The following is a 72,089-nucleotide window of genomic DNA, read 5'->3' as shown; positions in this document are numbered from 1 at the left end:
TAGCTTTGTCTTTAGCATCCTAACCTATATGCATATCTTGATGTGAGTTTGACCTCTATTTTTTGCATACTCAGATCTTCAAAATTAAACTGCTAGATATTGAAAGATAGAAATCAACCTTAACCTGGAAATCTGGATTCTATTCCATGTTCAAACTACAGAGAACTTACTTGATCCTCAGCAAAGAAACTAAAACAGCATTGACTGGGTTATTTTTGCAGGTAGAAATATCAAAGAGTCTCAAAAAAGAGCTTTAAAAAAATCCACTTGAACTAAAACAGGCTTATATGTTGCTTTTCCTTGTAGACTGAAAATTGATTCTGAAAAAAACAACTACTTTTCTCTTCAAAAAGGATGTTGTCAAATCTCATTGACCAAATAATTTTGAAGCCCAGTTGAAATAAGAAAGTATAGCTTAGGTGTTTTGATGCGTCTCATGGGTTTCAACATGATTTTAGAATAAATCTTCATTGCTTGAATTTATAAGATATTTTTACCATCTTACTGATACTCATTTAATTTGGCTTTGCTTCAAGATACTTGTTTCTGACTAGATTTAAATTGGGTTGGTTTATGGTTTGATTTTCAATAGTCTGCTGGTTATGTAGAAGCTTTAAAAGCATGTTCATGACAATGTGCTGCAAGTTAGGCATATGAATGAGACACAGCTATGGAACCAAAAGATACAAATACAGATCCAGTTGGTCACCAGGAATCATAGTAGATCATTTACATCTACAAACAAAGGGCAAAAAATTACAACTGAAAAATTAGAGACATTTGGATACTGAGTCTGATATGAGAAGAAACAGCATTTTACCATAAGAACTTAGTTAAAGTCAGTGGAACTCTGCTGATGAAGGGGACAGATTCTAAACCAATACAACTTCATTGTTCCCTTCAAAATTTAGTTGTTGTGTTTTTTTTTTTTTATTATTATCACTGTTAGCAAAGGATTGCTGGATTCCTCATGTTCATGTCTCCAGACCATGACTTAGTCTTCTGGAAATATTACCATAATAAGTTGAGATGCATTATAATATTTTTCAATTTTATATTGTCTTCCAGTGAACTTGTTCCCCTCAATGCACTTCATGGATCAGGTTGTGCTAGATTATTCAATCAGTGGGAACTTTTGTACCATGTTACCTTCTGAATATTGTTTATTTTTTATTATTTTGCTTGGAATGCCATACATCTGAAATGCACTCCTTCTTCTGTTTCTCTGTGTTCACTTTCTCTTGTCCTCCTTTGCATAAGTAATAGATAAATAATTACAGAAATGAAATTCATTTATTTTTGAAATAATCTCTATTGCCTTCTCATCTGGATTTGAGCCAGACTGAGTTAATGAGACATGCATTTCAGTCTTGTTTTTCTCCCATGTCTCTAAATGGTAACCATTATAGATCTGTTTACTTCCTTTCTTTTTTAGCAGTGGTTCACCTTTGACGTATCTTTCAAATTACACCACTTGTATTTGGAACCCACCATGTTGCTGTTTATTTGGAAGCCTCGTTTATTTATAAAGCCCCTTTGACAGGTTTCTTGCTTTTAAAACTATTAGCTGCATGAGAAATTGATCCAACTAACGTTCATTCTTGCACTCACTGAAATGCTTCTGTGTCTGACAGATTACATTGTATGGCTGCATTTTTTTACTTGCTTTATGTTTCCTTCAGCTACTTAAAGCTATTCCTCCTCTAGTTGAGCCTAACAAGTGCTTTAGTGTTTGTAGTACTCGTTTTGATGTAAAAGAATTTGGTTCAAACTTGTTTCAACTAATCACATCAAAAACTCAGAACTGGGATCTCACACACTTAGATAATAATAATTCCTTGGACAATAAACCAGTTTGGGTGGGAACATATTTACTTTCTTTCTCCATCACTCTCCATTTTGCACCAGAAGTGTATTAACTGAAGAATAAGAAAATGAAAATCTATAATGCATGGAAAGAGCTTGGACTGATTCTTGAAAACATCTCTCATAGTATGAATATGTTTTATAGCTGTAGTAGGTGTTCACAACATGTCTTTCATAACTAGTAAAACACAAGACTTTTAGATTTCTGTGTCATTTGATAATGTTCAGTTCAACCGTTCCTCAAAAGCTGTGTTCCCTAGGGAAAAATCTGAGTTTTCTAAATAACTATGCAGTTACTCATTATCAAAGATTTTTTTACAATTAGTTGGGATAAGAATATTTCGAGGTTGGAAAATAATCCCACAAAACCATGAAGATTCACTCAGCAAACAGTGTTTCTGGCTGAAAATTAATCTTATTTATGTTAAATAAATAAATCAATAAATAAATATCCTGTGATTCTTTTGTTTTGTTTATTTTATTAAGTTCCAGCTTTGTGCCCCTTTGCAGTTCCTGATTCCTGGTGGTACCAGAAACTAAAGAACTGAAAACAGAACTGAAGCCTAATTTGTTTTTACAAGTCCAACTATCTAAACTCAGTGTGACAATTCTCACAAGTAAATCTAATCCTCTGTTACTCTACAAAGCTGATCTCCTATATATGTTACTATATATATGTTTGAGTCACATTACTCATGTGAGCAATTTTTAAAAGTATGGAGACTACAGTCAAGGTCATGGGCAGAAAAAGTTATTGAAAAGGCTTATCAAGAAGTTAGGTATCTCTCTAGAGAGTGTTTCACAATTTTTCTCTGAGCTCTTAGAATATAGGTCATCTCTGTTTTGGATAGTCATTTAAGTTCTCATGTCTCAGAAGTTTAGGGCGGACAATCTGTGCTCTAAGAACATCTTGCAATATACCTTGAGAATTGGATGTAACAGGAATGTATTAGAAAAAAGAAATATAAGTGTTATTTTTCTTTCTTTTTTTTCTTTGGCTGTGTAGGGTTTTCATGTGGATGACGGGAGTGGATGTAGGGAGGAGGGTGGAAGGGGAAGGGAAGGGAAGGAAGGGAGGGAGGGAGGGACGTGAAGGGGAAGGGAGGGAAGGGAAGGATTGAAGGTGAAGGTAAGGTAAGGGCCTGGGCACTCCTGGAAGGGCAAGTGCCGTTCCCTTTCTTCCTTTCCTTTCCTTTCTTTCCTTTCCTTTCCTTTCCTTTCCTTCCCTTACTTTCCTTTTTCCTTTCCTTTCCTTTCCTTTCCTTTCCCTTTCCTCTTGTCCTTTCCTCTTCCCGTTTCCTCTTCCCTTTCCTCTTCCCTTTCCTCTTCCCTTTCCTCTTCCCTTTCCTCTTCCCTTTCCTCTTCCCTTTCCTTTTCCCTTTCCTTTTCCCTTTCCTTTTCCCTTTCCTTTTCCCTTTCCTTTTCCCTTTCCTTTTCCCTTTCCTTTTCCCTTTCCTTTTCCCTTTCCTTTTCCCTTTCCTTTTCCCTTTCCTTTTCCCTTTCCTTTTCCCTTTCCTTTTCCCTTTCCTTTTCCCTTTCCTTTTCCCTTTCCTTTTCCCTTTCCTTTTCCCTTTCCTTTTCCCTTTCCTTTTCCCTTTCCTTTTCCCTTTCCTTTTCCCTTTCCTTTTCCCTTTCCTTTTCCCTTTCCTTTTCCCTTTCCTTTTCCCTTTCCTTTTCCCTTTCCTTTTCCCTTTCCTTTTCCCTTTCCTTTTCCCTTTCCTTTTCCCTTTCCTTTTCCCTTTCCTTTTCCCTTTCCTTTTCCCTTTCCTTTTCCCTTTCCTTTTCCCTTTCCTTTTCCCTTTCCTTTTCCCTTTCCTTTTCCCTTTCCTTTTCCCTTTCCTTTTCCCTTTCCTTTTCCCTTTCCTTTTCCCTTTCCTTTTCCCTTTCCTTTTCCCTTTCCTTTTCCCTTTCCTTTTCCCTTTCCTTTTCCCTTTCCTTTTCCCTTTCCTTTTCCCTTTCCTTTTCCCTTTCCTTTTCCCTTTCCTTTTCCCTTTCCTTTTCCCTTTCCTTTTCCCTTTCCTTTTCCCTTTCCTTTTCCCTTTCCTTTTCCCTTTCCTTTTCCCTTTCCTTTTCCCTTTCCTTTTCCCTTTCCTTTTCCCTTTCCTTTTCCTTTCCTTTCCTTTCCTTTCCTTTCCTTTCCTTTCCTTTCCTTTCCTTTCCTTTCCTTTCCTTTCCTTTCCTTTCCTTTCCTTTCCTTTCCTTTCCTTTCCTTTCCTTTCCTTTCCTTTCCTTTCCTTTCCTTTCCTTTCCTTTCCTTTCCTTTCCTTTCCCTCTCCCTCTCCCTCTCCCTCTCCCTCTCCCTCTCCCTCTCCCTCTCCCTCTCCCTCTCCCTCTCCCTCTCCCTCTCCCTCTCCCTCTCCCTCTCCCTCTCCCTCTCCCTCTCCCTCTCCCTCCCCTCCCCTCCCCTCCCCTCCCCTCCCTTCCCCTCCCCTCCCCTCCCTTCCCCCCTTTCCCCTTTCCCCTTTCCCCTTTGCCCTTTGCCCTTTCCCCTTTCCCCTTTTCCCTTTTCCCTTTTTCCTTTTTATTTATACAGGATCTCTGTGACTAAAGTTACTCAGACTACCCAGACTTATCAAAAACAGGGAGCAAAAAGTAAACAATCAGATCTTATTCCTCTGGCAGAATTGATTTCCCATTTATTTTCGGGAAAACTAATTTTGTACTTTAAATTGCCTTTCAACAACTACTTCAGCCCACTAGGATTTCTTCTGTAGCCTGCTAATTCATATTTTTATCAGTCACCTGTTTGGGATTTCTGGCAGACATCACAAGTTCACAGCCAAATGAATCAGAGTTTCATGAAAATGGAAAGCAACCGCAGATATGTGGCTTCCATACACTGGCACTTTTACATCTCTTTATGCCATTTGGAAATCTTAATATGCTTATCTTCTAAGGCAACTGGCAACTGATTTGGGAATCCTTGCTAGTGTTATAGTTAAAAGAGTTTTCAAGGAAGTCATTAGGGGCTAAAATGCCAAGATCTTTTTCATTGCACAACTGTAACACTTCAAAGATGAAAGAGATTTGTCAGGAAATATTTGTTCTAATACAGAACTAAAGATTGACAAGACAATTATGAGTGTCTAGCCTCACTTTCTGCAGTCTACAGGATGTTGGTTTTCATCCAACTCCTGCATTTGTCTAAAAAAACCTGTGCTAGCTTGAAGCAATCATGTAGGAAAGTTTTGTCTTTGAGGATACAAAAGATATATGAACTTTCCAATGGTTAATCTCTCTTGAACTTCAGCATAATCACTCAATGTTGGCTTGTTCTTTTTTTTTTTTATTATTATTATTTTCTGGAAGGTATTTTGGTACTCAGACTAAATGACTTCTCAATCTTCTTTGGCTATTCTAAGCTAATTGAAATCTCCCCAGAGATTTTTTTTCAAGCTTGCAAATAATGTGTGTAGTTCTTTTGGCATCCAGCATGATTTCTAACCCCTTCTCAAATTTACAGACATCAAGCCCACAAATTTTATTCTTGTCTCAGCCAAACACTATTATGAAATAAACTGATTGGTTCTGTCTAGTTAATTTCTTTTTTTCATTGTATAAACTAGTATCAAATGCAACTCTTTATAGCAGTATCACCCAATGAACTTGTTTTAATATAGTAAACAATAAAATCTTCTATATACAGTGTATTCAGAAATCATTTCCAGAAATACTGATTTCTATGATGTGCTCTTGTTTTATAAGGATAGTCCTTGTATCTTGTTCAAAGGTGTATAACTTCCTGTTTTATCTAAAATTCCACATCAAATTCTTATTTACAATGGTTTTGCATTGAAAATTGCTTCATGAGATCTGTCAGTTACCAGTACTTGAATCAATAAACATGGGCTTTACTGACATTTTTTTGTTTACACATCAGCTCAGGAACATTCATCAATCAGGAAATGAGATTCTGTCATAAAACCTAGTTTCCAACTAGGCAAATATATTCTATTTCTTTACCTCCTTACTGATGCCTAAAATGTAAGCAATCATTAGGTCAACTCTCTGCTTTGACAGACCTTTAGAACTCAGTACAAAGTATTTGAGGTTCATGATTTTCAAAACCAACTCCTGCTTTCATAAGCCATACTTCTATACAAGTTTTCAGGTTCTGAAATGTGAAATCAAGAATTTACTTCGTTCTCCAAAGTTTTTGCCACATTTGGTTACTTGTTTTCATTATTTACCAATCTAGATTTCAATAAAATAAACCTATTTAAATATTCTTATGTATTTACATGGTTTGGAAGGATGCTAATCATCTTCACTTGGATGCTGCGCCACCACTTCGATTTCTAGTTTTCTACTAAGTTTTCTGGTTGCCATGCTATCAGTAAGACCCTACAGGGAGAAATTGTGTCTTCCTATAATTCAGTTTTGGATGTGGTTTCATAAGACTGTATGAAAAATAAACAAAATTATCTTGGAAAACCAAGTACTATTCTACACTGTCTGTTTTGCAAAATTGATTGTACTTTCAGTAATGTAAGTGTTTTTATCACAGTATCACAGTATGTTTGGGATTGGAAGGGACCTCAAAAGATCATCTAGTCCAATCCCCCTGATGGAGCAGGAACAACTAAGTGAGGTTGCACAGGAACATGTCCAGGCGGGTTTTGAATGTCTCCAGAGAAGGAGACTCCACAACCTCCCTGGGCAGCCTGTTCCAGTGCTCTGTCACCCTCACTGAAAATAAGTTTCTTCTCAAATTTAAGTGGAACCTCTTGTGTTCCAGCTTGATCCCATTACCCCTTGTCCTATCATTGTTTGCCACCGAGAAGAGCCTGGCTCCATCCTCATGGCACTCACCCTTTATATAATTATAAACATTAATAAGGTCCCCCTTTAGTCTCCTCTTCTCCAAACTAAAGAGCCCCAGCTCCCTCAGCCTTTCTTCATAAGGGAGGTGCTCCACTCCCTTAATCATCTTCGTTGCCCTACGCTGGACCCTCTCCAGCAGTTCCCTGTCTTTCTTGAACTGAGGGGCCCAGAACTGGACACAATATTCCAGATGTGGTTTCACCAGGGCAGAGTAGAGAGGAAGGAGGACCTCTCTCGATCTACTAACCACCCCCCTTCTAATACGCCCCAGGATGCCATTGGCCTTCCTGGCTGCAAGGGCACAGTGCTGGCTCATGGTCATGCTGTTGCCCACCAGGACCCCCAGGTCCCTTTCCCCTACACTGCTCTCTAATATGTAATTTCCCAACCTATACTGGAACCTGGGGTTGTTCCTGCCCAGATGCAGGACTCTACACTTTCCCTTGTTAAATTTCATTAGGTTATTCCCCGCCCAACTCTCCAGCCTGTCCAGGTCCCGCTGGATGGCAGCACAGCCTTCTGGCGTGTCAGCCACTCCTCCCAGCTTAGTGTCATCAGCAAACTTGCTGACAGTACACTCTATTCCCTCGTCTAAATCGTTAATGAATATATTGAATAATATTGGCCCCAGTACTGGCCCCTGAGGCACTCCACTAGATACTGGACTCCAACTAGACTCCGCACCATTGACTACCACTCTCTGGCTTCTCTCCTTAAGCCAGTTTGCAACCCACCTCACTACTCTGTTATCTAGACCACACCTCCTCAACTTAACTGTGAGGATGCTGTGGGAGACTGTGTCAAAGGCTTTACTGAAGTCAAGCTAGACCACATCCACCGCTCTGCCATCATCCATCCACCTTGTTACATTCTCATAAAAGGCTATGAGTTTGTTCAAGCATGACTTACCCTTGGTAAAACCATGCTGACTGCCCCTAATAACCCTCTTATCCTTGATATGTCTTGAGATGGCACCAAGGATAAGCTGTTCCATTACTTTCCCAGGGACAGAGGTGAGGCTGACTGATCTATAATTATCCGGGTCCTCCTTCTTGCCCTTTTTGAAGACAGGAGTGACATTTGCTTTCCTCCAACCCTCGGGCACCTCCCCCGTTACCCAAGACTTGGCAAAGATGTTGGAGAGTGGTCCAGCAATGACTTCAGCCAGCTCCCTCAGCACCCGCGGATGCATCCCATCTGGACCCATGGATTTATGGATGTCCAGACTATTTAAAACTCACTTTTAAAACTACTGAAAAGATGCAGCAAGAGATACAACTCCTTTTGAGACAAATGAAGTAGTAATATCAAAGTTTGAACTAGTGTGAAACTTTGTGAGGTATCTGTGCATCAACAGCTAAAATACATGAAAGTAACATATATTTATTCAATGCTATAAGCACCTTTGTTAAACTTTGGGATTACAATTACTTGAAAAATTCAGAAGCCCCCTTACTTGTGTATCATAAATCATCTATCTTACAAGTCATATGATGTGCTTCTTATGTTATAGAGAGCATGAAAATGTATTTGCTTAGTGCCTATATAATCATCACAGTTCTGATATGCTACATTGATAACCTAATATTTCTGCCATTGTTTTTCAACCTTCTAACAAAATATAGGAAAAAATAAGAGCAAAATATCCATGGGAAATTAGTCAGAAAAATAATCTGCATTGCAACATTTTTGAATCCTGTTAAGTAAGTTTTGAAAAGGATGTGAGTGAAACATTGCTGGTAATATTTAAACCTCAGTTTCCCAGTGCTGCCAAGGATAATTTACAATTAGGCCCTGCCAGTGCCTAGATTTTCCCAACTCCTGGCCCCAGTTTGGGGCAGCCTCCATCCCTCTTGTTCCCTGTCAGTGCATGTCTAGTGACATACTGTTACTCTCGTCTGTGTTTATCAAGTTGAACATAAAAGCAACTACAAAGTATTTTGTAGTACAATCATTTGTATTTTAGTGTACAGAATAGTATTTCGTCATTTATTACAATATAACAAAAATGCATCAACATTAAATAGAATATTCTACTATTTTGCAATTATAAAGATTTTGAAATAAACTAAAGAAACACAAACTCAATGTTCTATAGCTACTAAATATTCTTCGTAATTCTTAATGTGTTCCTGTTAAATTAATTGAAAATAATATGAGATGCTGTCTGTAGGAAAAAATATACTTCTAAATGCCTGTGGATTGTGTCTAAACTCAACTAAACACAATGTGGTTTAATGCATGCAGCAGGTGCATCAAATTATCAAGTAGACTTTATCTTTTGTCATATGAACTGAGCCCACTACTCTGGAGAGCAGTGATTTGGTGACATAACAAGCATGATCAAAGCACACTAAAAGCACTGAAAGCAAATGATGCATGTTCTGCAGTTATAGCAGCTGAGGACTATGTAGACTCTATAGTTGAAACGCAATGTGGTTACAGCAGGCAGACTGGTGAATAATTTTATCTGTTGTCATTTGCAGGACAATGAGTACAATCCAAGCTTTTGGTCAAGCATCAGCAGCTATAGCTTTTTGAAAACATAATGTTAAATGTGCCTTGGTTAAATGGACCTACTACATCAGTTTTTATTACAAGTGCTATTTATGGAACTGACCCCATATATCCTTAATTCTGTTTTAACAAGCTCTGTTCATTAGTTTAAGAAGACACTTTTCTTACACTACTTATACTATCTATAAATAGATTTATTTTCTCTTTTAATCTGTAATTTCTGTGTTCTCTATAGGTTTGAATACTCACGGCTCTACTACTTTTCTACTGCTACAAACTTCCATATGCATCACTTCTGATTTCAGGTTCAAACCCATTTTTAAATAACACATCCAGAACTACACTGGTCTTGTTGGCTATCTTATTCTATAGCTGATAAATAACACTGTACATTATTTATCTCTTCTTAAATCAGTGTTATGCTCCAAGCCATGGAATGCACTTTCAAAAAAGGGAGTGATCCTTTAGACAACTGCAAAAAAAAAAATGGAGGAGCTGCTGAGTGATTTAATTCACATTAGACACTGAACTATTTCTGCAATATCCCAGATTTAGGGAAGCACAGAGATACTGAAACGATCCCAAGTCTCTGTTGCTCATGCTATTTCTTTGAGAAAAGCAGCTAAAAATCTCACTCGAGAGCACAGATCTTTCCTGAACAGAATAGAAAGTGCTATGAATATAAAAATTTTTGTGATCAAGACAAACTGAAAGCCTAAAGCACGAAAGAAATGTTTGATCTATAAATTTCATAACACAAAAACAAGGGTTGAAATCCTACCCCACTAAAATCAATGGAAAAACTCTCATTTTACTTTAATAGCCAGGTCTTTACCTGGAAGACCTGCAAGAAGAGAAGAATGATGTGTTTAGGTTCTTTTTGGGGGACACTGTAAAAATATAGACAGTAATTTCCCAGCAACATTTTTCACAGTAAGTCTTTGCTGCAGGGCTGGCATTTGACTGAATCTGAGAAGACAGGAGTTTGCTTGGTTTGCAATTGAATGGGAGGTGTGTAGCCTCACGCTTTTTAAAGGCAAAAAATATCCAGACCCATCTGCATCCTGGAGAGCTTCACCCACTTATTCATGTGTTAATCATAACCTCTTTGAGGTAAAAACTCCGTGGTTCTGACTCATTGCTGACAGCCTTATTCCAGCAGATTTTCTATATTCTCACTTCAGCTTCAGGCTCTTTTAGGGTCTATGCCCTCAGTTCAAAAGCTTCGTTTTTATCTGCATGGAGGAAGCTGGTGAGCATCTCAGTCGGTCATCTTGTGCTCCAGGATCAGGAAGGATGCAGAAGAAGTTTTTGAAGACTTTTGCTTTCATTAACTTCCACATTTCCATGGTGGGTTTTACACAAAGCTCTGTCACAGCTGCACAAGGAATATGGCAGCTTCTGGGACACTGGGCCCAGAGAACCAGCAGTGGGTGAAGGCACAAAGCTGGTTAGATGTTTTGGATCGATCATGTAACTGAAACGCGCTGGAAACAGGACAGTTGTGGAAAAAATGTTTTTGGTCAAAACAGTTATCTCAGTTATGCAACCACATTAGAATATCCAACTATTTTCTTTATTCTCTTTTTAATTTCTATTCCTAGTACACAAATTGCGGAATAAAGCCAGGATAATTAGAAGCACACTGTCATTTGATACTCTATTTTCTTAAAATCCAGTATATAAATTGAAATCTTAGAGGAAGAGAAATGTATCTGTCCTGGAATTCTATCCCAGGAAGGAGAGGCCAGGTAGACACTGTTAGAAAGCAGCACCTTCACTCAGTGGTGTTCATAGGCATACACTGAGAGGGATGTATGGAACTGGCACCCTCTGTAAACAACATTTCTCCTTTTCTGTTTCAGACAAATTTCCTACAAGTCTGCATCATGCACAGAAACTGTTTTCACCACTTTATCATTAGTCCTTATTGCTCATCTTCATACTTAATGTTCTGTACTTGATGTTTTGTCTTTTTAATACCTTTAATTGAATGACATAATAGTCTGATATCTTTCTTTTTAAAGACTTATCCTTATTTATCTGCTCGACTGAACTTTGTCATCTACTTACCAGCCATAAGAAGATTTATCTTTTTGTTCATTTAACAAACAGAAATTGCAAACATAATTTTAAATTGCTGCATTACTCATTGCGTTTTGGGAAGTGAAAATTAAGACTTTAACGTAAAAGAACAATTTAACAATGGAATAAGCAATTCATACTTTTGCCTTTTCTACCGTAATTCTACAAATTAATTCACTCAGTCTTTTAATTGGATTCATTCAGGGTCATTATTTTTATTTTATGGAGAACAAAGGATTTTTGTTGTGTGATTATTTACTAATGCAATACCCACACATACTAAAAGGGAAAAATGGCATTAAACTAGCATTCTCTACTGCTTTATTAGTAAAATCCATCTGAATTATATATATTTGAATGTTCTGTTGTTAATACTTGTATATAATAATTTCTACAAGAAGTAATTGAGACATTAAAATCAAAATGTTGCAAGTTATTGAAATTCACGATATAAAAAACCCCAAAACCGTAAGTGAGGAAGACAGCTGAAACCTACAATAAACTGTCATTTTTGTTGAGTCAATAAGCTTTTCCAATTACAGTATATACCAATGCACTGATATATGTTGTTATTATTTGTTGTAGATTTTTTTCATATTAAGCAAAACTGCAGAAAAAAAAAAAAACAACCAAGAGTAGAACTGTGGTTTAAAATCTTGTTGTCACACTCTAAAGCTTAAAGCTAAGGCTAAAAAGAACAATCCTCCCATTTTAATTTTCAGAAATAATATGAGACCTTTCTTCTTTTTGGAAGGTTAATTTGGGTGGGGGGGAAGTCTGTAGTGTGTATCTGCATACGATACCATTTAGAGAAGCAGGTTGAAAGCTGGCAGTTTAGAAACTATATTTTTAGGTCCTGAGACCTTGATTGTACAATCACATAAAACTAATGCGGTAAATTTATTGCTGAGTACATAACTCAATGAATTAAAGCACTGAGTCAAATCCATTTCTCTACAAATAAGATGGCAAAATATGGTACTAAACAAGTGTATTTATGTGCAGATGAAAAATGAGAGTGGGAAGGTCATATCTGCATGAAGAACAGATGTGTCCCACAGTGTATCACTGGTACTGCTTGCCCGCCCATCTAAGTCTCTTCTGTCCATTCCTGTGGAAAGCAGGGGGATGGAAGGATGGGAAAGAACTCTATACCTAGCTCACAGTTCTCCCAGGCTTAGTGGAGAATGCCTGGGGACTTGGAGGCTTTGAACTGCTCCCAGAAGCCCTTTTCCCCCCTGATTAGGGACTGTCTAAGATAAATCAGTGAGATTTGCATCAGTCACAAGTTACTTATGATTGTGGACTCCTCAGCTATGACATCTGTGCCTCAACCAACATACCAACAAAAGTATAAATCCTATTGTCTTTCATATTTATAGATGAATATATGATTCTTATGTGATGTGAGTACTGGAGTGCAAACATTCACTTCTATGAAACATTGCCACTCTGAGCATTTTCTTTTAGATTATCTCTACAGAGCTAAAATATTGATAATAGTGTTCATGACAATTAATCCTCCCTCTCTGGAGTATTGCCAATGGTCTTGAGAGGAAAAACATTCTTAAAAGCTAAAATAAAAAAACCCTTCTATTCTGTTTTTCATTTCCTTTTTAATTAGCTGTTATTCCAGTCTCTAAACATTTTATTAGGAAAAAAAGAATACAAGTAAATAAGCCCTAAAATTTGTTTCTAAAACTGCTTGCAGATCAAAAAATACAATCAGAGATGGCTATTTAGCTATGAGGTTACCTCCAAGCTATCAATATGAAAGAATATTTTTCAGCAATTTGACTTCTCCCACCCCTGAATTAGTCAGCCAAAAAGCAGTTAGATGGTTCCCCAAATTAGCCAACTGCCTTTGAGTTGCAAAGAAACACCCTAAGGCCACATAAATCATTTCCCCTTTATGTCCCATAGGCTGTACTTTGGATGGTAGGCACTCATCCTGAATGATCCATCTCCCTTTTATCTTAAGGTGGGCAGCTGGATAGCCTGAAGCTTGCAAGATGTTCTTATGCCAGGCCCATAAGATACTCTTTTCCTCCCCAGCTGTGATTGTGCACAGCACTTCAAACATTTATCCCAACTATCACAACTTTCTTTTGCAAGGGGAATTGTTTTATTATTTTCTAATATGAGGAATAGAAAATGATTGGTAATTTAAGTTGAGACAGCAAGAAATAGCACCCACTGAGCTATTTCCCAGACTTAGGAAATCATGTTCCTAAACACACTTCTTTCCCAATTACTCTTGTCACTTCTGACTCTGCATCAAGATGTAACAGTCTCACATTTGGATAGAAAAAATATTACATAATTGAACGATAATCTTACGTGTTCACTAGATTAAAAGTTTAATGGAGGGTTACTTCTCCAGAAAGAACAAAGCTATGGGAAGGTTAAAAGACCAGCAAGGCCTTTAAACTTCATGCGTTTTGAGGCAGCAGCCACATGCTGTTCTCCAGACTCCCCAGATCCACCATTTTTACCCAAGACAGAAAAGAGAGCAAGTCTTGGGACCTCTCTCAGTAATATCACCATCAACGTCATGAATGTTGCACTTTTCATGGCTATTAAAAAGACATGACTCATGTCTTGGCACCTTTCGAATACTTTCAAGCACCTAGCCAAATTCACCAATGGTAACAGACAACATCTTATCCCTTGGAAGGGGACACATATCCCCTAACACAGGACATCAAGCTGAAGATCAAATTAGAATAACCTGTATTCCAGCAACACGCAGTAAAAACACTCAAATACGTACTGATCCAGAACTTCATTATGTAGGATAATAAATGGTTTCCTAACTTCTGGGAAAGCCATCTGTCCCTCATCCCTTGTACCAAGAAAGTCTGTCTGACAGAACAGAATGGATGGGATCTTTAGGAATCTCAATCAATGAAGGCCAAGTACAGCTATTGATTAACTCCACTTTGAGATGGACAAAGAACAGTTCTGCAATACTGATGAGTGTTTTCTCTGCTCATGCTTGCTTGTCTGGCCTCTCCACAGATGGGCATCCTTCCAGTTAGATGAAAACACTCTCTAGCTTTTCTGTCAAACCTTGTACCTCTTTCTGTATCACCACCTACACGTTCTGCTTAAAACAGATCTCTCTGTAAATTTAGTAGAAGATAACATTTCCAGTTACCTTTCTCACATCTCTTCACATTATTTTTGAAAATTTGCCTAAACTGTATTAACTCTTCAAACCATTGGTAGAGGACTGCTGAAACACCCTTACTAACGCCTGAAGCAAGCTTTGAAAAAAGTCCCTCTATTCTTTCATTTAGATCACCTTGGGGTTTTTTCTTTCACTCCCTCACAGTCTGAAACCAAATGATCCGAGACTGGCCAGTCAGTAAGAAAAGCAGAAAATCTGTGGAAATTCAGGAGACTTCTGTACATCTATGAAGAGGATGACATATGGAATGTTTCACCCAATGTTTCCTGGACGTATATACGAATGCAAGTTCTATAGCCCTGCTACATACTACAAGGGCTGTTGGGGCAGAATGCTTGCAAAAGATCAATGATGCCAACAGGAACATGGTGTTTCTCCAGATATTTTGAAGTTTGAGGCCTGCTAGCATTCACTGCTCAGTAGCTTTAGTATGTCTCTTCATAACCACATAGCATAATTGCTATAACAAGGAACAAGCATGAGCACTATTGCTGTGCTATCATATCCAGAAAACACTTTTGAGAGCAGAACCATCAGTGACAAAGGACACTTGCTGCCTAAAATAGATAGGGATCAATTTCTCTCATAAATCATTGGCCACAGAAATGAGTTGGTCTACTTTCATGTTTTTTTATTGTGATCAAAAGATGCAACAGGAATGTGAACCTCCTGAAGGATACTATTGTTCTCCAACAGGTAAAGGATTTGTGATTACAGTGAACGTTAGACGAGCCCTGCTTCTGGTTAATATCTGCACCATATACCTCGAGATTAATTAAGTGGAGAAAAAAATGGCATTACAATTCATTAAAAGAAAAAAAAGAAAAATGATAAGGCCTTCTTATAGTGAGATTGGTGAAAGTAACAAATGGACAGAACAGAATACCTCTAAAACCCACAAATCTTGTATCACAAGTCACATTACTGTGGCCAAATTTGTAGCAAAACATCACCATGACATGACATGACCTGGGAGGTTATATAAACATTAAATAGAATTTGAGATAGAAGCAAATAAATAAATAAATAATATTAAAGCTATTGTCCTCTTTTTCAGCTGAAGGCAAAATAAATAAAATATCACTTTAAATGGCATTTATGAGGAAAAAAAAAAAAACAAACCCACAAGTAGGTACTGTAGTTTCAAATGAATGGAACCAGAAAAAAAGAATTACTGTAATTGTTTATAATGTTAATTTCATAAAAATTTTGTTATTAATTCTTCTTTTTAATTTATGAATTATTTTAAAATTGTGTAACCAGTGCACCTATGTTCTTACCAGAGAAAAAATAGTCATTATTGCTATAACTTCTTTGACTGGCATGCTTAGAATGGAGCATATATTAATTAGCATATTATTAAGCAGGTGATAGTTGGCATGTCCTTATTGGACTTAAGTCCATCTGCTTCAGTCTTGCAGACATTTTCTTTATGGGGATCTGTTCTTTAGGAGATGGCTGGAAGCTGAATTCGTAAAAACAGTCTGTAAAATAGGTTTTAGAAACCTGTTATTAACTTACTATATCTGTAAGAGTACTTTTTTCTCTATGCATGTGAAGCAGTATTTGTAGAAAACTAAATGCTGCAAGACAAGTGGCTTTCCAGTTTTACGGCACGTTGCTCCTCTCCAGATTTTCTGCCCACAGTGTTTCCCATTAAAAAGCTCCATCTCTAGTGGAAAATGTAGAAGGCAAATGCCCATTCCAATTTTGCTGCCAGTTCTATCAAGTAGAGTAATTTAATTGCATTAAGGAACTATTCAACAGATGCACCAAAAATACGAAGCTCCAGTAGACCCTATATGTATAAATGCACTTTACACAAACATCCATCTTATATTGTTTATCATATACCTGTAAGTAAATGGACTGTATATGTGTTCACACAATTTCCACACTAGAACACAGATTTTGTGAGATTACTACAAAATTTGGAAGAGGTTCAGCTTTTTAGAAAGTTAGTAGCTATATATATTCTTTTCAGTTCAAATTGTTTTACCATTAGGAAGTCCAATAAGATTTTAATTACTATTTTTTACTATTAAACAGGAGTTACTTTCAAAGAAGTATTCATTAATCACTTTTTGCTTATAGAACAGAAATGAACAGAAGAGATACACGTGCTGTGGTGAAGTCCTGGTCTAAAATATTCAGATCTCATAGAAATACTTAGCTCTTAGTCACTATGCATCATGAAACATCTGTTATTTATAAGTCTCACGATTTAGAAACCAAACAGTTAGTAGGTGATTTGTCTAGAGCCACTTAGACCAAGCAGACTAAAACCTAAAATCACTCCTTCTGAGATTTTATATGTGTATTTCGAGACCATCCCTGTTGTGACTTACTAACATATACGGTCATCTGTTCTTCAGAAAGTCTGAGAAAGATTCACTTTTGCAGAATGTAGACAACTCAGTTTCATTAAGATTTTTAACTACAGGAGTAAAAGATTTCTTGTTCCTCAGAAATCAAACTTTCAATAATTGAAAATGCATAGCATTAAAGACTGCCAGTGCCACAGATGCACCAGCAAGCTCTGATTGCTCTCACGAGCCTGTAACCATCTTCCTCTTTGATCCTCCTTTGTAATCTCTCCCCACCTTTTCCTAATCCTTGAGCTGTCCTGGTCACAGGAGCACAAATTGATCATGAACTTCATGTTTATCTGCAGGAAGGTGATAACTGAAAACTTGGGGAAAAGAATCTGCTCTGGGGCTTGGGGGTAGAGGTGTGTGTGGGGGATGAGGGCTATCACCACCACTGCTGTCCGGGGATTCAAACACAGCATGCTAAGTATGACATCCCCAAATCATGGTCCTACAATTGCCGCTATCCCCCCTCTGAGCTCCCTGCAGCCCTGGACCATACCTTCGCCCCAGCCACGCAGCCTCCTTCAACAATACTCCCAGATGCATGCTGTGACTTTGCCATCACCTTCAAGAAGGAGAGGGAAACACCTTCACCCATAGGACCATCGTATCCAGTGGCTCTCAGGAAAGCAGATGCTCTTCGGGTGAATCAGTGCCTTGTGCTCTAAATTATCAGCCCTTGAGGAGTATTTCAGGAAGTATCCAGAACCCGGATTTATTTACCTCTCCACTGCCCCTACAGGGTCCTTACATTTTTCATAAAAATGAGAATCAGGAGGAGGGAGTTTTCAGAAGAGTATTACACAGAAAGACAGGGTGGTCAGGACAACCAGGAACTGCTGATACACAGGGTTATGACAAGAACATTTGTATAAAACAACCCTTAATAATTCAGAACTGACACCTCCACTCTACATGTGTTCTTTCACCTTTTTGTTGACTTCTGCAGGAAGCATAGTTTTAAGCCCAGTGTGAAAATGATCACTTTTTCTTCTTGCTTGTTTGTGCATTGTCTACAGAGCTATGCTTTCATAGCAGAGGCCTTGGTACTTTTATGGTTATTTTTAAAAAAAAAAAAAAAAAGGAAAAGGAAAAGAAAGGAAAATAAAAACAAAAAGGAAAAAGAAAAAGAAAAAGAAAAAGAAAAAGAAAAAGAAAAAGAAAAAGAAAAAGAAAAAGAAAAAGAAAAAGAAAAAGAAAAAGAAAAAGAAAAAGAAAAAGAAAAAGAAAAAGAAAAAGAAAAAGAAAAAGAAAAAGAAAAAGAAAAAGAAAAAGAAAAAGAAAAAAACATCACAGAAAGATAAAAAATGAGAGCTCAAAACTATTGTGTGATGCACTAGTGAAAGAGAGCACCTCCATTGCATGCTAAAATGAGAGTTGGAGTCTTTGAAGTCACACACTGAAGTACTAGAATATGACTTCAAGTTTATAGTAAAAAATTAAACTGTCCTGCGTTATTGTACTCTTAAGTCATCATCAAGTTAACTTTAAGTACTAAAAACTTAGACATGTTTTCTGATTTATGCTGTAAACAAAATATATTTGCTTGAATAAAAACAGCAAGATAATACAAGGAACCTAAACTATCTCTCTTCTCTTACTCACAGAACTTGTATTTTATCCACTCAGTCCAACATAGTCAAGGTGTATGGGCACCATCAGATCAATTCAACAACCATAGGGGCTGACATGGAGAAAGAAACTGCCACTTTTGTTCCTTCATCTTCCTTTATGGCAGCAGCACCTTTTGTCCAGCCATACAGTGAAATGAGCTGCAATGAAGATGCATGAGAACTGTCTCTCAGAACCAACCATCCAACCTGCATGGCCACAATGAGGCCAGAGCTGGGATTGAGGAAGCAGCAGCCACAAGAAACTGAGGATGATGGGTGAGACCTCTTTTAATTGGTGTCTACTCTTGGCTCAGATCCACACTCTTACAGTGACAATAGGAAATACCAGAAAATGAGTTGTAGTGTTGAGGAAAGATTTAAATTATATATAAATGGCAGGGAGGATCACCAGTGATTTGGACCAAAAGGAGGACCAGATGCTCAAGTGATGTAAATCAACATATATCTTTTCAAACATGTGAAGTGCTTCATGTTAGAGGTTCAGGTTAGAATTTCACTGCTCAGATCCTCTAGCCTAACCCAGACAAGGAGTAAATTTCAGAACTAGTTATTAGTAAATTGAAAAGAATGACTGGTTATCAATTTGTGCATAGCTAGCAGATAACTGCATAACTGATCTTGATCTCCATGTATCTATATTTCTTCACTATAATGAATGCTTTGTCTGTTAAAGCTGCAAAGTATTTGGAAAAAGGATGTTTTTACAGCCTGGATATGCAGAAAACTACACATGCTTTGGCACTTAAAATATTTTTCAGTCAGCAATTCTGATGTGAAAAATAAAAATGCATTGGAATATACCAAGAAAAGATCTGTCTTCTGCATACAAGCTCAGTGTAAGAAACCTCTTCTGAATACTGAGTGTACCACAGATATGAAAAACATAATTGGTTTTGGAATTGGGAATACTGAGAAAGTTACATAGATTATCATATGCTGATATTTTCTACATTAATTAGTCCTGTAACACAATAATATTTTGCCCTCAAAAAATTGATCAAAATAGAAAATTACCGAATTAGAGATAGTAACCTCTTGAGACTATGATATAAATTAATAATGTCCTTACTGTATCAAATGTGAGATGTCCTGATTTCATATCAACACTTCTTAAGACTACTTTGAATAAGTAGATATCACAGAAGATAAATACACAAGATAAAATAAAAATATTAATTAAAAACATATGGTGAAACACTATTTATGAATTTTCCTAAATTTAAGTCAACAATAATTATGATCATCTGCTTGTACCATCATACTGGCAAGTTATTCTGAAACTGTAATATGTAGAAGTGAATCTAGAAACAGAATGAAAGAGCTTCACTGTGGGAATAAACTTTATACATCAGCATGGCTTTTGGTTAGGAGCCAAAAGTTATAGGTTGGAAGAATAATTCCATTTCATTGTCTAAGAACCAGTGCTACTTAGTCAGCTGTCTCTGATTACATGAAAGAGAAAACCCAACAGAATATAACAGCTACAGTCAGTAATAATGAACATAAATTGAAACTCAGCTAAGTGTTTAGTGGTTAAGCTAAAGTACAACAGTGGAGTACAAAAACCTTCTGGAGCAGACGAACTGGTAGATAAAAACCTGTGTGTGTTTGTTTTTTGCTTTTGTTTGTTTGTTTGTTTGTTTGTTGCATTCATACTTATCATTAAGAGAGGACTACCTTGAATTAAAGTTCAGAAAATCTATCAAAGTGAATACTTTTCCTAGAAGCAAAATAGATGCATAAGTGAACAACACAGGTGTTATAGAAGACAAGAGGTCAGTTAAGTAGAGGCTGCAACAATGAGAACAGCATATTCTCTTTAACTATGGTGTGATGAGCACCAGATATCCTCAGAGGATGATCTTATGAGGCTAACGCCCACAATTTCCCTATGGTGTAGAAAATCCCTAAATAATTTGATAGGGTTTGCTAGTCTTTTGTACTGAATTTCCATGATACCAACAGAATTTGTTCTTAAAAAGGATAATTCAGTTAAGTGTTATGCAGGAATTAATTTAAATATGTACTCATGAATTTGCCATGAACAATGACCATGCAATAACATACAGATCAAAAAGCTTGTTAGTATTCTTTCTGAGACATACACACAATCTTTATTTTTATCCATAATAGTGTTTTCAAGATGGTTTTTTTACCTTTCATCATGAAGGATAATTGTCTTTCTGGACAGGAAAGATACATGAAACTCATCCAACCTTTAACACCAAATATCATATAAATATTAGGAAGAATAAGAAATAGGAAATCTTTGGAGACAGCTACACAAATGTCGTGAGACAGGCATGGCAGGCCCAAGACAAAAATATAGTATGCAAAGGCTCTAACAGGCTGCAATACTGAGAGGCTGAGCTTTGCCTGCTGGCCAGTTTTATTAGCTCTCCTGACAACAGGTACAAGCCCTACCAAAGACATAAAATTTACAGAGCAACATCTCCTTGGAATAGATACAATATGACACTGACAAAGACACAGAAACTATGTAAAGATCAACAATCATTAAGTGGATAAAGAGAAATGTGTATACAGTGAATAATATCAAATCAAGTGTATAGAAAACAAAAAAAATGACATTAAACAGAGCATCAAAATATGACATACTGATGAGAATAAACCATGAATAAAGAATATGACAAAACCACAATGTGAAGAGAAACATTTAGAACACATACAGATGCCAAAAAGTAAAAGATTTGAAAAATACAATGTTCCTATAACTGTAGTACTCCTTCATGGTGAGATATGGAGAGGTGATTTATTAACATGGGGAAAAAACAAACAAACAAACATCTAGAACAAGCTTAGTATGTAAAGGACAGATATTCACATAGAGAAAATACTGCACTTTGAAACTTCTGAGACCAGAAGTGTTACTATTATTCTTTTAAAGATATTCTTGGAAGCCAAAGTTGTGCCCCATGAAACAGCAACCCAGCATGTGCTTCACCTTCTGCATCACCTGTCTGAACTGCAGGCAGCAGAGCCGAAAGAAAACAGACTTCATGAAACTTCATGGAAGGCAAAGAGCAGAACAAGACCTTTATGAATGAAGTTTCTATATTTCATTGCTAAGTGGCATTTCTCTAGTGAGTGCAGTATGTACTTTCTGAGGTTGTACAAGGGAAATCGTTATCTTTTCCACTACATTTTCATAATTGTCCTTAATTAAGACATTTTTTGCATTGTATACTTGCTCTTCCATGTCTGTAACTTATCACAGATCACAGAAGTTAGATAATAGGTTTTGTCTCTTCAGTTCACCTGATAGCTTCTTAAACAAGAAGATATATAAGGTCAAGAGTGATACTGAATAAAGCCATACAGCTTTGTAATCTTTAATATGTTAGATTGAAAAGTAGTATTTCATGCTAGCAAGCAGACAGAAGTTGTCTTATTTGGTGACTACAAGGAGACTACTTAGGACATAACTTTGCTTAACCGCTTTTATTCTCAACAGGAAATCAAAACTCAGGGAAGAAAAAAATGCTACTTATGAGAGGTTCTCAAACATAACTTCAGTATATGCTTAATCAAACATCTTTGTTTTCAGGCATCTGAGATGTTAAGTTTGGCTATTTTAATAGTTGCAAAAATGATTTTATGATTTTTTTAGGATCACATCTTTGCACAGGTACTCTTTAAGTCAACTACTTGTCTCATACATACTTTATTTTTTTAATGTTCTTTATAGAAGACAGGATTGAATTTTTAGCAAGAAAATCTTTCCTATCCATAAATCTTATTAGCTGAGAAAACAATATCATTTTGTTGACTGTAAAAAACATGAATTATATTTGCCACAATTCTAGCCTTTTGTGCCCTCTTCAAATTTTTAATGTATAGTTAATTTAATCAAAATTTGTTGCATAATGCAATAGAAAAATGTATAGGTTGGTAAGCACTGAAGACCGTTATAAATCCTGCTCTTTCAAAAAACAGAGACTCCAACATTCAAGATCAAAAATATTATTTGTGATTCAGTTTTTTGCTGAAGTGCAAACAGTCTGGGAGTTAAGGACTATTCATAAATGAAGACTACACTAGCAATGCCCTGAGTGTTCTTCATGTCTATGTTGTGCTCCCAACTCATTTTTTCCAGAGATAAGCTTAATTCCACAAAGATGGGTAACATAAAGAAAAATAAGAAATACTGTTCAAGTCTCTTCTGTCTCACAAGTTGCAATTGCTCTGAGATTCTCCTATCATTGCCTGCGAGGAAGAAAAGGCTTTTTTTTCTGGAAAAAATGGGTAGCATGATCTATCTTGTCCAGTCCTGTTGTCTTCCATTCGGATCAGGGAAATGCTATTATGTGGCCATATTTCTTTACTGCTGCAAAAAATAAATACTCTAGTAGACTGCACAATTATTAACTAGGAAAATTCAAAGGGTTACATTTTATTTGCCCAATAAAGAAAGAGTATGAGGCAACTCATACATGCAAAGTAAATAAAAACTACCATTATTACTGTGAAACAGTAACAGTTTCCTCTAAATTAACATTTGTTTCAGAAAATATTTCTATAAGAAACAAATAAGTAGGCTGCTGAAGACAGTGATGACATTATTCAACTTTACATGGTGCCTGCAGCAAGCTTAAAATGTTTGTATGTAGTGGGAAATTTTTTTCTAAAAAAACCCCTACTATGTAGAATAATGAACATGCATTAAATTAGTATCTAATGAGAGATCTCTGTTCTGTGATTGGTAGTGTTAGAATTTATGTTTCAACACATGAAAAGATAATTTCATTTTTTGTTTATTCTGGAATACTTAGAACATTGATAATAGTTTAAAAAAGACAACAAATGAGATGTGAGCAAAACTACTCCCAGCTGAGAGTTGCAAACTTTGCTAGTTTTCAGTAGAGCTCATTGGCTTTCTAATTAACGTAAAACAATGTGGAAAGAGTGCTCAGAGGCCACTTATTTTCCCAGGTGCTGGCTAAAACATTCCAGGCCCTAGAATGACTAAAAAGCTGGATTCATTAGCTGTCCTAAGCACATAAAACAGCAAGGAGGTATAACTGAGGAACCTGAAGTCAAAATCCAAATCCTTGAGTGACCACTCATCTGTTATCTAAGACCAAAGTAATCAAATTCACTAGGTCACTGGTTAATACCCCCCAGGCATCTGAGTTTCTGTCTATTTTTTTCCCTACTCTGAGCAGCACCCTGCCTATCAACGGCCTTCATATAAGAGTTACAAAGAGTACAATCTAGAAGATTCATTTTGTCACCCGTGTTAGGATCAAAATCTTGTTGTTGTCAAAAGGTAGACAACAATCAGTTTGTGGCCTAAGTAAAATCTTAATACTGTAATGAAAATACAAGTTATTACAAGTCAAATTAATAACATTCATGTGCCAAATTAAATACAGGAAAGTCTCATTAATAATACTTTCAAAATTATTGTACAAAAACTCTTGGGAACACTTATCCCTTTCTGTTGATGCTGTGTCCACCTCCTGAAAACCCTCTGAGTGCAGGCAGTACTAAAGAAATCTTGAAGTATTGCCATACTCTGCAACCTTAGGTTCATTCAGGGCTACAGTCACACCGCTGATTTCAGCTATGATTTCGCTACAAGTTGGTGCAACTTAAACTCCTATATAACTTCAACACTTTGTATATAACACTGCTGCTGCAAAGTCAGTGAGTACTTTTGCAATCCTTCCTTTTGCTTTTCTAAAGGAGAGGGTACAAGCAGTAATATTATCAATGGCAAATCAATCAAAGAGCGTATTGCTGTGTTTTACTATAATCCCCAGCACTGGCATTGCTTTCTCTAAGACTGAGTGGTCATACAGCTTTTCTGTTGTTTTAGAAGTGAACATTCCCTCACAAAAAGGATAGATTTCATTGTTTATTTTCTGCCCCAATGGTAGTGTTCACTGGGAGCTGAGATAAGAGATATGTCCAGATTCAATTATTTGATTATGTTCTAATTACATAGACATCAAAATACAAACAAGATCTAAAAATAATTTTGCAAAACAATCATAATAGCATCAGATTGTTCTCCCTTGCATCAACTAAAAGCTAAAATCAGCTAAATCCACAATATTTTTGCTGTTTATTTTCAAGGTCTTTTGAATTACAAAAAGATGATGAACCCATTTCCTATAGGTACTGTACTGATTAGATGGAGTTAAATATCATGGCTCACTCCTGAAAGTTGCAGAACTAGTTGATTTAATTCAGGAAAAATACAGATTTTACAAACCTTTGTAAACCCGAAGAATTCCACTTAAATTGAAGGTCAAAAAACAAGTGAAACTGATTTTTCATCTCAGCAAAGACAGGAATGAATCTAGCTTGCTAATGCAACATTATAAAACTCTGACTCATTATACTAACAAAGAACACCTGATTTTATCCCTTACTGGCTGCCCAAGAGCCATATTATAGAAGTTCAAAGCTTGCAAAAGTCCCCAGGTTAATTTTGGCCATGTACCTGCACCTCTCATTTTAAACCATATCTTGTGTAAAGCACAAGCCAGCGGAGAAGAAATACATGATGTGGTCTCTGAAGCATAACCTTAACTTACAGAGAGATGTCTCTGCAAAGTCAAATGACTTCATAGATACATTTTGTCACCCGAAACAGCAGTGTTGCCCAACTCACAGCTCCCCAAACATAGTAAGAACAGAAGGACTAAAATGTCATCACCATGGAAGGTACAAGTTTTCTGTCAGGTATTGTTTTCACATGTCTATAACTGTGTTTCTAGGAAGTCTTATCTAGTATGTATAGTCTTTTCCATTTTTCAGAAAGCTCGTGAAAATATATACTGTGATTAGACTGTTAGTTTTGGTGAATGAATGTAAATTCACCGTTAGCCTCTCAATACTTTGCCAGCTGTACATAGATCTTAGTGTGATGGAAGGATTAACTGACTTATCATCCCATATTATTTCATAGAAGTACTTCATTAATTAATAATAGGGTTTGTTATCAGCATGGCAGCAGATACTATGGTAAATAAATCTATTCAAAACTGCAGAGCAAATTCTTGGATCCTGAGCAGTCACGTAATCTCAATGTACATGAGCAGGATCACGTGAGGGTTTGGGGAATGATATATTTTAATTTATCATACACATGGAAATTATACTTCGAAGATATAGAAGATGTTTTCTCTTTCCCAGATTTGCACTTTTTAGATTACTGAAAGAAGGCACAAGCAATCCTATGTAGTTGACGGAACCATTACTTCTTTAAATTGAACTATCTTACACCTATAATGTTAGAAGCAGGAAGGTCTGTTTCTTCTAGGTAGACAGTTAAAATCAACTTCACAGGTGGTTTATATACAAAGCACCTGTATTTGTAGCTAAGACAGGTGATGTTTCTCAGCCATGGTCACACCAAAGGCAAATATTTCATAGTGACTTCAAAATGGATGATTGCCTATTGTCGAGATTAAACTACTTCTAGCATACTGAATCACTCAACTGGTTAAAGCTCTGAAGGTTGTCCTGGAACCAAAGTAAGCAGAAAGCCTTTATCAAGGTCAACATTGTTCACGAGAGAAACATTATCATTTGACTCTACTAGCAACATCTAAAACTCCTGTTCCTGCTTTCCTTGTTGAAGCAGTAGGTACCTGAGGACTGGAGGAAAGCAAATGTCACTCCAGTCTTCAAAAAGGGCAAGAAGGAGGACCCAGGTAACTGTAGAGTAGTCAGCCTCACCTCCATCCCTGGAAAGGTGATAGAACAACTTATCCTTGGCTCCATCTCAAGATATGTCAAAGATAAGAGGGTCATTAGGGGCAGTCAACATGGCTTCACCAAGGGGAAGTCATCCTTGACCAACCTCATAGCCTTTTATGAGGACACAACCAGATGGACAGGTGATGTCAAAGCAGTGGATGTGGTCCACCTTGACTTCAGTAAAGCATTTGAAACAGTCTCCCACAGCATCCTTACAGCTAAACTGAAGAAGTGTGGTTTGGATGATCGAGTAGTGAGGTGGACTGCGAACTGGATGAAGGAAAGAAGCCAGAGAGTTATGGTCAATGGGATGGAGTCTAGCTGGAGGCCTGTATCTACTGGAGTGCCTCAAGGGTCGGTACTTGGACTAGTACTATTCAATATATTCATCAATGACTTGGATGAGGGAATAGAATGCACTGTCAGCAAGTTTGCTGATGACAGCAAGCTGGGAAGAGTGGCTGACACACCAGAAAGCTGTGTTGCTATCCAGCGAGACCTGGACAAGCTGGAGAGTTGGGCAGGGAAAAATTTAATGAAATATAACAAAGGCAAGTGTAGAGTCCTGCATCTGGGCAGGAACAACCCCAGGTTCCAGTATAAGTTGGGGAATGACCGGTTAGAGAGCAGCATAGGGGAAAGGGACCTGGTGGTCCTGGTGGACAACAGGATGACCATGAGCCAGCACTGTGCCCTTGTGGCCAGGAAGGCCAATGGCATCCTGGGGTGTATTACAAGGGGGGTGGTTAGTAGGTTGAGAGAGGTCCTCCTTTCCCTCTACTCTGCCCTGGTGAGACCACATCTAGAATATTGTGTCCAGTTCTGGGCCCCTCAGTTCAAGAAAGACAGGGAACTGCTGGAGAGAGTCCAGCGCAGAGCAACAAAAGTGATTAAGGGAGTGGAGCACCTCCCTTATGAAGAAAGGCTGAGGGAGCTGGGTTCCTTTAGCCTGGAGAAGAGGAGACTGAGGGGTGACCTCATTAATGTTTATAAATATAGAAAGGGTGGGTGTCACAAGGATGGAGCCAGGCTCTTCTCAGTGACAACCAATGATAAGACGAGGGGCAATGGATACAAACTGGAACACAGGAGGTTCCACTTAAATATGAGAAGACACTTCTTCTCAGTGAGGGTGACAGAGCACTGGAACAGGCTGCCCAGGGAGGTTGTGGAGTCTCCTATTCTGGAGACATTCAAAACCCATCTGGACATGTTCCTGTGCAACCTCATCTAGGTGTTCCTGCTCCGGCAGGGAGATTGGACTACATGATCTTTCAAGGTCCATTCCAAGCCCTAACATTCTCTGATTCTGTGAACCATCCTTGACATTAACTGCACCAGTCCTAGCAATTGCCACGTGGGACCAGCTTTGTGACCCAGAACTCTGGTCCAGCTCTGGTATTGATGGAGAAATATAGTCATAGGAATGAGAGATCCTGAAATCACAAAGCACAAGATGTTTAAATGCTTTACTGTTTTGTTAGTTAGTTTGTTTGGTTGTTTTTTTAAGCAATTATCTATCACATTGTGATTCAGATTTTAAGTTCATTTCTTTTTTAAAAATGAGGTCATAAAAAGTTTGCTATATCCTGAATCCAAAAAGAGTGCCATCCAATTTAAGAAGCACCTTATACTTTAGAAGAGGTGATATTCAAAGTTACTGCTAGAAGACATGAGACTGAGTCAAAAGTCAGCACCATTCTAAAATCACCTTGTCTAATTAAGACCTAGGAGGAAGTGTAAAATAAAAATGGGTAAAGCTGGGTAACAGTAAATGCAAATAATGGTGATTTTTAAAGACTGAAGTGTAATAATAGTGACAGTTTATTTAAACAAAACCATCTGAGCTCTCTGTACTTGTTCAGTTCCTTATAACATATTAATTTGAAAGCTCTCAGTATTCTCTCTTTGTCAGACTGGAGTCAGTATAGATGACTCATCCTGCACTAGGAATACTGTTTAGTGTAAAACAGGCTGTCTTCGCTAGTGAGGTATAAAGGTATTTTTCTGTAATCTTTTAATGTATGATTAACTCAAACAATACTACCCAGCTCCAGCAATATGAAACCCACCTGAAATCGACACCCTATACTAGCATGAGGTTCTGATGACTTCACCATACACATATAGCTCATTAATATTATAATTCAGCTTCAGTCTTTGCCTTGATTTGGCCATCATGTTCCTTTTATCTTTCTGTTATTTTTTACTTATTACTCTTTAAATATAACACATAAACCAATCAAAATTTCCAATTCCCAATGTGAAAGGACAGTTCTGAGGACAAAGGAGAGTTAGGTGAGTTATATGATTGCCACTTATCTCTCTTTCTAGATTAAAACCACTACAGCTGGATTTTGGATGGTTACTCATTCAGACTGCTATCAGGATGAGCTCTAAACATTGCAATGTGATGAACACCCCCAGCTCCCATCTCCTACCTCTTGTCCTGTAAAATGTAGAAATATAAATTCTGTTTAACAAAAACAACAACAAAAATTCTTCGAGAATTTTTTTTTTACATTTGAGAAGGAATAGGAAAAGGAGGAGCAAGTCCAATCCCAGACTAATTGGTATCACAAAGAAGAGCACTCCCATTGTATGCTGAAGACTGCTTAACTGCTTCAAGTAGAGTTCTTCTCACTCAGACTCCCACTTACAGTTAATGTGTTAAATAGCTCAAATAGCTCAGGAGATGAGAGAGAGATTAACAGAAAGATGGATGGATACAGAAGTCTGGTGAAAAGGTCCTTATTATTTTTTGACCAATTCCATTGGAAAGGCTCCTTATTTCAAGCACACTGATGTCCTGCTGCCAGATAGGTGAAGAGGCATGATATGTGTTATCAGGCCCAAAGAGCTGGTTTTCTACAGTCATGTTAGACTATTAAATTTCTGGTTTTAATCTTGTACATTTCCTGGGTGAGTCAGAGCAGGGCCCAAAAAGTCTGACAGCTACTGTCACCATGGTACTACAAGCCCGGTTCCAGCTCCCACCATTGCTGCCCATGGAGGGGACCATGGGAGGTGCATGCAGGCTCTGCGACAGACACATGGGGTCATGCGGCTCCTTCTCATATTAACTCATATTATTTGTGAAAGGGGAAGGATTAGGGAATGGGTGCAGAAGGCCAAGACTTGATCTGCAACTACACTAGCAAGATTACAACATGAAAAATTACAAGTCATTACAGAGAGCAAAGAGGAGTGCAGCAGCTGGCCAGCCTTGACTGGTGACTGCACTAACAAGACAGCAGCACCAGAAATGGCAGAAATGGGAAACATTAGAGACAGCAAAGTGAGATGTAGGTTCGCAGAGTTGCTGACCCAAGGTAGTAATTGCCAGGGCAATCATGCCACAAATACTGAATAACAATGTAAAAACAGAATAAACAGAGGATGAGGTGTTTATCTGGGAAGGAATTAGGATGTTAAAGGGCAATAACTTGGGAAAAGAGAAAGAGGAAAAGGGAATTTAAGGGGTAGCAAACTATGTGATTTGACAGTCCAGGGACTGCCAGGCAGCCTGATGCCTAATTATCACGGTGGAACAGGAAAATTAACCCCTTGTGACTGTAAATGCTTCTGAGGTGTCCCCCAGGAGGGGGTGGAGAAGTGTGTGTACTTTCCGTAATGTCAGCAAGGGCACATCTGGTGGGGATGGACTGGACTCCCTAATCACCTTGAGTATGAGTGATGATAGCTAGCAGTGCAGTGGAGAGATTTTCACATCCACAAATATATTACCAGAGAGATAAGGAAATAAAACACACATATGAAGAAAAGGCAAGGTGAAAGCGTGGAAGACATGGGTTTTAAGACTTATACACATCACTCCAAAGGTTATTGATCTAGTCATAGTCCTCGGTAATAACCATAGAAACATAAAGGAAGTGAGTTAAGCAAGTTTAAGTTAACAAATAAATAGCAAAGATTGATTCTTAACAGAATCTCAATATTTCTTGCTCTTCTCCATCAGCTCTGAAATCCCAGGAAGATTCAAAAATCTCTACAAAAGATTAGTATAGAATTGTATAATCAATCATCCTATGTCCATAATTGTCACCAAACATCCTTCAACTTTTCAAACGTTGTGCTAGCTCCTGGAATGACAATATTTCCTGAAGAATCAGTAGCATAACACAGCCCATTTGTAAGCTAAAATGTAGTTTACTCTCCTTTCTGTTGCCTATGTATTATTTTTTTTGTCTGGACAGACTCTAAGTGTAGTGCATGTTAATGGTTAAGTAACAAAGAAAAAAAAACATACATATTACTTGCTTATTTACAGTTTGATATAGAGCAAAAAAATAGGGAGAATATATAAAGAGAGGTATGAGGACAAGGTAATAAAGAAAAAAAGTCTGCTGCTCAGAGACGTGTCGAAAGTGAACAATATTCTATGAAATAAAGAAAACATTAATTTTATTTATTAAAATCCTAATGGCGTGTTAGATGGAAGCTTGAGTACTTCAGGCATATTCTAGGATGGCAAAAGTCAGTTATTTAACTTTCTGTACAAACAGGGTATATTTTCATGATGCTTTAGGGAAGCAGTTCTAGCCCTGAAGACTAGAATCATAGAATCATAGAATCACAGAATCATAGAATCACAGAATCATAGAATCATAGAATAGTTTGAGTTGGAAGGGACCTTCAAAGGTCATCTAGTCCAACCCCCCTGCAATGAGCAGGGACATCTTCAACTAGATCAGGTTGCTCAGAACCACACCCAGCCCAACCTTGAATGTCTCTAGGAATGGGACATCTACCACCTCTCTGGGCAACCTTTTCCAATGTTTCACAACCCTCATTATAAAAAATTTCTTCCTCATGTCTATCCTGAATCTCTCCTCCTTTAGTTTAAAACCATTACCCCTACTTTCCTGAAATGCAATACAACCATCCCAGAACAGTAGCAAATTAAAACCTATTTGTGAAAGGCAACATAAACATTTCCCAAGACAATTGTCAAAGAAGTAGTCATTCATAATGTAAGTTTATGTTATTACCAAATGTGTTACATATGACTCAGTTTAAAAAAACAGGATAAACAATGCTTCAAGAAAAATAACCTACCCAGAAAGGAAGACCGAAACTGGGAGGTAATATGATAAAAGATCTGGTTGAGCTTTTGTGAGGGAACCATGGAAATGTCTGGTTGAAGGAAGAGGTAAGGATCAGGGAAGGAGCTGGAAGACAGAATAAGGCTGTCTGGTAAGACAAGGTTAAATGCACTGTCAACAACGAGTAAATAAAAAGTTAAATTAAATGACAATGAGTTAATGAAATGGCATTAATTAATTAAAAACAGGACAAAACCCAAAAGGCAGCAGTGGAAAATTTAATCAAATGGTAACAGTGTGGTGAAAACTGGCAAAGTTCATTAATGGCAGCACAACTCAGACAGATAGTCAAATTCTTGGAAAAGATTAAAAACTGCCAATGCTTACAAGCAGCAGATTACATGTAGACTGTATGGACAATCCAGAAGGTAGCTATTATACAAATGATGCAATATCCTTTTGTAGGAGGCTAAGAGGGGTCTTCCCTGGAACCCAACACAGCTTGGAGGAGCCAGAGACGGCTGCATCTCTTTGACTGCCTGGGCTGTACAGGAAATGTGGCACAAACACAGCTTTGCTGTGGAGACTTGGTGCCTGTTCCCCCAGGGGACAAGAGAGGTGAGATGGTGAACTCACTCTCCTGGGCAACGTTTCAGAAGGGACTGTAGCAAGACCTGTCTCAGCCTACCTCATATTAGTCAGACTGTGCTTGTTTATACAGCACTTTATTGCTAACAGGAAAAGGACCATGAGTCTTCATGGGTTATACAGCAGCCAAGGTGGTATCTGTTTTCAGGAGATTATATTGATGTGTAACACACACTAGCTGCACAAACCCCTGTAATAATATGCAAATAGTAATTAAAGGCAGGTTGAGTTAACTATTTATATATTAATTAGTTCTTTCTGTTGCCTACATAGGACTAAACAGCACCTCAGAGTGGTCCCTTCCACATTTTGGTTGTAGCTAACTGTGTTCATAAAATATCCAGCCAACTCTTTGGGGAAGAAAAATTACCACCAAATAACATTTCTAATTTGGAAACAAGTTATTTGAAAAACAGTCACATATTTCTTATTTTTCCCTTATTTTTTTAATCTGGTTATTAATGTATAGCCTTCGCATCTGGTCTATGAGAACCTAATTTCTATAAGAACAATTGGTAAAAAAATTTGAAAGGCGAAGTACAGTAAATCTACTGTATCATTCCTATAAGCATGCTTTTGACTACAGTAAAACATTAAGAGATTTGCAAGCTATGACTTACTCTACAAAAAGCACATTTGTTGTTCCAAGACTGTTGAAATATTTATTTTTCCATTTGTTGTTTTTTATAGTTTCCACCAACCTGCTTGAAATGATGACACTTGCAAAAGCAAAGCCAAGAGAGCTACAGTACAGTAATACTGTAGCAATACTGCAGTCAAGCAGAATGTTATTACTTATGCTCTCCAACCTTTGTACCAAAAAGTGAGACAAAACATAGGATTATTTTTTTGAAGAAGAAAGTTAAAAGTAATGTGTTGGCAAAATTAATTGTCATCCTCTGTGACTAAATATGGGTTTCCTACGCACGAAGAAGCACAGAAAGCCAAGGATGCAGAAATGAACATGGGAAAAAGAGATCTGGATTTTCTGCCTAGTGAGATCCCATGATGAATGACTTATTTGACTGCTAATGAAAATTAGCAACTCCTTCTATGAAGAAACAAACCTACCAAAACCAGAAACAAAAATAGATCCAGTGTATAGCTAAACATAAAAGTTGGCATCTCTAGCAAAAAGAACACCAAGACCAATATTTCCATCACAGATTGTGCCCTTCAAGGATGTGAACCTCATCTGTAAAACCATCAATCAGTATTTCGATACACACACTGCAGTGACCTTGTATATAGCGAAGAAGCACCTACTCATCTACCACAAAGAAGCTTAATAAAATCTGGTCTAATTATAACCAACATCAATGCAAACTATCCTCATTCAAGGTGACACATTTGAGCAACGAGCTATGAGAGGAGACTGGAGTGGACAAGGGTCAGGGTCTGATCAGCTGGTAAAGACACACCTGTTAACTCTAAACAAGAAAAGCTTTAAAAAAGCTTTAAAAACCTTACCAGGTCATAAGGACAGCAAAGATGAGACAGTTTAGAAAGGTTGTGATAATCACTTGTCTTATTTGCCTTTTCCAGTATTCAGGATATTATTAAACCGCTGCTGCATTAACAAGAATCTTTACATTAAATCTTGTTCTGAGATTAAAAGATGACAGACAGTGCTTTAAAGTTACAATTTCATACAGATAATTATATTTGTATGACAGCACAGCTTGAGCTCCTCAATCTTTAAATTGAAAAAAAAAAAAAAAAAGCCTTACAGTGCTACAGGGTAGACTGTCATAAAATTAAAGAAAGCAAAAATTATTAGCTGCACATAATTATGACTAGCATATTCTAGAGCTACCACAAAGGCAACAAATTAGGTATATATTTTTCTAAAATGTCTGTAACTTTAAAAATAAAGTAATAATATATAAGAGATTAGGATATAAAAAGTGCACTCTTCTTTAACTTGAGAAATTTCAGTTGTATGTTCAGTTGTTCATAAAAAGATGTCAAAGGTATTCGTCTTAAGCATTTGTTTACACACAAGCAAAACACTGGCATTTTGTTAAAACATCTGTAACATATCTGTATAATTAAAGTATCTATTATTTTCTTAAAAACAACGTGTATCTGTAGCAATACTAATTACTGTGAACTGAACAAGAAGGAAGAGCCCTTAGACATTCCTGACAACTGTGTTCAAACTATTATGCTAATAAAAATAAGACCTATACTTATAAGATGTGATTACATCACTTCAATTTTTTTGCCAAAGAAAATGAACTTGAAGCTAATTTTTCAATATTCAGAAGCTTCAAGTGAAAGACAAGGACTTGTTCACCTGGGTGCAGATGCTCCAGTGGAGAAAACTGCCAGAGCTACCCAAACACATGAGAACAATTTTAACAGCTGAGGACATGTCCCTCAGTGGTAAATACCAGAAAATACTAAGACAGTTTTGAAGACCTAGCTTTCCCATGACATGTCACCATATTTGCATTAAGGCAACACTTCTGAGCTTAGTGATGTTTCTTTTCAAAATAACTGCTGTATGCAATAAACACATGGAAATGAAAAAAAATCAACCATCAGGCAGAGATTTGACATCCACTACCTATAGTGGAAACTGGGACTGAACATAAGCTGTTCTGTGTAAACTTAACCCTGGCATATCATTCAGAGTCCTTCTGTTTTCTGCAGTGTTCACTATTGTTTTGTGTAAATTTAGTTTGAATGGCAGATTGCATCTGAACCTCTGTGTATTCTTTATCTAGATTGCCTGCCAGAGGTATGGACACAAGGACAAAATTGAAAGCACATTCCTGGTGAATTTTGAGGGTTCAAGGGAAACAGTAAGTGTGAAAGGAGATGGAAAGACATAAACCTTAGCCAAGACCCACTATTTAACAAAAATATTGAAGTATCAGAATATATTGAAAAATACTGAAGGATCAGAAATGATCATAAGAACCACTCTACCTGCAGATTTGAGAGCAGCAGATAGTAAAGCAGTGACAGAGAGTTACGCTTAATCCACGAAAGTCACAAGAAAAAATTCCACAGCACAATGCTGAAGAAGACAAAGTGAGTGGGTGTGTGACATTTACTCTATTTTCTCAGTCCAAAATTCACTGTTTTAGTGTGGTAACAAAGTCTCACCTTATCTATACACATTTACTATAAAATCATTTGTATACGCTGCTGTTTATGAGAATAATACAAAGTGTTAAAGAGCCCCACAAAAATACTATTTTGGTTCTGCTTGTTTTATAGTACTCCAAGTAATAAAAATATTATTACATCTATAATCCTACATGTCACAGCAGTAGGGTGACCTTTTTTAAAAAAAAAAAATATATCTATGTTCAGCAGTCTTTCACGTCACATATGCCTCTAACAATAAACTACTAAATGCTTTTCTCAAGCTCAAAGCCTGATTGTTTCTAGGAAAAAATAATGAGATGTACCAGCTTATGTTCCTGAAGGTCAAAATTAGATTTTCTGCAGGCATCCTCTTTGTTTTGAAGTCTAATATGCTAACTACACTGAGGAGAAAATAAAGCCAGCAACGTACTTGTGTAATAGAATCATAGAATCAGTAATGGCCATTAGTTTGTAGCCTTCTAGCAGCACAGTGGCTTCCAGCTCCGCCTGTTTGTTGCCCATGCTGTGTGCACTGGTGTAGAGGCACTTCAGCCGGGATGTTGGCTGCATCACCTTCTTAGAGGAACATCCCTTAATTTCTTTGAAGTGTTTCCCTGGTGTTTTCCAGTTGGCTTCTATTACCTCAGGAGCCCCTGACTCCATGAGACTTCAGTTGTGTGCCAGTGAGGCCAACACATCTCAGAGCCACTGGCTGAGGGTCCTCGCTAGTGCCCCACCTCTCTATTCTTGGTGTCTCATCCCACAGCTTGTCACAGGTGAGACTGTTGTCATCCCCTTCCCCATCATGTCTAGTTTAAAGCTCTGTCAATGATCCCTGCCAGTTCATGTGCGAAGACCTTCTTACTCCTTTGAGAAAGATGAAGGGTCTCTGAACTGTTAATTAGTTCCTATAATTTGTAGTTTTCTTAACACTAGAGTCTGTCTTTTTCAGTTCAATGAATATTTATTTATACTTACTACATGAGTAGAATCATAGGAGGGAAAAATACATAGACATGCCTAAGAAGAATATACCCAAGCGTGCAAGGTTGGCCCAAGTACTACTGTACATGCCTACACCCTTTTTGCATCACATTAAAGAAGCTTCCAGATAACAGAATCATAGGATCATACAATAGTTTCAGTTGGAAGGGACCTTCAAAGATCACCTAGTCCAACCCATCTACAATGAGCAGGGACATCTTCAAATATATCAGGTTGCTCAGAGCCACACCCAGCCCAACCTTGAATGTTTCCAGGGATAAGGCATCCACCACTTCTCTGGGAAACCCATTCCAGTGCTTCATCATTCTCATTGTAAAAAATTTCTTCTTCATGTCTACCCTGAATCTCCCCTTCTTGAGTTTAAATCATTACCACTTGTCCTATCGCAACAAGCCCTGCAAAAAAGACTGTCCTCATCTTTATTACAAACCTCTTTAAGTACAGAAGAAGACCACAGTTTCAGTCACTTGTGCAGCAGTTTCTGACCTCCTTTTCTAGCCCTTTTCGGAACAACTTCTGGGATTTTCAGAGAACTCTGGAAGTCTAAGGATGGATACAGTCCTGGGAAACGTGCTCTGGCTGACCCTGCTCTGAGAAGGGGGTTGGACCAAGTGGCCTTCAGAGGTACCTTCCCACCTCAGCCACTCTGTGATTGTAAAAGACTCATAGACTTTCCACTGTGTCAAAATTTGGTCTGATCTAGTAACCGTGAAACTCCTGTTACCATCATTCATAGTGATTACTTGTGTGTTTCTCTTCACTCATGAAAATATGAAATTATGAAATTGATTATGAATTAATGAGAAAGCTATGTGACAGCTGGCCAGTGTTGTTTGGTTTGGTTTGGTTTGGCTTATTTTGTTTTCATAGAATGATACTAATCTTTATTGCATGAGGTGTGGGATAAGGTTTTTTGAAAGTTCAAGGCCTACTGAGCTGGTGTTGGGCCTGAGTTTATTTCAGCAAACATCTACACTGTATGCTTGATCTACTTTCTGGAGTGAATGACCTGTTAATTTTGCCAAGGTTTCCTCTGGGAGGTAGGTAATTTCTTCCAGAAATAAGCCCTGTAGTGAGCAGGTGTGAATGAACCACAGATGATGGAGGGAACAAGAACAGTAATGTGGAGCTAGGCAAATTGACAGTATGGACACATGCTCTCACAGAAGAGAGATTGTTGAAATGGGTGTAACAGAAACAGCTAAGCCATTTTCAGTTCCCATGGTCCAAAAAGGCTTACATATGCCACTGTGACTGCAGGCAGTTCAAGCTACTATGGAGAAGATTTGAGGAATGAAGCTCTATTCATCACTTGTAGAATAACCAAATTGCTGTAAAGATCAGTGGCTACACCTTTGAGACTAACAGATTAGAAACAAAGTGCAACAACCTAGCCCACAGTGGGAAGGAAGCACCCTTGATGCATGAGATATTCTGCCATGGTTAACACCAAGGTTCTTCTCACACGATGATTCCTGTTATACAGATTTCTCAGCGAAAGTAAACAGTATGATCAGTTAGAGGCACAGAAGCAGAACAGATCGTAGTTCAGCTTGTGTCTTTGGAGGAAACTGGTTACCCAATATGTCAAGTAGGCAAACAGTTCAAGCCACTGAAGCCAAGAAGCAATGTGTAAAAACAAGAAAGGTGTTGTTACTACCTTTTAACAGTCATTAATCCAAATCCTACACCATTTCAATGCAGCCTAATATATCACTTTCTATATTATATAGATAACTTCATCACATGTTGAAAACTCTAATCATGTTGGGTTTTTTTTTTTGTTAATCAGGTAACACAAATCACAATGTAACTCTTTTTAGGAGTTAACCTACTCTTAGCGTAGCACATTCAGTGACTCTTTCACTCATGGAAGTCTATGATTCAACACTGTTTGGCCTGTGAATTCCTATGTTGTGTTATTTTACATCTCTTCAGAAGCGTTCTCTCACCCACATTGTCACACAGAAAATGCACCTATTCTTCATCCCTCCTCTCATCTGCCTTACTTAATAGTTCATGGGTTTGCTACAGAAAATACTCATCCTTTCATTTCTCCTTATTTTTATTTTTATCCCCTGAAACTAATCATCTTCTTCCATTTAATCCATTTAATTCTGTTTTAACCTTCACTATCTATCATTAACCCAGCTACACAGATTGCTTTATGTCTTTCTAGATCATCTCCCTCATTATTTTTATTCAGCTTTTTGCCTTTTTTTCCCCAAATATTTGTCTCATTTTCCCAGCACTTTCTAGTTTACAGCCGGATTATATTTTTTGTTTTCTAGGAAAAAATAAAAGCAGTTTTAACTTTGAGTTTGCTATTTTGATTTAAACTTTCTTTTTAGCTTATTGTAAAGTATTTCACTCTTTTCTGCTTGGAGTCTGATTTCCCTCCATGGTATAATCCTGTATAACCAAGACCGATGGGCAGTTAAGTATCACAATATCTAATGTGGGTGTTGGAAAGAAAAAACTTTTGAGTATGTTGATTAAGTGCCGAAATACAATGTCTTTCATAAACTCATCCAGTGAAAACTGGCACAATCTAGGCTTTTAAATCTACTTTAATAATGCAGAATGGATTTATATTAGCAGCTCAATTTACTGGTAAGCAAAATACTGACAGATTCTTTTCAAGAAAACAGACCTTAGTAATTAAGTCTTTGACATAGTTTCTATTATAAACCCAGATTCTAGGCAACATATTCTACTTGCCTAAAAACAGATCAAGAAATTTTCACAATTTATATTACTTTTAATATACAATTAATCTCTGCTTGAGCCCAAGTGGAAATTTTAATATATTTTTGTAATTTTCAAAAAAATGTACTTTTGGTATAGAATATAGAAAATCAAAGATTCATATTATCAAAATGAACACTTAAAATTAGCAATAAATTGTTCTTCATAGTCATATAAATTGACTAGTCATAAATTATGTATTTATCATTACTTATGGAAATCAATAAGACCAATTGGCAGATGATGGGAAAATCTGAACTCAAGTTCAAACAGAACTGGCAAACCTTGCCCCTGAAAGGGAATCAAATTGAAATGGCTTATTTTAATTGTTTCATGAACTCAGATAGGTTCATACACATAGAGGAGAGGTAGCTTACTCTTGGTTTTGTAAGTTTACCAAAAGACTCACTATCGTTAATACGGTTAGTAGGAGACTATTTACTCTAGAGAAGCCTTGGGTGATCACTTACTGCTCTCTATCACTAACAAGAACTATAATTGATTATCTGTATTCTATTAAACCATCTGTTTTTATATTTGATTTATAATAGAGTTGTGTTGCTGTCTGGTTTGCCCTGGCAGGTATTAAGCACAGTTCCTGCAGTTTAGGTGGCAAAACATAATCTACAGTCATTGAAAATATAGTGAACACTTTAGTAAGAACTTCAAGTTTATAAAAGGATGTGTCTGTCTCAGATACAGTAAAGTCACCACAGAAACCAATCTCAAATGAAGCCATGCTACTTTGCTCACTGTATTCCTGAATATTTTTGCCCATTCCTATGCATGTTAATTTACCCAAGCCCTCCATAGCAGACTGTGAGTGATCAAGAGGACAGCAGCACTGAGACAACAATACAAGTCTCAGTACTCTTTTGTTAATATTTTGTCAAATATATCATCATCATTATATTTACAATTTTTCTTATATTTTTGACATTATGTGTACAGTTCATTACTTTTTCTGTTTGTGTCACACTTGTTATTCAGTCTTTGACATTTTTGCCATATGAAATTAGATAACCATAATACTGTTTCAGACTTGTCCAGGTTTGCCTTCTGAAATTCTTGTATCATGGTTGCATTGACAATATAATTATGTAACATGTCAACATGTTGGCCCTTATGCATTATGCATCATTCATCAAGCTTTGATCCATCATAATGGCCTAGTGGGAGTTTTCAAACCATCTCATTTGATCAGCTTAATAAATGTGCTGCTGTAAATTAATGTTGCTATGTTAGTGAAAAGCAGTCAATTGAAAAGTATACTGAGTCTTACTCCAAATTCTCTGTTATTATAAATTTGCATATGAACTGATATATTTATACATGTATATGTGTATAAATATCTGCATATCCACAGCAGGAATCAAACAGAACTTTTGAAAATTTAGCAGTACTGATTTGGGAGAAAAAAAAGAAACATCTGAGTATGTCCTACTTTCGCACCAATCTCCCTTTGTCTAGAATACCAGCCGACTCTGGCATATTCTATTACTTGTGTGTAATGCTCATGTTCCACAATAGAGTACACATATACCATTGACAAAGCTGGTGTAGGAAAGATTCAATGCTGCATGTGTTCAGCGAGCAGCATATTGACGATGGTATATTGCTTGTCTTAACAAAAAAGGTTTCAAGGCAATTGCTTAAAATATTTCTGTGACAACTTGGCAACATCAATATGCAATTACCAGTTGTATGAGTTCTCTTTATATAATCTGGAACTATGAAGTTCTCTCTATATAATCTGAAACTATAAAGTTCTCTTTAAGAGGTGATTCTGAGATATCCTTCTTGATTTTTTTTTTCTTTCTAATGTTCAGCACTTTAGCTCTTGTCCTCCTTGTAGGGTTAGTATTTTGTATAGACTTCCATCTTTTGTTTGCAGTATTTGGTGTGACATTTAAAACTTACAAAACAGCATCCTGGTGTGTGTCTGAACATGATAGCTATCTTGTGTACAAATTGTTCTAGACAGACACCTGATGGTGCTGGCAATATGCAGCAAAGAAAGATAATCAGCAAATGTCTCCAGAGAACTGGAAGAACACAATTCTAAGCTCTGTGAACTATGCAAGGTCCTTATCATATGTAAACACAAAGGAAGAGTAAGAGGAGCTAGCTAGTGTGAGGCAAGTAAAACCAATTAAATCATTTTCTTACAGAAGAGTCAGAGAAAATTCCTTCTTTGTAGTCAAGTGAAGAACTCAAAATTCTGGGGTCATTGTCTAAATGTCTGTGTGCATAATATGAGAAGAGGAGGGCTTTCAGCCAGTGTTTATGCTACTTTTGAAAAACATGCAGTATACCTCATAGTAGACTTTTGGTGACATGAAGGACTGGGTGATCCTTGGCTAGACTATTTTACAATCGGTTATTGTACATTTTGGTCTAAAGGACCTATAAAGGGATCTCTTAAGAACCTGAGCTGTGCAAATAAATGTCAGAAAAAAAGAGAAGAAAATTAATAGCTCAATAAAGTCCTCTTGAACCATATTTGAGATGGAACTAAGGATACATTCCACAAATACACCATAGACAAGCACTCAAACCAGCAGGTACCAATTAGTGAAGAAAAGCATAATTGTGTCTCATCTTTGCCCAAGGGTTGTGCTTGCCCTTGCATTTCCTTTTAAGCCACTGTACCAGCTTTCACTAATTGTTCCATCAGTTGTTACTGCTCATTAACAACTCTTCTGTCTATAAGTATAACAATGAAGGTATTACACCAAAGGGTAAGCTGATTTTTTAATGACATAAATGTTCATGGGGGGGAAATAGCAAGCGCTTGACACAATCTTGTAACAGAAGCAAGCTAAGGTCTTGTTACTTCCTCTCTCTTTAAAATGTGCAATGGAAGCGTTTTAATTACAGTTAACTAAATGACCTTAATTTTACAGTTTTCCAGATTCAAAGTACTTGATCTCCCTACTTAGTCCGTAAAATACATGTGTACATAAATATACACATGCACTTACGCATGTATCCTTGTAAGAATTCACATCAGAATCTTTCATAAGATATTCAAACATACTAATTGGCCCATAATGATTCACTTCTCTTTGAATCTGAAATAATTAAAGATTTCATGTTCTGATCACTGTGACATGCTAATTATTTTTTTTAAAAGAACAGTTGTAACCAACAGAGTTAATCATATGATACACTCTGGTTTTATAAAATTAGAGTAAGTTGTTGAATAAATCTATATATTTAATAATGTATTCCCCCTAAAACTCAAGGAATCAGAGAAAATAGAATATTCAGGTGAGAAGAAAAAGACAGGAGAGTAGAAGTGCAACTAGATACTTTCAAAGAGTGTTATGGCTTTAATGCATGGCCCCATATGTCAACCTCAAACAAAATTTGTTTTATGCATTCTGGATTAACAATTCCTGTTTTTGTTGTTGTTGTTGTTTTGTTGCTGTTTGTTTGCTTGTTTTAAGGTAAACTTTTTATAGCTTTACCTAATCACTTCTACTAGTAATTAACAGCCTTCACCATGTTGCTTCTAAAATGAGATTTTAAAGTCCTTGGGGAAATATCACAAACTTGATTTTTTCTGTGTAAAGCATCTAGCAATCTTCTGTTCACTATAAGTTAGTGGATAAAACACAGTTATCTAGGTGTCTTTATTCCACAGAGCAGACACTTGTTAATTCATCACATATTGAAACAAATCAATTTCAAAATTTAGGATCTACCCTTTGAAAAAACCTATTTCTTGCAGATTTCTAGTAGCTGAATGTAATTTACTCTAAGTGTTCTTTAAAAAAAAAAGTTTTGGAAAGCCTCAGGATAGGTGCCACTGACTCCTAATGAATATGAACATGGTAACTGATACCACTGTATTTTACACTACCTGGCACAATTGGTGGAAAGCCAAGGAATTAAGTGGCTTATTCGAGAGTCCAAGGTGCCCATGCAGGTCTAAGTACAGCTTAATGCATTATCTCCTTATTTCTTTCTTCCATTCCATAATTTTCTTCTTATTTCAGCCTTCTCAGACTCTTGCTAACCCCCAATGTTTAATAGATTCTGAAATGTCTAAAAATATGTTCCCTTTCCAAATTTCATATTTTGCATCAGAGCTTTACTCTGTGTAATTTCTCCTTTCTTGTACTAAGAAATACTTTTCCTAATCAGAATTACTATCTTAAAGCTAGTGTTTAGTTTGTATTATGAACTCTTTGAACTAGATAGAAACTCAATCTTCTAAGTGTTATGGTGACTTGTAGCAGTAGTAGTACAATATCCACTGACAGTCTAGGACATAAGAGTCAGAAGGCACGTAGGCAAAAGCAGCATGATGCCCTCCAATCACTGAGAGTTCATTTCTGCCAGCCTAGCTATCACAGCACAGAACTAATCCTTCTGAAAAGGAAAAATAAGGAGCTACTGTCCATGCATAAAGCCACACACACACAACCAATATCTTAATGGCATGCTAAAAACATCAGTATCTGAGGAAAAGGTCTAGTAAACTAACAAGATTTAATAACTGGAAATAATTTTTCATGTATTTATTTAGCTTAATGACACAGTATTTTAAAACACTCCTGAATTTTTCAAAATCACATCTCACTACAGCAGTCAAGTGGGAGATTTTCAAAGCGGTACCTAAATCAGCACTTCAAATTTAGGAAGTATATATTTTAATTTAAAGGGGAAGAAAAAAACAAGCAAGCAAAGCCTCACTCTGTTCTATTTCCTATATGCATGAATGTGCGGTAAAGCACAAGGAGTAAATATTAGTTAACTGTTTTCTACTTCTACGGCATTATTTATCCAAGATATTCAAAATATTATCATTAATTATTTCATAGCAAAACAGAAGCGTGCAATGATTAAAAACAAGTACACAAACAAAACCTTGCATATCTCATCTAGCATATTTATAACTTTCCTAGTTTTTAAATAGCAGTCAATGTGACAATTATAGGATAGAAGTTTTCATAAAGACATAATACTAAATATTAGCCTAAAAAAACTGCTTCATGTTCCAATTAGACCAATAATATACCTTTCCTATAAATCCTACATAATTATTTTGATACATACTTACAAAAAATGAAAATAGTAATGTCAGGCAATATTTTTGACTATGAAAATACATAAAGTTAATTTTATATAAGTACGTGAATAATATAATATACAGTACTGGTACTAAGTTATTAACTGTTGTCTTTATCTATTGCTTGCATTACAGAAATTTGTTCATATGCATATAACGACTGTGAGCATACAGTAATAAAATGTAAATAATCAGTGCCTCTCACTGCTCCAGTATTAGGAAAAATCCCACAAATCACTCCCCCTTAAGTACCTTTCAATGGGTAAATTAATACTGCAGCTTTTTTTCTGAAGAACAAGCATTTAAATAGTGTGCAAGATGAAATGAGCCTAAAACCTTTATTTTCCAATAGGAAGGAAAACCTGCATAACAGATCCTCTCTCCAGTAGTTCCATATGTCCTTTGAGCTGGGAAGCTCAGCACTGGACCCAGCACTTCAGAAGTCTCCCACCAGTTCTCAACAGAGGGGGTCACCTCCCTCAGTCTGCTGGCAAAACTCCTCCTAATGCAGCCCTGAGTACTTTTATATCAGATAATGTTGACTATTATCTAGAAAAGATAGTCAACAACAATTAGATAGCATTATGCATTTATAAATAAGGTTGTCACATGGAGGAAAAAAAAAAAAACAAAAACAAAACACCACCACCAACAATATACTTCAAACACTTCTTACATGAAACCTTTTTTATGCCCTTTTCTATCTAGATATTATATTAATGGCTGTGGTGAGTTTGACACTGCAGCTCAGTGAAAGAAGACATTTTTGAAATAGAGGACAAACCTAGTTTCTTACGAATGTAAGAAAATCCCTTAAGAAGCTGGGAAATTCTAAAAGATGTAAGAAACTGATCTATCTCTTACATCAACATATTGGTCTACCCCCACAGAAACACCAGTTTGCAAGGAAGATATTAACACATCACAGTAATTGTGTTACAAAAAACAAGTTCTGGTTCCCTGAGCACCAATTCACAAAAAGTAGCCTTCTATTTTCTGCTTCTCTCATCAATTATTGTGCTGGTCTTTTTAATTTAGTTTCCATACACATTCAAATATAGATACAGTGCTAAGACTACTGTTGGGACAGGCTTGAAATGTGGACTTATCTACAAGTCACAGAAGTCACTAAAGCTCTCACTGGTTTAGTGACTTGCCTTTGTCGCCTGCCCTCAGTGTGATCCTTTTCACTTCTGGGTCTTGGTTTCCCAGTTATTATTGCACATGTTTTGCCCAGAGACTATAGAAATTAAGGGTAGATTATATGTCATAAACTGGTCAACTGGGGAGAATGTTGAGCAAGTGCCAAACAAAGAACTAATGGCAATAAGTACAGCAGAGTCGTATCAATGTGGAGCTAATTATCTCTGCTGGGACACCCAGCTAATCAGCATAACTGTCAGGCCGTGCTACTGTGGTTGTACAGCTTTTGCAAATTAAGCCATTGTGCCTGTCCAGAACTACACTTGGTTGGACCTCTGTGAGAAGACCACAGAGCATCATGCTGAGCTGCAAAGGCATGACTTGGGCTTCCTTAATGGTTCAGAAGTACTATGAGGAAATGAGAGGAAGATGTTTTACTGCCGCAGTGGATTATTACAAATTATTTTTTAACATAAGAAAGTGTTCTTCACAGCATATTCTTACAGTTTATCTCACCTTAGATTATATCTTTATTAACAATAGGTCTGGGCTTCTCTTTCTGATGCAGCATGACCTGACTGAGTACTTAAGCTTTAGAAATTAGATTTTCCATACTTTAAAAAAGAAAATTACTTTCAATTCTACTTATTCATATATCTCAGCTTAAAAACACTAGGCTTAAATTTCACTGTAATAATTTGTTTGAAATTAGTAAAAAAATGCTTTACTGATTTCAGCTTTATTAGTCTGTGTTACAGGTTTGATTTTATGAAGCCAAATAAAAGGTTCAGCAGTGGTAGCTGGAATGAGAGCAAATCCTCGTGCCCTTCAGACCTTTGAAATTAATGTTTTGACAAAAAATTCAGTGCCACAAATATATGCAAAAATATGCCGGGCATATCTCCCTATATGCAAAATGAAACACTAAATATTATTAATTCCTGGGTTAGTAGTCCTGTCCTTGAAAGAGAAACAAGCATGACAAATTTGAGGACCATAATTATTATATGCCAGCTACTCAAGAGTTTCTTTGACTCCGGCTTTGTTTTTCATTGCAAGTATATATCTGGGTCAGTTGTTCTCCTTGTTTGTGCTAGCTACTGACATACTGCTGCTTTGTTCCATTTTTTAAGTAATGCATAAGTTTGAATTCAATCTCTTTTCCATATGTTCTTTCCTATCAGCTGAAACATGCAGAAAAGGAAAGATAGTAATGTGAGGAGTTTAGCTTATTTGTAAAAAAAACACTTAGTTTGACTTACTGTTCCCATTTTTATCTAAACCATGTGACTTGGAGCATCTATTATGGCAATAACACAGACCCATAAGGTTGATTTGTTTTCACAGACAGCTTATTTTAAAAATGTAATATGCACTAGGTTTGTTATTTGTAGTGGCTGCTGTGATTTGTGACTCAGAGAAGGGAACTCCAGAAGATGAGGCAGTCACTATGTGATTGATGATGAATTATGTCAATGTATTACCATGAAGATAAATGTTATCTGGCTTCATGTTACATGCAATGAGATACTGATTTTTCACTCTTAACAGTTTAGATCTCCAATCCATTTTATCTCATGTATGTTTTAGATACAACATTTACAGGTGCTATTTCAAAAAAAGTGTAAGTAAATGGCTAATCAACAGTATGGGATTTTCTGAAGTTATTTTCCCAAGTAGTTTTAAAATAAGAACTCTGTGAACCAGATGGCAGCCATATTTTTACACCAATTGATCTAACAATTTAAAATATTTCAGATACATGCCAGGCCGCTAAATATGAATGTAGAAACGTGTTTACATCAGAAAGTCCTTTGAAATGATTTGAAGGTCTTTTCATGTTAAGTGTGAGTTACTTCTCTTATAATTATAATCACATTCATCACTGTTATTCATTGGCCTTTTAACAGCAATAACATCAATCTGAGAAACTTCAGCCTTATATTCAGAAAGCTTTTCCTGTTTCTATCATCCTTTCTGATAGTGTACCCAATGTTTGTAACATAAAACATGGCAAGACTTTTAACATTTCTCATAATCTGCTACAAACTTCGTTGTCCAAATCCCAGTAATGTGTTGCTTACAAATGCAAAGAACTCATCTAAACTAAACCAGCTATTAGGAGCTCATTCATTGTTTGTTTCATTTACTGTAAATGAGTCGTACTTTTAAAAGATCTTAAGTTGACTTTTTTGTTATTTAATATCTAATGAGCACTGAACTGAAGCCTCAATACTTCTGTCTGTAAAGAGTAGCTAAAGCTCTTTCTACCTAAATTTAATGGTAGAGGCAGGAGCCATGGGACATCGCATATTATTGCTTAATTGCCTGACTGATTAACGGCTCATTATTTGCTTAAATGCTTATTTTCAATTTCTCTCATTCACTGCATAATTGCTAAATTGCCATATGGCTTATACTTTGCTCATCTACCGCCCTTTCATTGGAACCTGTACACTTGTACCTCTGTAATGAATTTATTTGTTGCCTTCATTGTTCTTTCCTCATCAACAGAAATCCTTAATTTTACTGTTTTGTTATTCGTTTTCTCTCCAAACACTGCTTCCACTTTTCTCGTACTTTTCCTGTATTGCTATTTCAATTCAATAGAATTTAATTAAATTATTATTCCTTCTACACAGTTTTTCTTTCCCCTACAGTTTGCTCTCCTATTTGTTGACCAGTAGGCCTGAAACAAGCTGACCTAAGTTAAAAACGTTATATTAGGATGATGTAAAAATTACTTTAAGAGTCCTTAGCTAGTTAATGTAAGAGTCAAGTAAGCCAATGTGAACTGCATAATTTATAAAGAAAAATGGGGTAAAGGACCTTTAGGGCTCAAGCTGAAGTCATGGTTAGCATGACAAGAAGCTGGGCGATTCTAGACATGAGGTCAGTAACAGCCCATCCAAGCTGTGCTATGATAACATTTTCTGTTCTTAGGTCCAGACATCAATGTACAGACAGGTAGGGCCAAGTAATGGTTTTAACAAGCGTAGGCAACCTGCTGTATTGTCGGCCTCCCTGTCAAATCCTGCTGATTTCAAATAGACACAAAATAAAAATACTTTTATCATGTTCTAGAAGGTTAACAGGCAATCTCTAAAATAGTTTATGCATGCAAAGTTGTCTACAGAGTGTCAGAAAACCTGCCATGAAACAGTTAAACTGGTGTTCTAGGAGCAGAAAATGCTCAGTTTGAACAGGCATTGATTCCCATAAAGATTAAGCCTCACAGTTCAGTATGCCTGATACTACTTGTTGTAGATGTGATGCATATGACCAGCTTCATCACGTCTTTTCTTTGTACAGGCAGGTAGGGAAACCTAATTCAATCTAACACAAAGTCTCCTTCAGTCCTGATCTGTGATTCTTTTTTCCTACTAAAATCTTTTTAGAGAAATCCTTGCACTTCAAAAGTACAAAATACATTGCTAACTGAGGACTGAAACAGTGGTAGCAAGTCACATATGTGGCATATAACCATTCCAATTTTTTTTTGTTTCCAAAATCCCATTGTCTTAATTTCACCCCCTAAATCTGTTACTACATAGATATCCGTCAGACAACCTAGCTTGTTTATGAAATCTCTGTGCTCCCATAATTCCATGCTAAATCTTATCAGTACAAAATACTTGTTTACTGACGTGAATAGAGCAAACATTTTAAATTTTCCTTCTGTGGGATATGTGTGCCAGTCACAGACATGGTTTTAAAGAAAAAAGAAATGTGAAAAGCTTCTATTGTCCACATATACCTGCCCCACTAACCACAAGGGAAATTAGTTCAGAAAATATTCATTTTGTCCCAGTCTGCCTGCCTGAGCTTGTTGTATGAATTGACAAAGACAGACTTTGCTGAGAATTGCAATATATCACTAGGAAGTATATTTGCAGAGAACAGATATTTTATCAGTCTGATAGTACTATTGAATTCAAAACCACAAACAATTTTAGTCTGTAACAAATTGAGCATTGCACAGACCTAAAATAGTTCTGGTTGAAAAACCTACATGCTTTTTACCACTTAAAATAGTAAAATGAAGCAGTACTCGTACATCGTGGATGTTTATATCATAGAAAGAAGAGTTTATCAGCATCTTGACCATAAGGTAGTAGTCCAAGAGAAAGGTTTTTGTCTCTATGCTTAATAAATTATTTTAATACCTGTTTCACAAAGAATTATGCAGATGCTACTTCTTGTGGCTACAGGTACATTCTCCCATTGCATCCCCTGTAATGTCATGGAGTCAAAAATCTCACTATGCTATATCTAGCATGTTAGATATATGTACCATACTCAGCATGGTGGGAACATCGACAGGTATCAAGACACTCTCCAGCGAATATTTCAGCTGTCAGACCCCAAAGAGTGGTGTGGCTTGCCTATCACACCCCCACTCTTTCACATCAGAACTCACAGACCCACCCGCTCTTTATGATGCATTTTTTTAGAAGCAACACATCACAGACAGCCCATCCATGCACTGTCATGTCCCGGATGTCACATCCATCGGGCACCTGATAGGGGCTGCTCCCCCATCGCAGGGAAAACCTCTACAAGACACTCCTTCTGTGCTGTCCATAGCACACATGGGACCTCCATCCATGAGTGGTCATTTTGAACCTGTCATACACACGTGCTCTCTAGGCAGACTCAGATTCACTGCCCATTTCTTCCTGCCACATGCAAAGTGGAGACTGAAAGGCCCCACATCTGCCCCAGCCTGATGGGACACCCCTGAAGTGTTTCCGGGTCAGCCTCTGGGCTTTGCATGCTGCTGACAGGTACAGCCAAACCTGCATGCAGGTGTGGGAAACCAGGACAAAATGCCAATCCAGGCGAACATGTAAGTGAGGACAATAAGAAAATTCCCATAAGGAACCAGAAGACCCATCTGATGGGCCCATGAATCAGAAGGCTTTTTCAGGAAGGCCTCATGTGTCAGGGAAGGGGAACACGGACCGCACAGCTACCTCAGAGGCCATGGCAGGCTGCAGGTGAGGACTGTGCGTCTTTCTTTCTCCTCAAGCCAATGTTGTTCCATAGAAAGTCGTTAAAATCTCCAGTGACTGACAGAGGAGGGAGGAAACCAATATGTGTCCTGTGCTGCCTCCAAAACTAAGTCCTGTCCCAGCCCAAAGCCCTTTTTATACCTGGTGCCATCCATGTCACAGATGCCCACTGTGACATGGCCACCACATTGCTAGTTTTCAGTGCCTTGAGGCTGACAGAGGACCAAGATCATGGCTCCCCAGGTAAGCAGGGCTGTGTCTCTTGATGCTTGCTCAAATGCATGGGGATGAAAAAAACCCACAACCCAAGCCCCTGGGGAAACATCGACGTGCAGCACCAGCGATCCCTCCTGTCTGTGAGGCAGCACCTCTCAACTGGGGGCGGCCAGCATCTCAATATCTCCTTTTGTCACCCTCCTTGCTGGCTTTCTTCTAGGCTTCAAGGACACAAAAGAAGCAGAAGGGTCATGCAAACTCATAGGGGGAACATTTCAGCTGTATTTTACCTTCATGTGAACTACAGTATTGGAAACTGGATGTCATGCTAAGGTGGCAATGGAAGGTAACAGCCCAAAACAATACAGAGGCCTAAAGAGGCTGGATTCTGTTTATGTAACCTGTCTTTCCAGGCTTACATTCTTACACTTTTATCATCAGACTTTCATAATCATACTAGTGGTTCTGAAATATCTTTCTAAATAAACTTAATGGTCTGAACATGAAGTATTTGAATAGTTTATTTTTTTCCAATTATGAAATATTTTTTTCTCCAGTCATTATTAACAGAATGTAAGATCGACAATACAAAGTTCTTGTTTTTTAAAATTGTGTATCAATGTTTAACATTGTAAGAAACGCACTCTTTGATGGAACCATACAGAAAATGTGGGTTTTTTTGTACAAAGGTGAACTTACCCAAAATTTCTGCCTTATTCTTGCACAGCTCAGATTTTCTTCAACCATCTCAATTTTCTCTCAGGGATTTTTGGAAATCAACTTCATATTAACTACGTGGCATTGTTCACTTTGCTGTTAATCTCAGGAGAGAGTCAGGTGCTGCTCCCAAATATAAACACTGCATAGCAGAACCTGAATGAAGATCTGTATCTCATATCAGCTCCATTATAACTGGTAAAATTCAGATTAGCCAGTTAGATAGCCCCTGACAAATATGCAGAACGATAGTCAGTGAAAGTATGATGACAACACATGAAAACAGTGTGACTGTCCTAGCAATGGCATGTGTCTCTTCTGCCTCTTTTCAAAGTTTATCCAGTTTGTCTCGGATAAAAATGGATAATACGAGGTGAAAAACAGAGAATGAGAAAGTGTGAAGGTGCATCATAGAGCTCACCAAAATTCAATGAAAGAGAGATCTCATATGAAGATATCATTAGGTTAGAATTTAAAGACACAAATGATTGCATAGGAGAAAGTGAACTGTAATCTTCATTTGTAATTCTAAGCCAGGAAAGTGGAAAGTTTATGACAACATATTGCTGAAATATACCAGGAGCTTGGGAGACTTTCGTAAAGAAAACTTATTAATCATAAAATGTAGATGTTTTCCCAGTAGTTATAAAACTGCCAACAATATATAAGAAAATAGAAGCCTAGGAATCTTCTAGGACTTTGCAAAATTGTAATAACAATGTTCATGTTGATATGAATGGAGAAGTGATACAAAAATGGCATGTGCTGCTGACACCCACAGCAGCAGGTCATCCAGATCCTAGGACATATCCACCTGCAAATTCTCAGGACAACCAGATCTGAAATAGAGGCAGTTATGAAACCCTGGCAACTCACAGAAGTGGGAGAGGATAGAGAGATTAACCTTTGTTATCCTCTGAGTGGTATCACTCAGACACATCCAAAACCAGCACACTCCAAAGCGGAACCCAGGAATTGTGGTGAGGGGCTTGAAAATTGATGCCCCTTTGTCCTCCATGTTATTGCAGCAACCCTAGACAGGCAGTGTGGATAACAGTGTCTTCATGCCCAAGTGCTCAGCACACTGCTTACACTTATGGGGGTGCTGGTGGGTATGAGACTGTGAGTGTGAGACTGAAATCAGTTGTCCTTTAAATTAACCTTTCCTTCCTGCAAAGTATTGTACTGAACTACTACAACGGGGCAACTGGGCAGTCACTGTGTGTTCAGAAGATTCTGAAAGGTACACAGACTGCAAAAAGATGTAGCTATATATATGTATATATGTACACATGTATGTGGTATGTATACTGTAATAAGCAATTCAGCATTTAGTAGTGCAATTGTAACTTGTGAGATGAAATAATCTGTCAAACTAAAAGGCCTATCCCTAGTGCTAAGGTACAAAAGAAAAACAGCGTTTCAGAAGTCACCTGGAGTACTGTGTCCAGCTCTGGAGCCCTCAGTAAAGACAGGACATGGACCTGTTGGAGACGGTCTTGACCAGGCCCACCAAGATGATCAGAGGGCTGGAACACCTCTGCTACGAGGAGAGGCTGAGAGAGTTGACGCTGTTCAGCCTGAAGAAGAGAAGGCTCCAGGGAGACCCTATTGAGGCCTTTCAGTACTTAAAAGGGGCCTATAAGAAAGATGGGAACAGACTTTTTAGCAGGGCCTGTTGCAATAGGACAAGGGGTAATGATTTTAAAATCAAGGAGGGGAGATTCAGGCTAGACAAGAGGAAGAAATTTTTTACATTGAGGGTGGTGAAACACTAGAAAAGGTTGCCCAGAGAGGTGGCAGATGCCCCATCACTGGAATCATATGAGACCAGGTTGGATATGGCTCTGAGCAACATGATCTAGTAGATGTCCCTACTTATTGCAGGGGGGTTGGACTAGATAACCTTTGAAATTCCCTACCAACTCAAACTATTCTATGATTCTATGATTTCTAGGACTGGATTAATCCCATCCTGACAGGCAGTTCGAAAATAGTCCAGACAAGCTGTAACTGCTCTGGCGCAGAAGTGAATCCCTCATGATATCTTACAACTAAATTTAGATGTTTAAATGTAATAAATCAATTAAAAAGCATAAATACATCTATTTAGAGCCATTCTAGACATCCTAGGATACCTGAGATGTCTGCATGGAGTTGTCACATGTGACTGAGGATCTATGGGACATCTGCAAAGTGACGTTTTGGGATTGCAGGATACCTTAGGATATCTAAAATGCTGCCAGACATCTAACTTAAAGCAATTAAATTATTCCCTACAGGGAGCATTCAGCTACCAACAGATAAATAAATAGTGTCATCTGGGAGTTTGTGGGATATTTGGGATATCCAGGCAGAGCAGATCAATACAACAAAGCACTTGTGTCCAGAGTGTGCTGTTCTTGGGTGGAACTCCTCACAATACCTGAAGTGATACTGCAGAGCCTATTTCCAGATACTTGCATCTTACTCTGTGCATGGAGATGTGGCCTGTGTCTGTAGGCAGGGTCAATGCAGTTCTGTGCATCACAACTGGAATTAAAATAATTTTTTTGTTGCAATTTGAAATGCCCTTGCATATCCTGGTATTTGAGTGATCCAAAAAGGCATTTCTCTATGTCCTATGTCTTATCTGCCAGTTTCATGTATATTCATAGGAGAGCCAAAGTGATCACAAGCAAGTAGATAAAGCACCTGAATGCTCCTTGGTGCTTAGACAGTGACATTGATTTGCCTGCACCTTCAGGCTGAACTCTGCCTGAGCAGAATAAGGACAGTATTCATTCAGTAGAAGTGGCAGATGCTACCCTCTCCCTACTCTCCAGGGCATGTGGTGGCCACATCACAGTGGGCAGCAGGACAGTGTTAGATGTGTCACAGCTGGCACAGGGGCCACGAGGTGGCAGCTGCCCCCTGAGCAAGAAGTGCCCCTGTACAGACAGGAGCAACTGATGTTGCTATGGCCTTTTGTCTTTTTGTCCATCCCAGTGCATTTGAGCAGGCATCAAGAGCCACAGATGGGTTTCCCAGGGGAGCTGCAGGCTGGGCCCCACATCAGCTCCTGACTGGTCCATAGCCTGGTCCCAGCCACATGGGTTGGCACCCTCAGGCAGGGAGTATGCTATGCCAGAACACCGAGGGTTGGGGAATGTGAAGGGACTGTACTGCTGTCATGAGATCCAGTCCAATATAGCAATTACCCCATGTCAGAACGCCCTGCTGCACTCCATGGGTTGCGGCAGCAGCAATGGCTATTCAGTGGTGTGACGAGCATCTGCCCAGTCCAACATCCCTGCTTTTCTGTCCAGGAGGTAGCAGAGATCCATTGATCCAACATTTCCATGTCTTCATTCTACAAAGGAGCCAAATTAAAAAAAAAACAAAAAACCAAAAAAACAAACACATACAGATATATATATAAAACCAGTACTGTGACTAAACCAGAAACACTGTCTCTGGAATACCGTTTCATTTGCACAGCCTAGCAGATGCATAGGTCACAGGAGCAGTATGTCTCTTGACCTGTGAGACAGCCATGGCTCACAGCATTTCCTCTTCTTTTCCCATCCCCCCCCCCCACCCAATTCCAAAGGGAAAATTAGCATTTTCTGCCCATATGTTGATGTGGTAGGGGATGGACACTAACAATATTTCATGATTCTGAGCCTACCAGTTCCTTGAGACTACGGTGTTTGGGACTGTTCTCCAAGAGCTGCTGGTGGCAGTCTTGGGGAAAAAAAATAGGCAGCTTCAGCCTCATAAATCCCATTAAGAGAGTTAGGCATAGCTGCTTATTCTGACATGAACAGGTGGCCAACTCCACAGGTGCTTTGGAGAACCTAAAAGCCAAAGCTCAGGTCCTGCTGAGACCTCACATCATTTGTTATGAGGTCCAGGTCGAGAATCCTGAGTATTTTGAAGTCTTTCTCATAGAATTACATCTTCAGATGAGTCATGAGCAGGCACATGTTAGATACCAGAAAGCGATCAGCTATAGAAAATCGAAAAAGAGCAGTAAGATAATACACAGTCTTGTCAAGGCCAGCATAGATGACCTAGGCTTTTGTCCATGGAAAATTATCAGGAGAAGTCTGTGTCAAAGCATGAAACTACATTAACAAACTTTGAACTTAGGTCACGTTTGAGAGATGTTAAGAGTTAATAGATAATGCATACAAGTTTAATTTAAGAACTGCTGTTCCACGGATCTTGAGAATGCCTGTAACACAGGAAGATTTTTTGGCTCCCCATGCCAAAGACAATGTAAAACAAAGTATTTTGCTGAGCCAGTATTTTCTATTATAAAGTAACTTTGATTAATATTTTGTAGCAATATTTTTCATCAAATATACTGGAAGATATATATTTATTTCCTTCAAATGTCTTAAATTACCATACTGGCCATAACTTTGGAGACAGATCATGGGGACATGACGTCAGACACTTCCACTGCCTTACATGCTCCTATGGGTCTTGTCAGTTGACCTTAGAGGAACATGAAGACACGAGGCTAATTGACTCCCCAAAGCATGGCCTCCTACGAACTGGAACCAGGTGGTAAAAAATAATCATAGTAAGCAATGCTTTTACACTTCACCTTGATAAACTCCTGTTTAGATGTAGAAGAGAGAGATTTTGAAAAGCAGCCTCTGCCGAGTTTAGGATACCAGATGTCACATTGGAAAATTGCCTGGCTGCTCTGTGGAATTTGTAGGAAACTAAGGGGAAGGCCATTGCATTAAGTGAATGAGAACAGAATTACAGAAAAAATTAGTATTTTATTGAATTATGATATACATACAGAGTGTGGAAATTGGATTGTCCTAAACCTACTGCACTTGAATTTGTAACTTTAACATTCTTTCAGCATATTTGTTGAAAAATATCGCTGCAAAATATTAATCAAAGCAGCTTTATGATAGAAAATACCTGTGCAGGAAAACACCTTTTGGTGGATTTGCAGAACAAATATATTTCACACAAGAAGATTTCTCCAAAGTGAAAAAGATATTTCAGAAAATAATATGCAACGCACATTCTAAGAAAAGCATTGATGTTTGCTTTTTTCATCATTGTTTTACATTGTTTTTCGACATATTAGTAATGGTACATAATGTGACAGGTTACAGGGTGAGAGATTATATTATAAGCAAATGAAAAAAAATACACTGTCCAAAATATTGCAGAAATTAATAATTCTGGTCACAAGTAGGATAGGCAAAGGGAAATTCTCACACTGGCTTCATGCTCAGCAGGGTGGACAGATGACTTTCAGGAAATCTTTATGGATGGTGGAAGGAGATGCTCAGCAGCCCAGATCTTTGTTTTCCTGTCTCTCTTCCAGTGAAGAAAATAGAACTATCAGAATGCTTAGCATTTGAATACTTTTACTTTCAGCTGGTAGAGACAAGTTATGCTAAAAGAACAATAATCCATGTTTGTATTTGTTCTGTTTCACAGAGAGCTGTTTTTAAAAATTATTTTCTTACAGGACCACTAACATCAGATGAACCCATTTATTCAGAAGGTGAATAGTTATTTTTCCTAAGTTTAGAAGTGTTCTGTTTTTCATAGCACATAAAATACACCACATGACTATTCTTCCTTTTTATTGCATGCACTGGCGTAACTGAAAGTAGAAGAGTAGAAGTAGAAGTAGAAGTAGAAGTACTTACTTACTATCCGTCTTTCTTACAGGATCTCAGAAAGTAACAAATGTGTTAAATCGTCTTGACTTCTGAAGTTTCAGATAGTAAAACACTCACATTCTCCATGCTAAGTAGACCCCATATGATAACTGAGACCAAAAAAAAAAAAAGAAAAAAAATGAAATATGATGCAGGAATTGAATAATTGCGTCAACTCACTTGTCAGAATCTTATTTATGGTAAAGTTTTTATATCACTGTAAAGGACTACTTAGGACATTGCTTTTAGTACAGTTCTAAGTGAAATAGCATATATACTTTAAAAAAACTTTTTAGTCTGCAAACACTTTGTTGGAGAGATGATAGTTATGGCTTAGGGGTGAAGTGGGGGTTAATTAAAAGGAACAAAATATTGTTCAATAACATTCCCACATAAATGAAAGTTTATATCAGAAATGTCTATGGATACCATGGGCATGTAACTGACTTTTTAAATGGTTGCAGATAGTAATACATGCAACTTGCACACTCTTACTTGTTAAGAAGTGTCTTTCAATTAAAAAAAAAAATACAATAGAGTAGTATAAAGCTAATGATCAGAAAGTCCATAAATGTGATAACAACTACAGAGTGATTGAATTATTACATACATATAAAACACTTGATGCTACAAATTGTCATTGAAGATGTAAACAGGCTTAGAGAACCACCTCACACCTACTGAAAGTTTTCCAGTGGTTCAACACTGTCCTTAAAAAGGCACCACAAGTAAGTAGTAACAGAAGTTTATTAGGGTGATCCATACAGCTCCAGGACAAGGCAGAACTAAATATGAACCCTCTTGGCCTTATTCACATATTGATACTACATGAGTAAATGCAAAAATGAAATAATGTTTCTCATGTGAAATAGGATAAACAGGAATAGAATGTATCTTCTGGGCAATAAGCAAAGTATTCAAGCTGGTAGGCGAATCAAGACCATCTACCTAGAAGGTATTTAAAAAGGAGAAAAAAAAATCCTAATCAAGATTTGTTTAGCAAGACTGAAGCATGAGAAAGAGATGTCTCTCACTTAACTACATTGAGTAAAATATGCTTATTATATGGAAAAGTATACAAACTAGTACACTGTGCAGCTACAAGATCAACATAGTTTGCTCCTCTCTCATCAATCTCAAAATGCATCCACAGAATCACATTGCTTTTCCATCTTTGGAAGGCATGTTCATCTCAGGACGTGGAAAAAATACAGAAAAGATACCTTCACTGAAATTAATTGATATAGGTTCTACTAAATATTTTTATTATTATTGGTGAGTTATTTCAGTGTTAATATGCATTTGATTATTTTTTTCTTACCTGCTCATCTTTATAAGTTAGTTGTGATTACTACGTATGAATCAATCTCTTTTGATTATGCACTTCTAATGCACTAAGTGGATGCAGTAAGTCATCATGAACAGCACCACTTTTGGGGGTATTCTTTCATAAGGGGTTGTAAAATACCAGGTTTGAAATTAGTTTTCTTACCATTATTTTTTATCATCCAGCATTCTGTCTCACCCCATTTTCCACTTAAAAATTCCTTTTGTCTGATAAAGGAAAACTTATTTAGTAACAGTCTTCAGATGGATGATAGGGCTTGTTTTGTACAAGATGACTTACTTCACCATCTTTCGGCAGGAAAGAGAATGCAATAGAATTGCATATACTTCAGGCTATACAGAATAATTATAAAGCTTTCAGTCAGAGTATAAAGTCACCGTAAAGTACTCTGCATTATTTTCATTTTCAATAGACTCCGACTTTCATAGGACACATTTTCTTAATTTATGTTGTCCCATTCATGTTGTTCCTCAGTTTAAGTGAAATCTAACCTTCAGTCTGTAAACGTCTATGGAAAATCATAGCACTAAGCACTTTCATATGCACAGTTATAATTTTTTTGTCCAGGTGGATTCTCATGAAAACAGAGCAGAGGGGGAAAATCACCTCCCTTGTTTTGCTGTCAAAGCTTCTTTTCATGCAGCCAAGGCAGAGTTGGCTTTCTGGGCTGCAAGAGCACATTGACAGCTCATATCCAATTTTTTTGTTCATCAGTAACCCCAAGTCCTTCTCTACAGGGCTACTCTCAATTTATGCATCCTCTGGTGTGTACTGATGTTGGGTATTTCCCCTGATACAAGTGCAGGACATTGCACTTGACCTTGTTGGACTTCATGAGGTTTGCATGGGCCCACTCCTCAAGCCTATCAATGTCCCTCTGGATGGCATCCCTTTGCTGTAGCTAATCAACCACCCCACTCAGATTGATGTCATCTGCAGACTTCCCAAGGGTGAACTCAATTCCGCTATCTCATTAATGAAGATATTAAACAGTAATTGTCCCAGCATGGATCCTTGAGGGACTTCACTCATTGTTGGTTTCCATTTGGACATCAAACATTGACTGTAACTCTTGGGATGCAACCATCCAGACAATTTCTTAACCATCCATCCATCCTTCTTCAGATTAGAGGCAAGAATATTGTGGGGGACTGTGTCAACTCTCTCTCCCATAAGATCCTCATAGAGAACCTGCTGAAGTACTTGCTTGATAAGCAGGCAATGAAATAGATTGAAAACTGCCTGAAAGGCCAGTCCCAGCAGATGGTGATCGCTGGCAGCATCAGTGTATCCCAGGGGGGCAATACTGGGTCCGGTCTTGCTTAATATCTTCATCAGTGATCTGGATGATGAGGCAGAGTATACGTTCAGCAACTTTGCTCATCATACAAAACCAGAAGGATTGACTGAGACACCAGAGAGTCATGCTACCATCCAGAGAGACCCTGACAAGCTAAGGAAATGAGCTGAGAGGAAACTCGTGAATTTAAGCAAGGGGATGTGCAAAGTCCTGCACCTGGTTGGAGAACAACCCCATACATGCCTGGAGTTTCTCAACTAGAAAACAGCTTTGCAGAAAAGAACCTGGGGATCCTGGTGGGCAGCAGGTTGAATATGAGCCAACAATGTGCCCTTGCTGCAAAGTAGGCTAACGGTGTCCTGGGCTGCATGAGGAGGAATGTTGTCAGCAGGTGGAAGAAGGTGATTCTTCTCTTCAGAACTGGTAAGGCCACACATGGAGTACTAGTTCCAGTTTTGGGCTCCCTAGTACAAAAGAGATATAGAACTACTGGAGAGAAGTCCAGTGAAGGGCCGTCTCTAAGATTACTAATGGACCAGAGCATCTCTTGTTTGGGTAAAGGCTGCAGGAACTGGAACTCTTTAACCTAGAGAAGAAAAGGGTCAGGACAATTAATCAATACATTGAAATACATGAAGGGAGGGTGCAAGAAAGATGAATCCAGGCTCTTTTCAGTGGTGCCCAGTGATAAGACAAGAGACAATGGGCACAAAGGAGATTCTGTTTGAACACAAAGAGGGTTGGTTGTTTTTTTTAAGGTGAGGTTGACTGAGTAGTAGCAGAAGTTGCCTGGGAAGGTTGTGGGCTTTCAGCCTTGGAGATATTCAAAAGCCTGCTGGAGGAGGGGGGGTTGAACAAGATGACCTTCAGAGGGCCCTTCCAACCTCAACCATTCTTTGATTCTGTGAACAAGAATTTCAGAGCAATACGATAAATCAGGATTTGGAAACAGATGGTATAAATGTTCCTGTATCTGTGCTATATAGTTTGAGGGTTTAAATTCAGAAATAGATTCATTTTTTTTCCCCACACCAAGCCCCTCACCAGGCATGTGTCTTACCACCACTTGAAGGACCAGTCATTATTTCAGACCCTCGTGTTTTCTCACAGGCTTGAGAACATTTGATGTGCTCTGAAGGAGTCATTGGTTTAACTTGGTCCACAAGGAATCCAGTCTGCATGGACCAAAATCACCACAATGTGAAGCATGCTAAGGTGTATTAAGTGAAAATAACGAAGGAATTTCCTTCATGTGAAGTACTGCTGAAAAACTTAAAACAAAAACAACACCAAAAAAAAAAAAAAGAAAAAAGAAAAGAAAAAAAAAAAAAAAAGGAGTAATGGACAAAGCCATTGAGTACCTCCTCACAAATAATACAACTTCAAAAAAGTAAAGAAAAAAAAGTAAAGAAAGGACTATTGATTATCTATTGTCTTCCATGTGCAGGATTTGCCTTCACTATCTATCTTGGGATCTCAAAAGTAAATGAACAAATAGTTTCTCATCTAATCAGTTATTCTTCACCTCTGTGCACCATTGCTCCACAATAAGAACAAAATCAAAACAAATTTTTCTGTGTATGTGTCTATGTGTCTTATGCTTCTTTACAAAATTCAGCTTTTTTTTTTTTTTTTTTTTTTCAGTATCTTGCTGTAGCAAAAAGAGATGGACTTCTGTGGCAGTTGCACTTCTCCCCACTGAGAACTACAGTGACATTTGCACATCCCCCTCTGACAATCGGAGCCTTCAATGGGGCAGTTAATGGCTCTTTTGTGGGACCCAGAGTCAGTTGACAAGATCATTAGCAGAGGAGTGGCCCAGAGAAGCTGAGAAGCTTCTGGAATGCCCACGGACAGATCTAATCAGACTATAAATGGAGCTCCCACCAAAGATTCTCTTTGTGTGGTCTTCTCGGAGCAGCAGGTCTGCTGCTTGACTGGAACGCCATCTAAGGAAACTCCCGGGATTGGGAGCACCTCACCTCCTCGTTTGGGCGAGTGATAAGTCCTTGCCTAACCCAGGTGATTATTTTTTGTTAGTACTCTGGAGTTAGAGGGCTCTGATTTATTTCTTGTGAGTGAGTGCATGCATGCTGTGGATCTGCATTATTCTCATTTTGCTGCACCCCAATAGTCTCCTCAACTGATATCCGAACCTGTATTTTAGGTGCTAACTAATTGTATAAAACCTGTTTTGGTCGGTTTATTGGCCTCACTTTTCCAGCCAGAATAAAGTCTGTTTTGGAACTTGTTGTCCACCTAAAACTGACTTTGGAGTGCCTCCGTGACAACTTCCTAGTACTGGTGCAGATATAATGGTAACTCTTAATGCCATGTTGTAGCTCCTGTATTTGAAAAACATAAAAATATACTGGGGTGAGTTGTATTAAAACAGATTTCATTTTTTCTTAACCTACTGCTATTTCTAGTACCAAGATTTTTTGATTTTTTTTTTTATATGATACTAAATCACACCCATATCACACAAATCTACCAACTCTACTTCATAATGTAGTCCAAATGTAGATTTACCAAAGGGAGTTTAGTGGCTAAACACCATATTTTCAAACAAACCCTCTGTCTCCAGTCATAAAATGCATTAGAGGTGGATGCACTAGAGGGATGTGTGATCTTAAACACTTTGCTTTGGAATTTGGCCTTTATGTAGATAGCACCTCAGTCTACTCTTCAGTGTCTTCACTAAAGGCACTGCTGATGAACTAGAAAGTGGCTATGAAACTAATTTTGTTTTTAAAGTTCAAAAAGCAAAAAAAGAGAAAACAGAATATTCCATAGAATCATAGAATGTCCTGAGTTGGAAGGGACACACAAGGACCATTGAGTCCAGCTCCTGTCCCTGCCTATGACAACCCCACAGTTCACACCAGGTGTCTGAGGGCATTGTCTGATCTCTTCTCGAACACTGTCAGGCTTGGGGCTGTGACTGCCTCCCTGGGGAGCTTTTTTCAGTGCTCCATCCCCCCCTGGGTAAATAACCTTTTCCTAATGTCCAACCTAAAACTCCCCTGGCATATCTTCCTGCAATTAGCTCATGTTCTATAACTGATCACCAGAGAGAAGACATCAGTACCTGCTGTTCCTCCTCCCCTTACAAAGAAGCTGTAGACCACGATGAGGTCTCCCCTCAGTCTCTTCTCCACGCTGAACAACCAAGTGACTTTAGCCACTCCTCATACGGCTTCCCCTCCAAACCCTTCACCAACTTTGTAGCCCTCTTCTGGACACTCTACAGTAGCTTTATATCTTTTTTATCCTATGACACTCTGAACTGTGCACAGGGCTCCAGGTGAGGCCGCACCAGTGCAGAGCAGCGCAGGACAATCACCTCCCTCGCCTGGCTGGCAATGCTGTGCTTAATGAACCCCAGGACACGGCTGGTCCTCTTGGCTGCCAGGGACACTGTTGGCTCATCTTCAGCTTGCCATTCACCAGAAGCCCCAGAACCCTTTCTGCAGAGCTGCTTTCCAGCATCTCGTTCCCCAGTCTGTATGTACAGCCTGAGTTGACACGTCCCAGATACAAAATCCAGTACTTACTTTTGTTGAACTTCATGTGGTTGGTGATTGCCCTGTTCTCCATATTTATCTGGATCCCTCTGCAGGGCCTCTCTGACCTTGAGAGAGCCAACAGCTCCTCACAATTTTGTGTCATCAGCAAACTTACTAAGTAATCCCTCAAGTCCTGAGTCTAAGTCATTTATGAAGATATTGAAGAGTGCTGGCACTAAGATGGATCCCTGCAGAACCCAGCTAGCAACTGGTTATAAGCCCAACATAACCCCATTTACTAGAACCCTTTGAGCCCGGCCTGTCAGCCAATTGCTCATCCACTGTATTGTGTGTTTCACCAGCTGTATGCTGGTCATCTTGTCCAGGAGAATACTGTGAGTGACAGTATCAAAGGCTTTACTAGAATCCAAAAAGATCACATCAACAGGCTTCCCTTGGTCAGCTAGGTGGGTAACCTTGTCATAGAACGAAATCAAGTTTTTTAAGCAAGACTTTCACCTCATGAACCCATGCTGACTGAGACCAATGACTGTGTTGTCCTTCAGATGTTTTTCAATAACTCCCAGAACAATCTCCTCCATGATTTTGTCAGGAACAGAAGTGAGGCCGACAGGTCTGTAGTTGCCAGGGTCGTCCCAGGTTGCCCTTGTTGTAGACTGGAACAATGTTTGCCAGCTTCCAGTCATCTGGGACCTCTCCAGATTACCAAGAAGGTTGAAAAATCATGGAGAGAGATCTCGCTATAACAGCAGTCAGCTATTTAAGCACCCTTGGATGAACCCCATCAGGCCCCCTTGACTTGTAGGGATCTAGCTGGAGTAGCAAATCCCGTACAAATTTCCGATTAATTGGGAGTTTATAGTTCTCACAGCCATGGGTTTCTGTCCCAGAGTTATGAGGGCCCCCAAGTCCATCACAGTATCACAGTATGTTTGGCATTGGAAGGGACCTCAAAAGATCATCTAATCCAATCCCCCTGCTGGAGCAGGAACGCCTAGGTGAGGTCGCAGAGGAACATGTCCAGGCGGGTTTTGAATGTCTCCAGTGAAGGAGACTCCACAACCTCCCTGGGCAGCCTGTTCCAGTGCTCTGTCACCCACACGGAGAAGAAGTTTCTTCTCACATTTAAGTGGAACCTCTTGTGTTCCAGCTTGACCCCATTACCCCTTGTCCTATCATTGTTTGCCACCGAGAAGAGCCTGGCTCCATCCTCATGGCACTCACCCTTTATATATTTATAAACATTAATAAGGTCCCCCCTTAGTCTCCTCTTCTCCAAACTAAAGAGACCCAGCTCCCTCAGCCTTTTTTCATAAGGGAGGTGCTCCACTCCCTTAATCATCTTTGTTGCCCTACGCTGGACCGTCTCCAGCAGTTCCCTGACCTTCTTGAACTGAGGGGCCCAGAACTGGACACAATATTCTAGATGGGGTCTCACCAGGGCGGAGTAGAGGGGAAGGAGGACGTCTCTCGATCTACTAACCACCCCCCTTGTAATACACCCCAGAATGCCATTGGCCTTCCTGGCCACAAGGGCACAGTGCTGGCTCATGGTCATGCTGTTGTCCACCAGGACCCCCAGGTCCCTTTCCCCTACACTGCTCTCTAATATGTAATTTCCCAACCTATACTGGAACCTGGGGTTGTTCCTGCCCAGATGCAGTACTCTACACTTTCCCTTGTTAAATTTCATTAGGTTTTTCCCCGCCCAACTCTCCAGCCTGTGCAGGTCCCGCTGGATGGCAGCACAGCCTTCTGGCGTGTCAGCCACTCCTCCCAGCTTAGTGTCATCAGCAAACTTGCTGATAGTACACTCTATTCCCTCGTCTAAATCGTTAATGAATATATTGAATAATATTGGCCCCAGCACTGACCCCTGAGGCACTCCACTAGATACTGGCCTCCAACTAGACTCCACAACGTTGACTACCACTCTCTGGCTTCTCTCCTTAAGCCAGTTTGCAACCCACCTCACTACTCTATTGTCTAGACCACACCTCCTCAACTTAACTGTGAGGATGCTGTGGGAGACTGTGTCAAAGGCTTTACTGAAGTCAAGGCAGACCACATCCACCGCTCTGCCATCATCCATCCACCTTGTTACATTCTCATAAAAGGCTATAAGGTTGGTCAAGCATGACTTACCCTTGGTAAAGCCATGCTGACTGCCCCTAATAACCCTCTTATCCTTGATATGCCTTGAGATGGCACCAAGGATAAGCTGTTCCATTACTTTCCCAGGGACAGAGGTGAGGTTGACCGGTCTATAATTACCCAGGTCCTCCTTCTTGCCCTTTTTAAAGACTGGAGTGACATTTGCTTTCCTCCAATCTTCGAGCACCTCTCCCGTCCATCAATGCTGTTGAAGACTGAGGCAAAGAAAGCATTAAACATCTCGGCTTTGTCTATGTCCCTGTTAATAAGGTGGTCATGCTGATCAAGTAATGGACCAATGTTATTTCTAGTTTGCCTTTTGCCATTAATATATTTTTAAAAGCCTTTTTATTGCCCTTCACAGTACTGGTCAGCTTCAATTGTAATTGAGCTTTTGCAGAGTGAATTTCCTCCCTACAGTGGCAAGCAACATCTCTGTAGTCCTCCCATGTTGCCTGACCTTGCTTCCACTGACCTATTTTACTGAGTTCCACACTACTTATTTCCTTGTAGTCTCACTGAAGCTAGTCAAATTATTAGTTTCAACTCTACACTAGGTGTTTAAAGAAGAAAGAGCTTTTAAAATATTTTATTATGCTGCAAGGGCTTAGAGCTATGAAGAAGGTAAAAAGAAATAATTAATTTTTTTAAAAGGTTTCAAAATGTCTTTTTTTTTTTATTTTTCTTATTGGAATGTGGTTTTACTATTTCAAGGGCATGAGGGGAATATGGACAACTGATAAAAAAAATTATTCTATCAAAAAAAAATGTTGTCATGGGAAGATATAAATTGTATTCTTTATTGGTGAAATTAGTTCTTTATTTTAAGGTAACAAAGATTCCTTCTCAGGGAGCATAATATGATTGTATCAGTGCATGAGAACGTACCCTTCATCCAACGCAGTTCCTATACCACCAGCACAAAGGAATTATTCTTTTAAGAGATTCAAAGTCACAGCTTTTCCCACTTCTCTCTCAGAAGCATTGTTTTTTTCATACTTGCCAGAGGAATAACTGCTGCTCAGATCTCACATTAGCATAGCCAGAAAAACAGAGCCACAATCTGAAGCATAACATGAAAGTCGAAAAAATTATTGAGTGATTTCTTGATTTCTAATTAAACTAGGCAGATCTCTGGATCCTACAAAATTACAAATAATAAGTCAGAACACATTCTCTTGACAGCTAGCATGCCCAAAACTGAAAGGATGAAAACCTGAGGTGTATTTCAGGATGTAAGGCTGAAGTTTTATGTTTGGAATAAATCCTTTTAAACAGCAAAGTTCACTGGTTTGGAGCTTTGCTACATACTCTGCGACAGTTCTATTTTTGATACTCAACAGGTCTGTTGCCATATGCATGGCTGTTTAAAGCATGTTGATGACATGGCAAAGCAAGCTGATGACATTTATTGACACCTCAGCTATTGTATACTTGAATGGAACTGAATTTTATTAATTTACAAACAAGCGGCCTATAAACATTCATTCTTCAGATCAAACACTGTGCAACCATTATTTCTTACTGTGAAATATGCCAATTAAAACATAATACACAATTCCAGTACATATAATTTCAACTGCAGTATTTCATTACATAGTATATGAAAAACAATTTGAATTATTTGGCTGATATTTTAATCACTAACATAAAATCTTTAGTCAATTTGGGACAATTGAAGTGATAAAAGAGAAAAATTCAGACTTAGAATACTAACCATACAGCTTTGACATTAATTCTGATTAAGAAATACTTGACTACCAGATGTAAAACATTGTGATATTTGAGTTACATGCAGAAAATATCTAATCTCCCTTTCTTACCTCTTCAGCAACCTGCTCTTAGATATGGCATTAATGAAGGTGCCTTATTATATTGTCAAATAGTGAAAAAAATGACAACTTCTCTTTCTCAGAGTTTAATTATATTTGCTATCAAAAAAAAAATAAATCAGTGGTACAGCAAAACACTGTGATGATGATGACAGTTCATCATTCTTCAGTTCAGAGTTCCTCATTTTTTGCACAACTGACATCATGTTTAGTCTTTAAACAGGGTTTCTTCCCAAAGTGAAAATGGTATTTCAATAATACTTCTATATGACTTTTACCACAAAAAAGGATCTTTGAGGTTATGTGCATACTTAAGACAGTTATTAAGGGTGAATTTTTCAGAACACCTGCATAAGCGAGTGCCACAAGATTTCTATTTCTGTAAATGTTTCACCAAAACACACAAAATCTTGATTTATATCCTGTCCACACGACAAGCCCTTTATATTTATGTTTTCATTTTTATTGCTATTATTGTGTTGGTTTTTTTTACTAAAACCACTTCTGAGTACAGAGGCCACAAGACCCAGACTCTGATGTAACTCTGTAGTTGTTTACTTTGTGCATTAGGCAAATGAACCTGTCTGGCTGCTCCTGTGTACAGTTTTATTTAATTTAAATTAAAGGAAGAGATTAGAGCTTGTTTCCACAATCAGACTCATTTGTAATTAAGTATGAAACTGTTATATATGCAGTATTTGTGATACTCTGCAGACAAAAAAAAAAAAAATAGAACAGATTCCCTATGACAAGAAAGCATCTGTAAGACGTGCTTTCAGTAAGCCTGATAGGAGAGGATAAGGATACATTGGAATTATCCAGTGATTTATATTATCTGCCATTGAATCAGAAATAAACTGATAGTGTATTAAAAATATATATGTATAATAAAATGTAAAAAATAAATCATTTTTTACCTTGTCCCACTGAAGTGTCTTTCAAAGAATTTTTAATAGGTTCCATTCATGTAGTACCTGGTTTCTTCCATTTAGTACAACATCAGCTTCAAATAGATGTTTCTTATTAAGACCATGCTACAATTCAGAAATTTGTGACATATATTGTAAGAGTGCTTCACTTGCTCCATTCTAAATATATAACCATGACATCAATAACAATATGATTCAAAACATTACTCTAATTAAGTAAAAAATATTTTTAGCTGTAAACAAACAGTATACATTTATTGGAAAGTCAGAAATACATATATTGTATTTACAAACAAGAAATTATTAGTTACTTTAGCCACAAGCCTTTATTAATATGAATTCTAACCATCAAGACAGATCGTAGCTCTATATCAGTCCAAGTTAAACAGAAAAAAATGTCCATTATTATAGTACTTTTAAAATACAGGAAATATAAACCTACAGGAAAACTATTACAGTTTCACTGCTTGGAGCACACTTTCTGAAGCTTCCTGAAAGTTTTCTTCTCATGATTTTCCTTTTCACAGGTCTTCATCAACTTCTGTAACAGAAAACACCCTAGAATTTGAGTGAAACAATCTTCTACTTTGTTGGTTTTGCTGTTGTTTTATCTTGTTTTGGTTTTGGTTTGGGTTGGGTTGGGTTTGGTTTTATTTATTCTTCTAGGATTTTTTTTAACATCTTTATTTTCTCATTTAAATAAGTCTTTTTCTAGGCTGCATGCATTAAAAACTGGCAAGATTACAGATACCAATTGTTTCCTTGATTCGAAATAATTCAGAAAAGGACCTAAGTTCAGAAAAATGTCTGAAAACCAAAGAACAAACAAGAAGAAAACTAGTGCAGGATAAAGAGCAGGTGTGAACTGCCATGACCAAAAGTCTAAATACCACAAGAATTCCTGTCAATCAAGGATCTGTTCCAAAACAATACTCAGGTTTACTTATTAGTTTCTTAGAGTGCAAAAATAACGCCTGCTTGAGGAATGTATAAACAAATCTAAGTATTCTTATGCATTCTCTGAAGAAATTGATATAATACTAGCATAAGCAAATTCTGTGCCTGTGGACAGGGCACAAATATTACATATTCTATAGCAAATATAGCTAATTAGGTCTCTTCCATACAAAGCAAGAAGTGTGCTTTACATTTCACAGTTTCACATCTGGAGCCCAGACAACAGGAATATGTAATTCCTACTAGGCAGCAAACTTGGCCTCTAGAGTTACCGACTGCACTTAACAGTCACACAAGGTGTGAAGCAATAAGTGTAAGAACAAGGGGGAAAAAAGTGATTTGTTGTCACTAACTCTCAGTTAAGAGGTTATACAATATGTGCCAAATTTAATGGGAGTTAAGACAGGTCGTCTTCAGTTGCTCTTTGACTTTCTTGAAGTCACGCCCTACATGGCCATACTGCGGGTAATGAGCACGGGGACATACAGGGACAGGATTGCTATTCTTACGTCAAAAGTGCAGAAAGTGTTACAAAGACTTCCCTGCACCTTTAACTTTTAATGTAGTGGGGAGAAAAAAGCAAGACCAAGAGATATCATTGGAGTCATGCACAATTCCATAATTCCAATACTGCCACTTTGTAATCTGGACGGGGCTTAATGTCTCAGCACTTCTTTTGTAATAGTCTTTGCATGTATCTTCTCTTAGAGAACAATATTATAAACAACATCCATTAAAAAGGTGGCCAACCACTTAACCGAAGACAGTAGCTCAAATATGCCTTCTGCAGAAAGATATTTATATCAATGACAGCCATAAACTATTTTGTTGTTGTTGTTGTTGTGTTTTTTTTCCTCCTATTTCTTTATTCCTTTTCCAGTACTACAATGTATAAACTGGGGAAAAAAAAAAAGACAAAAGAACAAAACAATCAACAAAGTAAAGGTAATAAGAAGATAATTAAAGGGTTTTCCCCCCAGTATTTACCTTTTCATTAGCCTGGGGACGTGAAATTCAGCATGTAAGTGGACAAAAAGATGTGATAGAGTCCTCTACTTTGTGTTTAGTAACCTGATTTACCTACATATAAGCATATTTTTTGCAGCTTTCTGCCCCATTGTTATTCAAGGAGAAACAAGAAAAAAGAACATTTTTCATTACCTCATTACTACACTGCACATCATTCATATTTAATGTAACTAGCGTATACAGGATATAACCCCAAAATAAAGTTCTAAAACAGCAAAGTATAAATGCCAGCTAAATGCTGGTTGAATTATAGTGTTTATCTATTTGTTGATTGTATTTATAATATTCACCATATAACTATAGTAACATAAATTTTTAGTCTCCTGTACAAAAAAAAAAAAACTTTTGATGGATGATTTAACAAAGACAGCAACTAAGCAGAAGATCAAAAACATCATTAATGCCTCAGGCATAAGACAATCCAAACAAAAACATATTGGTTGCAGCCCCGTGTAGTTTGCCTTTCAAAGCAGCAGAGATTGTGGGTTCAGCTTTTGAATATTCAAAATAAACTTTCTGAGTTTTTGATCTAGATAAGAGAATTTATATTTAGAAACAGAGGAAAGAAGTCCCTTCGCAGTCATCTTGTCAGGGAGCATGGCAGAATGGGGCTGAACTCAGGAGGGGAGTCGGGGTGACCCAGTCGCAGGCTGGGCCCTATCCTCACTCTCCAGTTTGATCATGGTGTGCAGAGCCAGGGGTGGCAGCAGGGTCTGTTGGCAGCCCTGGCTGCCTTAAGGGGATAGACCGTGGTCAGGAGTCCCACCGCGAGATGGGACTGGGATGAGAGACAAGGCACTGGTGTGTGTCTGCATCCCACTGGGACCAAGCCTAGGCACAGGCCGCTGATAAGGCTGAGGTTGACTTGGGGGTCCTGGGCCCTGGGCAGCAGGGGTCGGTGTGGCAGTTGCACACACCTAGATAAGGTCCAAGACTTTAAACACAGCAGCTGGCTCTTTAGCACCTTCTTTTTGCACTTTTTGTGCCACACCATGGCTGCCATTAGGTGTGCACCTTGGACAGATGCAGACCATCACGTGTCCCCCCAGAGCACAGTGACTCCAGTCTCAAACATTCCTCAGTTGCGGGAGAAGGAGGGGCAAAACCTCCATCAACAGACAAGGTCCTCAGCCAACAAGGCACCCCAGGCCCAAAGCAGCTTCCAGATCATACCCATAAATTAACACAGCTCAGATCTGACCAGGCTTTAAAATGTGGCTTCTGTTGATGACACCCTTAGAGTGTTTTTTTGGGACAAGCAGGTCTGTGATTGGAGCCTCTCCCCTTAAGCAAGGATGCCATTTTAGGAGATTTCTCAGGATTTAAAGCCCTCGCCTTCTCCTTGGTGAGTTATTATTTCTTCTGGATGTATCCTTGAGTGAGGCCTTGCCCCCACGAGCAAGTGATTATTTCTTCTGGATACCCTCGACTGAGAGTGACCTCTTCTTGTGACTAAGTGTGTGCATGCTGTGGATGAACATTCTTGTGTGCATGCTGTGGATGAACATTCTTGTGTGCTGCCATGTAATAATAATATCCCTGACTGGTATATTGAACCTGCAGTTTGTTAAATGTTATCAGAGTGCTGAATGATTTTGGATTACCCCCATTTCTCATTAGCTTCTGTAGTTTGGTTTCAGTCTGTTGTTTGGTTGCAGTTCTGCACAATTAAAGTTGATTTGAGCTTATAATTTGCTTGGAATCATTTTGGGATGCCTCCGTGACAGCCAGGGATAGGGCAGGGCTGCCTCTGATCCCTGAGCCTGGCCGCACCTACTGCAGTTACTCAGGGAAATTGTTTTCTAACAATAAGAGAAAAATGTGGGTGACAGGTCCAGAGCAAGGACTGTTTGAGAAGAGATGCTGGAGAGCAGCACACATCCTGTGAATATACCCATTGTTTTTGGAAAAAAAAAAAAAAAAAAAAAAAAAAAAAAGTCAGGAGAAACATGGAATATGTGAAGATTCACTCCAAAGCAAGTTACTGTTTCTGAGAACACAAATATTTCAGAAAATCTTTAGGCAGCAAATTAGACAAAACAGAGTCCTTGACTTAATTAACCATTTGTAGTATACAAAAAGAAAATCTACCTGCATAATCATGATAAATCTTTCAAACCGAGGTAGTTAATCAAAGAGATTATTTCATGTAAACAATAGACACCCCACAAATTAATGACATGAAAGGGCAAAATGCTGCACAGGCAGCGAAGTGTAAGGGAAAAGTGTGAAAAACAACCGTGAGCACCAAGGTGACAGAAGGTAGAAATTTTTCTGCAGCTCTTGGAGAGACCATGCTGGAGCAGATATCCACACTGCAACTCATGCAGGACCTGACACCAGAGCACATGGATATGC

Source organism: Columba livia, chromosome 1 (assembly GCF_036013475.1).
Source record: "Columba livia isolate bColLiv1 breed racing homer chromosome 1, bColLiv1.pat.W.v2, whole genome shotgun sequence".
NCBI classification, from domain to species: Eukaryota; Metazoa; Chordata; class Aves; order Columbiformes; family Columbidae; genus Columba; species Columba livia.
The sequence above is the reverse complement of the archived record's forward strand: the minus strand, read 5'-3'. Positions refer to the sequence as shown.